This window comes from Aquarana catesbeiana, linkage group LG06, assembly GCF_042186555.1.
Source record: "Aquarana catesbeiana isolate 2022-GZ linkage group LG06, ASM4218655v1, whole genome shotgun sequence".
Classification (NCBI taxonomy): domain Eukaryota; kingdom Metazoa; phylum Chordata; class Amphibia; order Anura; family Ranidae; genus Aquarana; species Aquarana catesbeiana.
The window spans coordinates 280,394,647-280,466,735 of record NC_133329.1 but is presented as its reverse complement, the minus strand read 5'-3'; the positions used below and the strand labels follow the sequence as shown (position 1 = coordinate 280,466,735).

General features: G+C 44.1%; 1 protein-coding gene across 1 annotated transcript; it reads left to right on the top strand.

Moving 5' to 3' along the window:
* The first annotated feature begins 39,563 nt into the window (after window positions 1-39,563).
* On the top strand, window positions 39,564-43,893 carry LOC141146797 (gamma-crystallin 1). The gene is made up of 3 exons (XM_073633405.1): window positions 39,564-39,654; window positions 42,376-42,618; window positions 43,564-43,893. Exons 1-3 carry the CDS (start codon window positions 39,571-39,573, stop codon window positions 43,837-43,839), a joined length of 603 nt encoding a protein of 200 aa, XP_073489506.1. The 5' UTR covers window positions 39,564-39,570; the 3' UTR covers window positions 43,840-43,893.
* Window positions 43,894-72,089: the final 28,196 nt, after the last annotated feature.

The window sequence follows — 72,089 nt, the reverse complement described above, 5'->3', positions numbered from 1 at the left end:
AACTATATGTTTGATCCTGACCGCAAATGTGCCAATTTGGAAAAAGAACTAGCAGAAAAGACCAAGAACTTCACGGTAGCGGAGTCTAGAGCATTAAGGGATCTTATGCTACTTCTTGACGAGGGAGAGGTTGAGTCGGATGCCCTAGATAGCAATTCCGGCTCCCCCTCCACCTGCCACATGATCAGTACCCCCCAATCTCAACATCTTACTTCTAAAACGTCTTTAAAAAGGAAGTCCAAGGTCTTTCCTGATTTATTAACTTGCCCCCCCATTTGGGCTTTCCTACATGAATGCATCCTCTCCCTTAAAAGAGAACGATGGCAAACATTACCCTCCAATCTGACTCAACAACAATTTCGAGCAGTTACCAAACTGCAAAAAAACACTGATCTAGTCATAAAGCAATCTGACAAAGGTGGAAACCTGGTGCTGATGACTCATCATCAATATCAGTCTATGTGTCTCAAAATTCTTTCCAATACCAATTGGTATTTACCGATTGAAAATTACTTTATTCAACAAACCATTGATGAATTTAGGGGACTCATCGGTAGGGCCTTCCTTGAGGGCCTCATCGATGATGACACCTATAAATTCATCAATGTACAATACCCACGTACTCCTACGTTTTATGCCCTGCCGAAAACTCATAAAAATCTCTCTGTACCTCCAGGCCGACCTATTGTCTCTGGCAAAGGTTCACTAACGGAAAACGCCAGTAAGCTGGTGGATACCTTTCTTTTACCACACGTCATGAGACTACCCTCTTACATTAAGGATACAACTGACCTGTTGAAACACATTGAGGGGGTCCAGGTCCCTCCGGACGCCCTCCTCGTGGCTATTGATGTCGAGGCTCTCTACTCGAGCATCCCCCACGAGCAGGGCGTCCGGATGGCTGGCTCTTTCTTAATGGAACAGGATCATCATACCTGGCCCACCAATACTTTCATCCTAAAACTTTTAGAATTTATTTTGACTAAAAATTATTTTCTATTTATGGATCAGTTGTACCTTCAAACACAAGGTGTTGCAATGGGCACATCTTGTGCCCCTTCGTACGCGAATTTATACCTTGGTGGTTGGGAACGGGCTATTTTTAGTGATGACCTCATGGAACCATTCCTGGACCATGTTCTAGGGTGGTTCAGATTCATTGATGACCTTTTAGTCATCTGGACAGGTACAGAGCAACTCTTACAGACCTTTATTGCAGAGCTTAATAATAATCCTTTTAATCTCCATTTCACTTTCTCCTACGATAGATCAAGTATTCCGTTTTTGGATGTACAGATTATTAAAAACTCCACTGGTTATTTAACCACTGACCTATACCGCAAACCCACCGCGGGAAATACGTTGTTGCACGCCTCGAGCCTTCACCCCCGTCCTCTGGTTCGCAGTATTCCCTTTGCTCAGTATCTCAGACTGAGAAGAAACTGCACAGAGGACGGGGATTTCCATAGACAGGCCAATGCTCTCCGTACACGATTATTGGCGAGAGGCTATAAACGTACGGTTCTTAGAAAAGCATTTAATAAAGCCCGAGCTCTAGACCGACAAACATTACTATATGGTCCTCCACGTTCTCAACAACCCTATATGACCAAGATCATTACTAAATTTTCTGCCCATCACCAGCAATTAAGAAAAATATTGTCCAACCATTGGCATATCCTGACCGACCATCACACCCTTAAAAAATATATTAAACCAACCCCAGATTTGGTCTTTAGAAGGGCCACCTCTTTAAGGGATAGATTAACACATAGTCATTATAAGATTCCCTTCCCTGGTCCGTCGGAACCCAGGGGCACTTTTAAATGTGGCAATTGCCCACATTGCCCCTGGATTCAAGAAGGACAACACTTTTCATTACCCAATGGGGAAATGTTTTTCCCCAAACATTCTGCCAACTGTGGCACGCGTGGGGTAATTTACCTCATGACTTGCGCATGTGGCGCTTTTTATGTGGGTAAAACTATCAGAGAGTTACGGCAGAGACTGGGGGATCATTTATATGCCTCCACAAATGGCAAGCTCACCACTGTGGGCCGCCATATAGGCATTCACCATCGCTTCAATCTGGATTACATCCGGTTTACTGTGTTAGACGTTGTCCCTGAAGACCCCCGTGGGGGCAATTGGGACCGGGAAATTTTAAAACGTGAATCCCTTTGGATTGAGCGATTGAATGCATGTGTTCCTCCCGGTATCAACGAGGCACATTCATATAAATATTTTCTCGAATAAATTAGGAACAATACTATTTTTTTCCCCCTTTTTTCTCCCTTTCCTCTCTTCTTCCCTTCCCCCCCTCTTCTTCCCCCCTTTCTTTCCCCCCCCCCCTCCCCTAGCTTCTGCCGTGATTCCACCATATATTAAAATATTAAAACTTTTGGGCTTCTTTTGCAGAATTTCAGGTCTCCCCTCCCCCTTGACTATACATGATCGGACTCTATACATATAGTGGTTTGCACTATATTAAAATTTGTGAATTCTGATAAATTTGATGTTTTTTTTCTGTGGCTGACTCCAAATTTTCAGTAGATCGCTTGCTTTATTCATTAAAGTTATGTATACCTAAATTGAATTGTTATTTTATATGTTCTGGGATGGGTTATGATGCTTATTTCTTTAACTGTGGGTTCCTTTATGTCCCCACCGTTTGAGATCATGCATCGTCCTTTCCCCCCCCCCCTTTCCCAGTCTATTCCTTGTTTTACATAATGTGTATTGAAATTCTTATTAATTATTTGCACTGACCACTCTGCTTTGGAGGAATGTGAGGAGTTAATTCTCCCCCCATGGCGGGCTTGCGCTCCTCCGGCGGCAGGCTGGGCTCTAATGAGCCCAGCTGCTGCTTCGTATGATCAATGCTTAGGCACTGATCACTTTTGAGCTGTGCGCTTGCGCTGGGCATTCTCCCGTGCATGCGCAACAGTGGAGGACCGGACCCGGAAGTAATCACGGCGACTGTTGTCGCCGCTGAACTTCCGGGTTGGAGGCATTTAAGATGCCCAGACGCAGCTGCTTATTGCACCAGACGGACACCCAGCACTCCACTGACGCCATCCGGAGCCCCTGTGAGTACCTAGCTAATGTCCCCCATGCAGGATGGGGACATCCATCCTTTTTGTTTGGTATCCCCCCTTCCTTATTGGTACAGAATATTTAGGGATTACTGTTTAATCTTCTGATTATCTTTAACATCTCTCCATCGTTCTACCTTTCTTGCAGTGACTCCCCCTGACAGTGTGGTATGGCGCACTGGTTACTAATTGTATCAGTCACGCCATTCTGGGTGCCACTGGCTAGCAGCGTCTGGGTTTAACTTACTTTACTTTATATTACAGCAGTGATAGGTAAAGAATTTTTCTGATATTATTAACTTTTTTCTTCAAAACGCTTTGTGTGCTTCTGATTTCCTTTACCAGGCATATTGGGACTTCTCTCCACCTCTTTGGCACTTCCCTTTTTTTCCCCCTCCCCTCCTCCCCCTTTCCCCCCCCCCCCCGTTTTTCTTCTCTTCCCCCCCCCTCCTTCCTTCCCCCCTTTCCTCCCCCTTTCTCCCCCCCCCCCTCCTTTTCCCCCCCTTGATCCCCTCCTCATCCACCATCCTCGTCCTCCTCCCCTCTCCTTTTTCCCCCCATATTTTTCCCTCCCCCCTTTTCCTCCCATCCTTCCTTCCCCGTCTCTTCTGTCTTTTTCTCCCCCTCTTTCCCCCCCCTTTTTTCTCCCCCCTTTCCCCCCCCCCCCCCTTCCTCCTCTCCCTTTCCTTCCCCTTCTCTCCCTTGCCCTCTCCCTTCTTCCCCTTCTTTCTTTCCCTTCCCTTCTTACCCCACCCCTGTTTTTCCCCTCTTTCCCCCCCCCCCCTTCCTTCTTCTTCTTTCCCCCCTCCCCCTTTACCTGCTTTCCCCTTTCTCTCCCTTTGGTTCTAATTCTTTCTTTTAATTATGGCACTTCCTGGGTGGTCCCCTTTCATAAGAAAAAATATATTATATCAATTTGCTAAAAATATTTTATCCTATTAAATTTTCCACAATAGTATTTTCCTAATCTGCCTCCCTGGCCCGCCCCCGGGGGAACGCCTCTTGAGGGCGTCTCACAGTATTGCTCCAGAGAACCTTTGTGGTCACAGCTTGGTGAGTGCAATCTTTAAATCTAAGTATGCTCTCCAATATTAAATCTGTATACTCTCTTTGACAATTATTTATATATTGTTACCTGTCATGTTGATACTGTACTGTTTTCTCCCTTTCATAGACTATATACTATCAGACGCCTCCTGAAGAAGCGGCTGTGACCGCGAAACTGTAGAGGTCACGTCTGCAAGTATTACATTAGTCAACTCTCGCTTATGCATCTGTGTGGGCATTAGCTATACCAATAGAGTGTCAACAATGCTGTAAATAACCATTATTGTTTATGTATGTAAAAAATGTTGATTTTGTACAATATATGTCCCTTGTAGGACTTTTTATTATTATGGAATAAATTTATATTTTTTAATAAAAACAAGTCTTTTCCTTATGGTACCGCAACAGTCCTTTTTTTCCTGAAAGAGGCAGGACTCTGTTGGAGAAGTCCCTGCTTTTTGCTTCTCTTTCAACTTCATTTTTGGCTCTATTCATACTCAGGATGATGGTACCTATTCACGAGATTATACCTCCTCTTGTAAACTTTGTGGCATATTTGTCAATTTCACATGCTTGTGGATATGAACACTATCTTAGCTCCTACATGTCCCAGTTACCACAGAACTATCCTGGGATTTGAACTAATCACATGATCTCATAGACCAATCCAATGTCCTAGCCCTTTTGAGGGAGAGGAGAAAACCACTGGCCACCAATACTATTGGTTGGGTGGGGACATTTCCTGATCACAAATGCCTGGGAGGAAGGGAGTGAGACTAATCCACTGTCCACCAATACCCAGGAAGGGGGACCTTCAGGGCCCATTCATGCCAGGGCAGTCTGCTGTGGTGCATTTATTGCATGTTAATGTGTGTTGCCTTAAGGCTGCCAACATACCACTGTGGACCAAATATCAGACATGAACCAGTTCTGTGACTGAAGGGCACTGCAACACACAGTAGTGCGTTACTGCCTGTTTCTGTGTACTGTAATGCAGGTGCATTGGGTGCCCTTCACAATGAATTGCACCACAGTGCACCAACATACATAGTGTACGTTACCATAAAACCCTAGTTTGGACCACCAATATCTTTGAAGGGAGGAGTGGGGTTAATTTATATATATACCGTAGTAGTGTAGTGCATATATATATATATATATATATATATATATATATATATGTATATATATATATACTGTTAAACAGTAGACATGTGCAATTTGTTTTGTTCCGAATTAGTTTTTCGATGATATTCGACAAATCTGTTAATTCAGAAATATTCAAATTAATAACGAAAACCCGTTTAACTAATTTTTCCAAAAATTTGTAAATTCTAAAATTCTAAAATCCGAAAAAAAGAATGAAAATCTGAGAATTCAAAAGAACGAAAATCCGAAAATAAGAACGAAAATTAAAAAAAAAAACTAACTAATAATAATAACTATTACTAACTATTAAATTATAGGTATTGGAATTTCCTTTCAAATTTGGCTGTTTATGAACTTAATGAATAAGAATTTATCCGAAGTTACGAATTACCTAAAATAACAAATGCCATAGCTAGAATCGCATCTAGAATCCAGCTAGAATCGCATTACTGAAAACTGTCTCTTATGTCTCTTAACTCTGGTATGCTCTTACTGCTGCAACTCCAGCTAGAATCGCATTACTGAAAACTGTCTCCTATGTCTCTTAACTCTGGTATGCTCATACTGCTGCAACTCCAGCTAGAATTGCATTACTGAAAACTGTCTCCTATGTCTTTTAACTCTGGTATGCTCTTACTGCTGCAACTCCACCCAAAAACTGAAACACTGCTGCCTGCTTTTCTTATGTGTCTCTAATAATGCTGGTATGTTTTTTTTTTTTACTTAACTGTCTGTAGACCTATCCAGATTACAATGCTTTATTATCTCCCTTGTCTTACCCAAAATTATGGCCCATTTAACTTTAGTGCCCTCTTGCAAGTCTGTTTCTGAATTAGGAATTTTGCCCTGTTAACCAGCCAAGCTTTATTACCTCCTGGGTGATAATTGAAATCCACCCACACCCCACCCCTATCAGTATAAATATATGATTCTCTTGGGGGAAGCATTTGCAGGGGGTACACATTTGCAACTTGGCTCTTTCTCAAAGTGGCGATTTCTATAAGTGGAAGCACTTCTGACTCTGCACTTCAGTGCACAAAGCGAAGGGACACAAGATAAACACTTTGAAAAACACCACACAGACATCAGGTGACCTTGTTTACTCCTTTAGCTCTTTCTCCATGTAACATGCATTCTCTACCACTCCTTTTGACAACTCTGTCCTCTATCCTAAAACTATCTCTCCTTCACCCCTCTTCTCCCCCCCACAGCATATATATATCACCCTCACTTCTGTCCTCTCCTTATTACTGCACCCACCAACTCCTGCTAATTCTAAATCCACACACACTAAAAATCTCCAAGACTCTGGGGCATGTCCCTTTATATAAATCCCACTCCTATATTACCTACCTCACCCTCTTGCTTCTCCTAACCTCTGGAGATATATCCACAAACCCTGGGCCTCCATCATTTAACTGTACCCCATGCACCCATCACCCTGCACCCTCTGGCAGCAGTCGCAATCAACACAATTTAGTTCCCACTTCTATTCTTCCCAAGACCAGACTCCCTTTCTCTTGTGCCCTTTGGAACTCCCGCTCTGTCTGCAACAAACTCACCTCTCTCCATGACCTCCTTATAGCTAAATCATTTAACCTACTCGCCATTACCGAAACCTGGCTCCACGAATCCAACACTGTGTCTTCTGCTGCCCTATCCCATGGTGGTCTTCTCTGGACTCACTCCCCCAGATCCCAGGTAACGGAGGAGGTGTCGGAATCCTTCTAGCCCCACATAGCACCTTTCAGGTACATCAGCCACCTCCCTCTCTGTCACTCCTCTTTCGAAACACACTGTATTCGTCTTTTCACTCCAATCTCTCTAAGGATAGCCCTGATCTACAGGCCCCCTGGACCAGTATCAACCTTTCTTGATGACTTCTCTGCCTGCGTACCCTACTTTCTTTCTTCTGAAATCCCCACAATCATTCTCGGGGACTTCAACATCCCTATTAACACTAACACTCCTGCCACTTCCAAACTTCTCAGCCTAACATCCTCCTTTGACCTGAAGCAGTGGATACATGCTCCTACTCACTCAGAAGGCAATATCCTTGACCTCGTTTTCTCTCACCTTTGCACTCCATGCAACCTCTCTAACTATCCATTGCCTCTCTCTGATCACCACCTTATTTGTTTCACTCTCTCCCTTTCCTTCACCTCCTCTCTCTCCAACCACCTTAAAGTTACCCGCAGAAACCTACGTCATCTCAACCCTTCTCTTCTCTAATCTGCTATCAACAACCTCTACGACAAAATCTCACCCCTATCCTGCACCAACCTAGCCACTTCTGTCTACAACGCTTCACTTCTTGCCTCACTGGACTCACTGGCCCCCCTCACTACACACAGAATCAAGCCCTGACCCCTTCAACCTTGGCAAACAGATGATACTAGAAGTCTGAAAAAACATAGTTCGTGCTCTTGAGCGCCTGTGGCGTAAGACTAAGTCTCAGAGAGATTTCAACCAATATAAATCTGCCCTCCAAAAATATAATTCCAGCAAAAATATAATTCCAGCCTCCTCTCTGCCAAGCAGACCTATTTTACCACTCTCATTAGCAACTTATCATCCCGTCCCTGTCAACTCTTCTCCACCTTCAACTCTCTACTTCGTCCTCCACCGCCTCCACCTGCCAACTCACTCACTGCCCAGGAGATTGCCAATCACTTCAAACAGAAGATTGATACAATTTGCACGAAGATCTCTACTGTTCCAATACCCTCCACGCTTTACACTTAATGCCCACAGGCACAATCATTACTTCCCTCTTTCAACCCCACCACTACAGGCGAAGTTGCCAAACTACTTGCTAATGTCCACCTTACCACCTGCCCTCTGGATCCTGTTCCCTCACAAATGCTACGTTCACCCTCTGGCCCTATGCTACACTCTCTAACCCACATCTTCAATCTCTCCCTCTCTTCTGGCATCTTCCCCAACTCTCTAAAACATGCACTTGTCAGACCCATACTTAAAAAGCCCTCACTGGACCCATCCAATCTTAACAACCTACGCCCCATCTCCTTGCTCCCCTTCTTATCCAAACTCCTTGAACGTCTGGTCTACAACTGACTGAGCGTCCACCTCACTGATAATAACCTTCTTGATCCCCTTCAGTCTGGATTTCGTCCTCAAAACTCCACAGAAATTGCTCTCCTAAGACTAACAAACGATCTACTAACGGCCAAAACTAATCAACACTATTCTGTACTCCTACTCCTGGACCTCTCTGCTGCCTTTGATACGGTTGACCACCCCCTCCTCCTCAAAAAACTACATGCCTTTGGTCTCCGTGACTGTAACTTCGCTGGTTCTCTTCCTACTTATCCAACCGCACCTTAAGTGTTTCTTACAACTCTACTTCCTCCTCTCCTCTCCTCTTCCTTTCTCTGTTGGGGTCCCCCAGGGTTCTGTTCTTGGACCTCTCCTATTTTCAATCTATACCGCCTCCCTGGGTCAACTGATAGCCTCCCATAGCTTCCAATACCACCTCTACGCTGATGACATCTAAATCTATTTCTCTACCCCTCAGCTCACTCTCTCTGTCTCCTCACGTATCACTAATTTACTATCAGATATATCAGTCTGGGTGCCACACCACTTCCTCAAACTCAATCTATCCAAAACCGAACTTATAATTTTCCTCCCCCATATGCCCCTTCCCCTGATCTCTCTGTCAAAATCGATGGCACAAATATAAGCCCATCCCCACGTGCCAAAGTCCTAGGTGTAGTCCTAGACTCTGAACTCTCCTTCAAGCAACACATCCAATCACTGTCCAAATCCTGCCGCCTCAACCTCCGCAACATCTCCAAAATACGTCCCTTTCTAACCAATGACACAACAAAGCTCTTAATTCACTCGCTGGTCATCTCTCGCCTGGACTACTGCAACTCCCTTCTCATTGGCTTACCTCTACATAGTCTATCACCTCTTCAATCCATCATGAATGGCGCTGCCAGACTCATCCACCTTACCAATCGCTCTGTGTCTGCCACTCCTCTCTATCAATCCCTCCACTGGCTTCCGCTCGGCCAAAGAATTAAATTCAAAATTCTAGCAACTATGTACAAACTGTATACAAAAAAGGCTGCGCTGCCACTAGTAAGTGAGTGCAAAAGTAAATCACTTAGATAACTGCAGCTTGTGCACCCATATATAATGGATAAACAGTGAAGAAAAAGTTAAAATTTAAATTTAAATTAAAATAATAAAAAAATCAACATGAATCTCATAAAATAAAACTAAAAAACGGAACATGAGAGGTCAGATTCAAAGCTGGATGGAGCAAGCAAAGTCCATAGAATAAAAAAGTTCATTGATGGAAAAGTCTTTCAAAGGAGGAATACACCAGTCATCCAAGCGATGTGAGACATGCAATATTGTCACCCTGAGGAGCGTGATGACAGGAAAGTTCCTCCACCTCAAAACCAACTGCCTCTTACCAGATAGAATGATCTCTTGTTAGGGAGATCGTGTGAGCGTGTGGCTGTCTCCCCCAGCCACAGGGTCTCTGCTGGGAGCGGATCCCAAAAGTGTCACCTCTCAAGGGGTCCTCTAGATGGTACATAAACGCTCGTACCCCATGGACATATGTATGAAAGAAAACTCCATAGCGTAACACAGTTTAACAGTTTATTAAAGGATAAAAGAAACACACTTACAGATTAATCATGTCAAATTCACGTTAAAATCACAAGCCGGCCAGCTCCAGACTGCTGCCCGTTGCTTCCGGGATCAGCGATGGATGGTGGTGACTTCAGCACGCCGCTCCTCCCTACGCCGTTTCAACAAACCTGTCGTCTTCCAGGGGCGTAAGGAGGAGCGGCATGCTGACGTCACCACCATCCATCGCTGATCCCGGAAGCAACGGGCAGCAGTCTGGAGCCGGCCGGCTTGTGATTTTAACGCGAATTTGACACGATTAATCTGTAAGTGTGTTTCTTTTATCCTTTAATAAACTGTTAAACTTTGTTACGCTATGGAGTTTTCTTCATACATATGTCCATGGGGAACAAGCGTTTATGTACCATCTAGAGGACCCCTTGAGAGGTGACACTTTTGGGATCCGCTCCCAGCAGAGACCCTGTGGCTGGGGGAGACAGCCACACGCTCACACGATCTCCCTAACAAGAGATCATTCGATCTGGTAAGGGGCAGTTAGTTTTGAGGTAGAGGAACTTTCCTGTCATCACGCTCCTCAGGGTGACAATATTGCATGTCTCACATCGCTTGGATTACTGGTGTATTCCTCCTTTGAAAGACTTTTCCATCAATGAACTTTTTTATTCTATGGACTTTACTTGCTCCATCCAGCTTTGAATCTGACCTCTCATGTTCAGTTTTTTAGTTTTATTTTACGAGATTCATGTTGATTTTTTTATTATTTTAATTTAAATTTAAATTTTAACTTTTTCTTCACTGTTTATTCATTATATATGGGTGCACAAGCTGCAGTTATCTAAGTGATTTACTTTTGCACTCACTTACTAGTGGCAGCGCAGCCTTTTTTTGTATACAGTGTTTAATAAGTGGATGTTTCTCACATTTATGGTTGCAGCAGCGCAAATCAACTTTTTTCACAATATAAACATTTATCTTCATTGATCAGATTTTGGGATAGCGCAGTATTTTTTCCTTTTTGAAACTACGTACAAAGCCATCCACAATTTCGCCCCCAGCTACATCACTAGCTTAGTCTCTAAATACCAGCCTACTCATTCTCTTCGTTCCTCTCAAGACCTCCTGCTCTCTAGCTCCCTCGTCACCTCCTCCCACACTCGCCTCCAGGACTTTTCCAAAGCCTCTCCAATCCTATGCCCTACCCCAATCTGTCCGCTTATCTCCTACTTTATTAGCTTTTAGACGATCCCTGAAAACCCTTCTCTTCAGAGAAGCCTACCCTACCCACACTTAACAACTGTATTTTAATTTTTTCCATCAGCCCATCCCCCACAGTTATTACCTTTTGTTTCCACTTGACCCTCCCTTCTAGATTGTAAGCTCTAACGAGCAGGGCCCTCTGATCCCTCCTGTATTGATTTGTATTGTAAGTGTACTGTCTGCCCTCATGTTGTAAAGCGCTGCGCAAACTGTTAGCGCTATATAAATCCTGTATAATAATAATAATAATAGCTAAATGAAAGAAACGTAACAAATTATTAATATTAATAATAAAAATGTTTTATTATTATTATTTAATATTATTAATTTGTTACGTTCTATTCATTTAGATGTGGCATTCGTTATTTCGGATGATTCATAACTTTGTATAAATTCCTATTTGTTACATTCATAAACAGCCAAATTTAAAAAGAAATTCCAATACCTATAATTTAATAGTTCGTTATTATTAGTTAGTTATTATTTCAGCTTTTCTAATTTACAAATTTTTCGAATTTACGAATACCGCATCATAACTAATTCTAATTTTTCTGAAGTTAAAAATGTATTCTAAATAACGAATTTTGATCATAACGAATGACCCGAAAAATGGAAAAAAAAATGAATGAAACAAAAACTAACACATTTTTCGGCAGTGCACATGTCTATTTAAAGTGCCTCTGTTCTATTTAAAGTGCCTCTGTTCTTTCCTGACATTTTCTTAGTCCTATCCTACAGCAAAAGCCATGGTCCGCAGAGAGCTTCCAACACATCAGAGGGATCTCAGTGTTAAAAGGTATAAGTCAGGAGAAGGGTACAAAAAAAATTCCCAGGCATTGGATGAACCATGGAAAACAGTGAAGACAGTCATCATCTAGTGGAGAAAATTGGGAACAACAGTGACATTACCAAGAACTGGATGTCCCTCCAAAATGTATGAAAAGACAAGAAAACTGGACAGGGAGGCTGCCAAGAGGCCTACAGCAACACTAACCACTTCAATACAGGGCACTTATACACCTTCCTGCCCAGACCAATTTTCAGCTTTCAGCGCTGTCGCACTTTGAATGACAATTGCGCGGTCATTCTACACTGTACCCAAACAAAATTTTTATCATTTTGCTCCCACAAATATAGCTGTCTTTTGGTGGTATTTGATCACTACTGGGGTTTTTTTTTCTGCTAAACAAATAAAAAAGACCGAAAATTTTGAAAAAAAATTTTTTTTTTGTTTCAGTTACAAAACTTTGTAAATAAGTAAGTTATCTCCTTCACTGATGGGCACTGATGGGGCTGCACTGAAGGGCACTGATAAGGTGGCACTGATGGGCACTGATGAGGTGGCACCAATGAGGTGGCACTTATGAGGTGGCATTGATGGGCACTGATGATGGGCACTAATATGCGGCACTGATGGGGCACTGATAGGTGGCACTGATATGCAGCACTGATGGGTACACATAGGTGGCACTGATGGGCACAGATAGGTGGCATGGATGGGCACTGATAGGCGGCATGGATGTGCACTGATAGGTGGCACGGATGGGTATGGATGGGCATTGATAGGTGGCACTGATGTACTGTAATGTATGGTTCTGATGGATGCCAATCAGTGCCAAACAATAATGCCTGCCAATCAGTGATGCCCATTGTGGGCACTGATTGGCATCCATTGTGGGCACTGATTGGCATCCCTGGTGGTCTAGGGTGGCAGCGGCTTAATATCCTGAAAACATCATATGACGTTCGGTCAGGTTATTGAAAACAATTTGCCGCCGTCATCTTGCTATATGGTGGGCGGCAAGTGGTTAAAGGAGCTGCAGGAATATCTGCCAAGTACTGGCTGTGTGGTACATGTGACAACAAATCTCCTGTGTTCTTCATATGTCTGGGCTATGGGGGAGAATGGCAAGATGGAAGCCTTTTCTTACGAAGAAAAACATCCAAGCCTGGCTAAATTTTGCAAAAACACATCTGAAGTCTCCCAAAAGCATGTGGGAAAATGTGTTATGGTCTGATGAAACCAAGGTTGAACTTTTTGGCCATAATTCCAAAAGATATGTTTGGCGCAAGACAACACTGCACATCACTAAAATAGAACCATACCCACAGTGAAGCATGGTAATGGCAGCATCATGCTTTGGGGTTGTTTTTCTTTAGCTTAGACAAAGTAGAGAGAATTATGAACATATAACAAATAACAGTCAATAGTGGCACCAAACCTTCAGGCTTCTGCTAGAAAGCTGAACATGAAGAGGAACTTCATCTTTCGGCATGACAAGGACCCAAATTATCCAAATCAACAAAGGAATGGCTTCACCAGAAGAAGAATAAAGTTTTGGAATGGCCCAGCCAGAGCCCAGACCTAAATCTGATTGAGAATCTGTGGGGTGATCTGAAGAGGACTGAAGAGATCTGAAGAGGGCTGTCAGGAAAGGCTTGCTGGGAGTAGCAGTTTTACATAATTAGGTGCGCGCTTGCAGGTGCCTGTGCGTATGCGCATGTGCATGCGTGGGCACGCGAGTGCGCAAACGCGCGATTACCGATGCCAGGCGCTATTTGAGCTCTGGTGTGACAAGGAAACCCTGCTGTCTGATCTACAGTGTTCCCTGAGAGTTATCTGTGTATCCTGATCTGTTCCTGTGATATCCAGCTTGCCTTGTGACTACCCTTTGCCATTTGCCTGCACCTGACCCCGGCCTGTCCACGACCTTGCACCTGTCTGATACTCTGGCTCACCCGTACCTGCCTGTTGCCGACCCGGCTTGTTCTGTGACTCTCCTTCAGCCACCTGCATCTGCTCCAGTACTGCTCGCTTGTGTGTGACCCGGCCTGTCTGACCTTCCTGTGTCCCAATCCCTGGGACCATCTCCCTGCATCCTGCAAGTGTCTTCCGGCTCTGCCTGCTCCAGCTTCCAGTCTGTTGCATCCCACCTGCTGTTCCAGTTGTCTCAGCATTATCCGGAGCTCCAGACCAGCCATCCAGCTGTTGATCCTGCCAGGCACTTGTGCTGTCTGTACTCCTGTGCCTCCTGTCCACTCTACCAGGGGCCAAAAGTCAGGGACATAAGAGAGGCCTACCTCTGCACATCGGGCTCAACTACCAGGTACATGACAAGGGCTGTGCACAGGAGATGTCCTCACAATCTGACAGATTTGGAGTGTTTTTGCAAAGACGAGTGGGCAAATATTGCCAAGTGAAGATGTGCCATGCTGATAGACTCATACCCAAAAAGTGCTGTAAAAAAATCAAAAGGTGCTTCAACAAAGTATTCGTTTAAGGGTGTGCACAATGCAACCATATTCTTTTAGTTTTTTATTTCTACTTCCCTTTACCCAGGGCCGGACTGGCCTAATGGGATAACAGGACGTTTCCCAGTAGGCCGCTTGCCCTGGGGCTGATTTGAGCCGTGGCTGCAGGCAGCGCTCCCCCTCTCTCCCTCCCTTACACAGCGGGAGCCCGTTGTGTCTTGGAGCTGACTCTGATGTTCGGCCGTGCTGTGACAAAAGTCCCGCCCTCCTCCTAGACCAGCTTGTGTGATAGACAGAACACTGTGTCTATCACACGATTTGGTCTAGGAGGAGAAGGGGACAGAGTCAGCTCCAAGATACAGTGGGAGATGCACAATGAGGCTGCAATGATGGCGCAATGGGGCACATTGAGGCTGTGACCTGCACCTTGAGGCTGCAATGACAGGTACATGAGGCTGCAATGACAGGTACATTGAGGCTGTGACGAGCACATTGAGGCCACAATGACAGGTACATTGAGGCTGTGATGGGCACATTGAGGCTGTAACAGGCACCTTGAGGCTGTAACAGGCACCTTGAGGCTGCAATGACGGGTACATTGAGGCTGTTACAGGCACATTAAGGCTGCAATGATGGGCACATTGAGGCTGCAATGACGGGCACATTGAGGCTGCAATGATGGGCAGATTGAGGCTGTGACGGGCACATTGAGGCTGTGATGAAGACATTGAGGCTGTGATGGGCACATTGAGGCTGCAATGATGGTCACATTGAAGCTACAATGACGAGCACATTGAGGCTGCAATGGTGGGTACATTGAGGCTGTGACGGGCACCTTGAGGATGCAATGATGGGCACATTGAAACTGCAATGATGGGCACCTTGAGGCTGCAATGATGGGCACCTTGAGGCTGCAATGACGGGCACCTTGAGGCTGCAATGATGGGCATAATGAGGCTGCAATAATAGGCACAATGAGGCGGCAATGATGGGCACAGTAAGACTGCAATGATGGGCATGGTAAGGCTGCAATTATGGGCACGGTGAGGATGCAATGATGGGCACGTTAAGGCTGCAATGATGGGCACAGTGAGGCTGTAATGATGGGCACAGTGAGCCTGCATTGATGGGCACACTGAGGCTACATTGAGGGGCGGTGAGGCTGCAATGATGGGCACAGTGAGGCTGCAAAGATGGGCATAGTGAGGCTGCATTGATGGGCACAGTGAGGCTGCAATGATGGGCACAGTGATGCTGCATTGATGGGTACAGTGAGGCTACATTGATGGGCAGTGAGGCTGCATTGATGGGCACAGCGAGGCTGCAACATCGGGCTCAACTACCAGGTACATGACAAGGGCTGTGCACATGAGATGCCCTCGCAATCTGACAGATTTGGAATGTTTTTGCAAAGAATAATGGGCAAATATTGCCAAGTGAAGATGTGCCTTGCTGATAGACTCATACCCAAAAAGTTCTGTAAAAAAATCAAAAGGTGCTTCAACAAAGTATTCGTTTAAGGATGTGCACAATGCAACCATATTCTTTTAGTTTTTTATATCTACTTCCCTTTACCCAGGGCCGAACTGGGCCTAATGGGATAACGGGACATTTCCCAGTAGGCCGCTTGCCCTGGGGCTGATTTGAGCCGTGGCTGCAGGCAGTGCTCCCCCTCCCTTACACAGCGGGAGGCTGCTGTGTCTCGGAGCTGACTCTGATGTTCGGCCATGCTGTGACAAAAGTCCCGCCCTCCTCCTAGACCAGCTTGTGTGATAGACAGAACATTGCGTCTATTACATGATCTGGTCTAGGAGGAGGAGGGGACAGAGTCAGCTCCGAGATACAGTGGGAGATGCACAATGAGGCTGCAATGACGGCGCAATGGGGCACATTGAGGCTGTGACCGGCACCTTGAGGCTGCAATGACAGGTACATTGGGGCTGCAATGACAGGTACATTGAGGCTGCAATGACAGGTACATTGAGGCTGCAATGACAGGTACATGAGGCTGCAATGACAGGTACATTGAGGCTGTGACGAGCACATTGAGGCTGCAATGACAGGTACATTGAGGCTGTGATGGGCACACTGAGGCTGTGACGGGCACCTTGAGGCTGCAATGACGGGTACATTGAGGCTTTGACAGGCACATTGAGGCTGCAATGATGGGCACATTGAGGCTGCAATGACGGGCACATTGAGGCTGTGACGGGCACATTGAGGCTGCAATGACGGTCACATTGAAGCTAAAATGATGAGCACATTGAGGCTGCAATGGTGGGTACATTGAGGCTGTGATGGGCACCTTGAGGCTGCAATGATGGGCACATTGAGGCTGCAATGATGGGCACCTTGAGGCTGCAATGATGGGCACCTTGAGGCTGCAATGACAGGCACCTTGAGGCTGAAATAATGGGCACAATGAGGCTGCAATGATAGGCACAATGAGGCGGCAATGATGGGCACAGTAAAACTGCAATGACGGGCACGGTAAGGCTACAATGATGGGTACGGTGAGGATGCAATGATGGGCACATTAATGCTGCAATGATGGGTACTGTGAGGCTGTAATGATGGGTACAGTGAGGCTGTAATGATGGGCACAGTGAGGCTGCATTGATGGGTACACTGAGGCTACATTGATGGGTGGTAAGGCTGCAACGATGAGCACAGTGAGGCTGCAATGATGGGCATAGTGAGGCTGCATTCATGGGCACAGTGAGGTTGCAATGATGGGCACAGTGATGCTGCATTGATGGGTACAGTGAGGCTGCAATAATGGGCACAGTGAGGCTGCAATGATGGGCATAGTGAGGCTGCATTGATGGGCACAGTGAGGCTGCAATGGTGGGTACATTGAGGCTGTGATGGGCACCTTGAGGCTGCAATGATGGGCACATTGAGGCTGCAATGATGGGCACCTTGAGGCTGCAATGATGGGCACCTTGAGGCTGCAATGACAGGCACCTTGAGGCTGAAATGATGGGCACAATGAGGCTGCAATGATAGGCACAATGAGGCAGCAATGATGGGCATGGTAAGACTGCAATGATGGGCACGGTAAGGCTACAATGATGGGCACGGTGAGGATGCAATGATGGGCACATTAAGACTGCAATGATGGGTATTGTGAGGCTGTAATTATGGGTACAGTGAGGCTGTAATGATGGGCACAGTGAGGCTGCATTGATGGGTACACTGAGGCTACATTGATGGGCGGTGAGGCTGCAACAATGGGCACAGTGAGGCTGCAATGATGGGCATAGTGAGGCTGCATTCATGGGCACAGTGAGGTTGCAATGATGGGCACAGTGATGCTGCATTGATGGGCACAGTGAGGCTGCAATAATGGGCACAGTGAGGCTGCAACGATGGGCATAGTGAGGCTGCATTGATGGGCAAAGTGAGGCTGCAATGATGGGCACAGTGAGGCTGCATTGATGGGTACAGTGAGGCTACATTGATGGGCGGTGAGGCTGCATTGATGGGCACAGTGAGGCTGCAATGATGGGCACAGTGAAGCTGCATTGATGGGCATAGTGAGGCTGCATTGATCGGCACAGTGAGGCTGCAATGATGGGCACAGTGAGGCTGTATTGATGGGCACAGTGAGGCTGCAATGATGGGCACAGTGAGGCTGCAATGATGGACATAGTGAGGCTGCATTGATGGGCACAGTGAGGCTGCAATGATGGGCACAGTGAGGCTGCATTGATGGGTACAGTGAGGCTACATTGATGGGCGGTGAGGCTGCATTGATGGGCACAGTGAGGCTTCAATGATGGGCACAGTGAGGCTGCATTGATAGACACAGTGAGGCTGCAATGATGGGCACAGTGAGGCTGCAATGATGGGCACAGTGAGGCTGCATTGATGGGTACAGTGAGGCTACATTGATGGACGGTGAGGCTGCATTGATGGGCACAGCAAGGCTGCAATGATGGGCACAGTGAAGCTGCATTGATGGGCATAGTGAGGCTGCATTGATCGACACAGTGAAGCTGCAATGATGGGCACAGTGAAGCTGCAATGATGGGCACAATGAGGCTGCAATGATGGACATAGTGAGGCTGCACTAATGGTCACAGTGAGGCTGCATTGATGGGTCCAGTGAGGCTACATTGATGGGCACGGTGAGGCTGCATTGATGGGCACAATGAGGTTCCAATGATGGGCACAGTGAGGCTGCATTGATGGGTACAGTGGGGCTACATTGATGGGCACAGTGAGGCTGCAATGATGGGCATAGTGAGGCTGCATTGATCGACACAGTGAAGCTGCAATGATGGGCACAGTGAAGCTGCAATGATGGGCACAATGAGGCTGCAATGATGGACATAGTGAGGCTGCACTAATGGTCACAGTGAGGCTGCATTGATGGGTACAGTGAGGCTACATTGATGGGCACGGTGAGGCTGCATTGATGGGCACAATAAGGGTGCAATGATGGGCACAGTGAGGCTGCATTGATGGGTACAGTGGGGCTACATTGATGGGCACAGTGAGGCTGCAATGATGGGCATAGTGAGGCTGCATTGATCGGCACAGTGAGGCTGCAATGATGGGCACAGTGAGACTGCATTGATGGGTACAGTGGGCCTACATTTATGGGCGGTGAGGCTGCATTGATGGGCATAGCGAAGCTGCAATTATTGGCACAGTGAGGCTGCATTGATGGGCACAGTGGGGCTGCAATGATGTTCACAGTGAGGCTGCATTGATGGGTACAGTGAGGTTGCAATGATGGGCACAGTGAGGCTGCATTGATGGGTACATTGGGGCTACATTGATGGGCACAGTGAGGCTGCAATGATGGGCACAGTGAGGCTGCAATGATGGGCACAGTGAGGCTGCATTGATGGGTACAGTGGGCCTATATTGACGGGCGGTGAGGCTGCATTGATGGGCACAGCGAGGCTGCAATGATGGGCACAGTGAGGCTGCAGTGATGGGCACAGTAAGGCTGCATTGATGGGCACAGTGAGGCTGCAATGATGGGCACAGGGAGGCTGCATTGATGGGCACAATGAGGTTGCAATGATGGGCACAGTGAGGCTGCATTGATGGGTACAGTGGAGCTACATTGATGGGCACAGTGAGGCTGCAATGATGGGCACAGTGAGGCTGCATTGATGGGTACAGTGGGGCTACATTGATGGGCACAGTGAGGCTGCAATGATTGGCACAGTGAGGCTGCATTGATGGGTACAGTGGGCCTACATTGATGGGCGATGAGGCTGCATTGATGGGCACAGCGAGGCTGCAATGTTGGGCACAGCGAGGCTGCAATGATGAGCACAGTGAGGCTGCAATGATGGGCACAGTGAGGCTGCATTTATGGGTACAGTGAGGCTGCATTGATGGGTACATTGGGACTACATTGATGGGCACAGTGAGGCTGCAATGATGGGCACAGTGGGGCTGCATTGATGGGTACAGTGGGGCTACATTGATGGGTACAATGAGGCTGAAATGATATCTGATATCTCCTGTACCATGCCTGCATTCTCTGACATATCCTGTACCATACCCACAGCCTCTGACATCTCCTGTACCATGCCCGCATTCTCTGACTATCTCCTGTATTATGCCCGCCTCCTCTAACCATCTCTTGCATCATGTCCGCAACCTCTGACCATCTCTTGTCTTATATCATGTCTACAGTCATGGTCTCTGGTCACCCCTACATTCCCAGAGTCCCAGATGTCCCCCTTGATGATTGCTCCACTTTTAACTGAAATTATATATATATATCCCTAGCCCTATGTGCTTTCATAACTGTCTATTTATATATAATACGCTCTTCAAATGTGTTTTAAAATGCATGGTTTTCCCTTTTATGAACAAGAAAATAATGATGTTATGCTGTTGGGCTGGTATAATAATGCTAAGGGGCTGGTATGAAATTATTTCCAGGGCTGGTTTTTAGTCCCAGCCCAGCTACCTAAACGATGTCAGTTTGTTGTTCAACTACAGTTTATAGGTCACATTAAAAGGTGGATAAAGATCATAAAAGATTTATCATTGTCTGCTTTTTTTTAAATCACAGAAAGATGACATTTTAACAGGGGTGTGTAGACTTTCTATATCCACTGTAAATAAATATATATATATATATATATATATATATATATATATATATAAAATTTATTTTTTCTTTTAGACTTTTTTAAAAGCTTTTTTGAAGACCAATTTCAGTCTTGCCCCCCCCCCCCCCCAATGCTTCTATCATCTAATAATGATATATTTTCTGTCTGCAACAGCTGAAACAACACTGTCCTAGTCTCCATACTCAGAGGATCCTTCTTTATGGTCAAGAATTGTGTTCACAACAGTCCACTACAAGCACTCCTGTAGACAGGGCCAGCACAAGTGGTGTGGGGGAAGGGGTGGCTGCCCTGTGCCCAATGGTTTACTGTTGGGGTGGGGTGCTTTCCTTCTGTTACAAGGCTGACAGGAGTAGTGCTAGCGGCAGTGATTTTGACAAGTGAGTGACTGCTGGGCGTAGGATCCCCTAAGCTTACACATCATGAATGGGGTGGGGGGCAAAGTTTGCCATCTTTGCCTTGGGCGCTTGACGGCCTTGCCTGTGGCATACTGTAATGCTTGATTGGAAGCCCATCGGCTCCCGGGCTTAGCGCTAGGTCTCAGTTGTCACAGATATTCAGCAGATCCAACACAACAGCTGGGACTAGCAGAAACCACTGAAACCAGACACTGTCTTAAAATTTCACTGGAGATTTAATCGCTCAAGGAGTGTTTAGTGAATACTAGAAATGTGGCATACATATGTAGCATGCAAGCAGGTTCAGACTCTATTAAGCCACACCCAATATTTAGAGTAGTGTATTCTCTGTCTTTAGGATTGCAATGTGCAGCAGCCCATCCCTCCCCGCCACCCTTAGGTGAGGGCGGGGTTTGGCCTCCTGCTCATCGGCGTCATGCTTCGACACCGCAACCAGCGGTGTCATTGACGTTGATTTAACGTCTTTTTTATTCCATCCTTAGCTACGCACGAGAGGGGTGGAGACCCACTGCTGATGGCTTCTCCACATGCAGCTGGGAATCTCCTCCCCACCTCTCTTGTGTGGATTGGCCAATTAGGCATGATGTTAATGGGGCCCCACCCTGGGAATTGGAGTATATAGTAGCCTTGAAGCAGCTGGTGGTTCATTTGCTTGATTCAATCACAAGGAAGCACATCCTGATCCCACACACAGGCTATCCTCTTTGCTGGGAGATCAGCCATCCTCTTTTGGTATGTTTTTTGCTTTGTTTTTTCTCCCCTTACTTGGTTTTATTTCACATACACCCCCTCATGTAGTCCCCTTGTGGGAACACATAGATATTTTTGCCCCATTACCTTTACACTGTTACACATTTAACTAATCCCTTTTTTGACACTTGTTTTCTAGGAACACTATACACTTTTAGTGTACACATAGTCTGTTGGATCATGCTGATGCAACGCAGGATTACCATTGCATCAGAGGGGGGCGGGGTCACCCGTACACGTCACTGGGAAACCCCGGCGTTTCCCTTTGTCAGAGGGGGACTGGGTCACGTGACGGGTGGCCCCGTCCTCAGCTACATAAGAGCTGTCAAGCTAGCGCCGTCATTGGCTGGGTGCCTCCGGTGGAGGCAGGATCGTGTGCGTGTTCCTCGTTGGAGTCGCTGGAGATCATCCATCGCTGGAGATCATCCATCGCTGGAGATCGAGAATTGGATTACATCGCTGGAGTAGGAGCATGGATTTATTGGATTACATTGCTGGAATCTTTTTTATTATTTTATTTTTAATAAATTACTTGTCCCAAGCCATCTCCTGTGTTTTTTTTTTAAACATTTTGACACTTTCTTTTTGTGAAATGGTAGGGGTACAATGTACCCCTTACCAATTCACATGGGGGGCCGGGATCTGGGTGTCCCCTTTGTTAAAGGGGGCTTCCAGATTCCAATAAGCCCCCCGCCCGCAGACCCCCACAACCACCGGGCAAGGGTTGTGGGGATGAGGCCCTTGTCCCCATCAACATGGGGACATCCTCCTCATGTTGAGGGCATGTGGCCTGGTACGGTTCAGGAGTGGGGGGCCGCTCTCTTCTCCCCCCTATTTTCCTGCTGCCTGCCAGATTGCATGCTCGGATAAGGGACTGGTATGGATTTTTGGGGGGAACCCCATGCCATTTTTTTTTAAATTTTGGCGCGAAGTTCCCCTTAATATCCATACCAGACCTAAAGGGCCTGGTAATGGAATTTTGGGGGACCCTCACGCTTTTTTTTTTTTCAATGACTTTTATGTGTATTGTCGGGACCTACAATTCATTAATAGCCGGCACTAGCGCTAGTACTTTTAAATTATTTTTTTTCCTTTAGAAATGTCATTTTGCTCTCGGACTGTTATAAACACGCGAAACATGCGCTACTTTACAGGCATACTAGAGACACCCCCCAGGTAGGAAACTAAAGTAATATTTCACTTTTATTGTTTCACTTTAAGCATTATTAAAATCACTGCTCCAGAAAAAACAGAAGTTTTTAAAACTTTTTTTTGCATTGATACATGTCCCCTGGGGCAGGACCCGGGTCCCCAAACACTTTTTATGACAATAACTTGCATATTAACCTTTAAAATTAGCACTTTTGATTTTTCATGTTTGTGTCCCATAGACTTTAACGGTGTTCGTGTGTTCGAACAAATTTTTTGCATGTTCTGGATGCGAACCGAACAGGGGGGTGTTCGACCCATCCCTATTGATAACCATGGATTAGGAAAGATTTAAATTTCCATCGCTCTTTCCTCATTATACCCTGTTGCTAGCCTTTGATCAGAAACATCATTTTCTCTCATACCTAGAATTTGCTATCTTACCAGTGGAAGTTTTAAATAAGTCACTTCCCCAGCATAACCACTAGCCGACCTGGCCATAGCCGAATGACGGCTACAGCGCTGTCAGATAACTCTGGGAGGACATACTATGGCGTCCTCTCAGAATCGCGCACCCGGGAATGTCCGTGATCATCGGGTCTCCCAGACCCAGTGTGTCACAGATCGGGGTAAAGGGCCAATGACAGCGGCTCTTTACCACGTGATCACTCTGTCCAATGATGGAGTGATCCCTTGTAAACAAACCGGCTCCTACCCTCTCCTCACGCCGATCGGTACAGCATGTGAGGAGAGGGGGAGAGCCAGGTGCAGCAGCACTGTGCGCTGGATCTGAAGTTCCCACAGCGCTGATCTGTGCCCAGCCATGGCTCATTCATCCATCCATGCTCATCTATGGCTCATATATGTCTTACCCATGCTCCATTCATAACTCATGCATGTCTCATCCATCCATGCTTCATCCATGGCTCATACATGTCTCATCCATCCATGGCTCATACATATCTTATCCATCCATCCATGCTCCATCCATGGCTCATACATGGCTCCTCCATGTTCATCGATGCTCCATCCATGGATCATACATGTCTCATCCATGTTCCATCCATGGCTCATACATGTCTCATCCATTCATCCATGGCTCATACATGTCTCATCCATGCTCAATCCATGGCTCATACATGTCTCATCCATCCATCCATCCATGCTCCATCCCTGGCTCCTTCATGCTCCATCCATGGCTCATTCATCCAATTATGCTTCATCCCTGGCTCATCCATTCATCCATGCTCCATCCATGGCTCATCCATTCATCCATGCTCCATCCATGGCTCATCCATTCATCCATGTTTCATCCATGGCTCATCCATTCATCCATGTTCTATCCATGGCTCATCCATTCATCCATGCTCCATCCATGGCTCATCCATGGCTCATCAATCCACATCCATAGCTCATAAAAAAGACCCAAAGAAACCCTCTAGTGGGACTTTTTAGGACAATGACTCCAAAAATAGTGTGTGCAGACAATAGAATATAGAAAAATATAGTTTAATACAAATTCTAAAAACATCAACATTAAAACAAACATAAACATTATGTTTATTCTTTTGTCAAAACTGCATGATAAATTGATGTCATAGATAGAAAAGCATATTCAAACCACCATTTACAACACTCATGTGCAATTGTACAGAGTGAAGCTCTACGCACTTCAAGGTTTATTGCCGTAATTCCTCTTCATCAGGAGAAAGTGGTGTAGAAATCTATGCAATCTACAATTCATAAAGATCTAAGTAAATACAAAATATATGCATACACAAATTAGGACACATAAATTTGTCCATAGACAAGCACTATATAATTTTGGAAGACATTATTTACTGACCATATATATGTGTGTACATACATGCAGATGTCCTGATGCTATTGTATCAGAGGTAGGACGTAGGGGGAAAGACGGGCGATAAGGAGAGAGGAAACAGCTGCGTCGGCCACACAATGACCCAGGTGTGAGGGGAAGGATGCACCCACGGCCACCAGAGTGGAGGCCAAAAAGAGGGAGGATGAACCCAACCCAAAGTTGAAGAATCCGGCGATACATGAGGTCCAAATCTGTAGGAATCATAAGAATACACATAAATATAAGCTATTGGCCATATTTATAGTATGTAATGAGTTGCATGTGCACACAAAAATGAGCACATGCCAATTCAATAGTGGAGCATAATGAATAAACAATGAACTCAAAAGGCGTACCTCACTAGAAAGTGGTGGGTGAGCCAAAGGTTAGGCCTCAAACAAAAGTCCCTAAATGTAGGGACCCAGAAACCAGAGGGGAAATGGTGTTCGACCAGGACTATAATCTTTAATTAAGATAAATGAAATATTTTAGTAGACTATCAACTACAGAAAATACAAAGGAAAAGTAGAGGGTAACAACTATCAATACATGTTCCAGGGAGGGTCATATTCTGGTATATAAGACATACCTTTGACCCATTCCTGGAACAATAGCCAAGAAACCTGCTTGTGTAAAAGACAGGCAGGTATGTTCCTCTAGATCAGAGCATAAACAAGAAAAAATAGGACCAGAAGGTCAAGGGACAGGATCAATAAGGGAGGAACTAACTGGCTGTAAATGTACATAGGAAATCTTTATTACATAAATATAAATAATAAAGTAAAATTCCACCCACACTGATAGCAATGGAACTAACCTCCACCACTAAAAAAGGGACATAGTGCAAAGTGACAGTTTCACCACCTGGTACCCTCAACAGACATACCAATAGCCTCATAAGTACATAGTAAAATACCACCCTATTAACCCACTACTGAGAATGGATGAACTAACATGAGAGTTAATTTAACCAGAAGGGCAGACTGTACAATCAACTCTAAGAAATTTGAGGACACATATGGAAGAAAACTAAAATGGGTCCTGCCTGAGCAGGTTGCTGAAATAGAAGGACACTGAAACCCCAAAAAGGAAAAGTCCTGTGAAAAACGGATCCTAAGGACAGTGTAGATGAAAACAATCCTGTATATGTATACATGAGATATGATGAAAAATTGAATCCAATCCGATGACAGGCAATCTACACAGTTCTAAAATGATGTTACAAGGCACATACCTTCCATCCTCTTCCCCCTGTATACTCCTGTGTGTAGGAGGGGGGAGGGGGAGCAGCGGGTCTCAGAGAACGCAGACACAGGCGATCAGATGGTAACTGCAGGGACACATCGGGCCATGTGTGGCAAAGGTATCTTCCCCACTTGTACAGAGGCTGCCACGTATGGATCCGGGATTCCCTCACTGTGGAGCGTGAGATAGCCGAGGCCCCGCCTAACTTTCCACTGTGTGGACTCGAAGAGCTTCCTCGTGGACGCCAGGCACAACAGCCGTACGGCATGGATGAGAGGACTCAGCGCTTAGCGGTTCACAGCTGGGACGGAGCACTCCACAGCCTAGCTCAACTAGACCAGCTAGTAGGAAGAAAGATCAAGGTCTGATGTGGTCTCAACTGTTGAAGGCATGTGGGATCTGACGTGCAGTAAAAGATCTCAAGTGTGTAACATCCAAACAGTATCCTTACAGAGGCATAGAGTTGAGAGGATAATGGGAGAATTCCATGAGTTAATGAGGGAGTAAAGAAGTCATTCCAGGTGGTGACTGCAAACAATAGGGGCGTCCAGCTGACTCGTTTCAATCGGTGACCCGATTTTCTTCAGAGCTAGAGCCAAATTGAAGCACAGGCAGCTAAATAGTAAGATGATCTATCTAATTGGCTACCATGTGTTTCCCACGGGCTGCCCACTTCTAACAATTAAACCTAAAAACTCAATAACAAAAGTGCAACTAAACATACCTATGAAAAAAAAAAAAAGGGGGGGATGGAAAGGGTAAGAAATGTGCATAAGTAAATATCCAAACGAAGGACAAATCAAAAAATCCAAGGCTCTGATAACACCAAAATTAGGTGGTCAAATAGGTGGTCAAATAGACATTGCTACACAAAGAAAGGGGAATACTAGTGGCCGATATATAACAAATTAAATAAATGTAATGAAGTGCAGTGGGCACTGTGGAAATGCTAATTATTCCTGTATACCTGAAAACTGTATATATGAGAAGACAGAGAGGGGTCCAACTAAGATTCTAAGAAGCATGCTAAATTACACTCGTTGTTCAGGCCCAATGGCTGAAGGCTGTTTAAACGATAGATCCACATTTTCTCTTTTTGATATAGGATCCGGTCAAAATCTCCCCTCCTCAGGGGGAGATTTAGCCTATAGATACCCTTCACTCGGAGACCCTTAGGGTCTCCATGTTCTGTCAGAAAATGTAATGGTAGAGGTCGTTCATCGTCCTTTCTCAGGATGCTCTGGATGTGTTCACTGACCCTAATTTTGAGTTGTCTCTTGGTCTTGCCTATATATATCTTCTCACATGGACAGGTGATCATATATATCACCCGGGTGGTGGAACAATTAATAAAGTCATGGACTTTAAATTCTTTTTGGCTCAAGGAGTCAGTGAACACATCCGTCCTATCCATATATCCACACATGGAGCATTTACCGCAAGGGAAGTTACCATGTAGGGGAGGCAAATCGGTAAGCCAGTTCTTGCTGGGTGATCTGATATATTCTGAGTGGGATAAAATATCCCAAATATTTTGGGATCTCCGAGCTGTCATCATCGGATGGTCACCAATGAACCTCCCCAAAATGGGTGCCTCAGATAAAATGCTCCAATGTTTCGTAAGAACTTCTTTAACCTGGTCCCATTGGGCACCAAACCTGGTAATAATTCTTATTGGATCCTGGGAGCTCTGCTCTTTTATGTCCATGGGTGTGTCTGTCAAGAGGTCCTCTCTATTTGTTTGGATAGCTCTTTTTTTTGGCCCTTCTAATGGACCTATGTGAGTAACCTCTCTCCCTGAACCGTGTATAAAGTTCAGAGGCTTCCTCCTGGAAATGGGCATCCAACGAACAATTCCGTCTGATTCGAAGGAACTGTCCCATTGGGATTCCCTGGATCAGAGAATATGGATTATGGCTGGATGCCTCCAGTAGCGTATTTGCAGCAGTCTTTTTCCGAAATGTTTTGGTAACAAGTCTCTTGTCCTGTATACTGATCTGTAAATCCAAGAAGGAAATCGTGATTGGATGGTATGTGTACAGTAAGTGAATCACAAATTTTGATCATTAGTGTTCAGTTGGCACATGAATTCATCCAACTGGGATACCATACCCTCCCAGACCAAAAGGACATCATCAATGTACCTCAAGAATGAAAATCAATTATTCCGCGCTTAGGACAGAAAAAAAAGGAACTGCAGCCCCCCCAAAAAAGAAAATCACCAAAGTGAAATCCAAAAAACAAAAAACTCCGATGGGGGAATTGGTGCTGTTCAGGATATATATATATATATATATATATATATATATATATATATATATATATATACAAGTGTATGTAAAATGGGGAGTGTGTGTGCGTGAAAGTGCACCAAAAATTAAATAAAATCCTATAAAGTGCTAAAACCTAAAAATGTGTATATCAAATAAGCTGTAATACACGAGTAACCAAAAATAAAAATAAATTCATTGACATATATTCAGATCTCAATAACTGTAGAAGTCCCAAAAAAGTGATAATTAATATAAACAGTGTGACACGGTGCGTCAGTGGCATCTATTAGTTCTCTCAACCAATTATAAAAATGACAAAAAATCCCAAATAGTGATAATAGGTGTATAAGTAAAAAGCACAAAAATGTGAATAATGAAACTGATACAGTGTCCTATAAATGTGACAAAGGTCTGCAATGAAGTAGTGATGTGTTCATCCAAATAAAAATCTTTTAATAACGCTGTCACTGGTGTTCCCCATCTTCTGTTGTACCCCCACTAGTGCCCTCACTCACCGGAGCGCCCAACCCCTGCAGGTGTAATAGGCATGTAGATATGGATCCAGAAGTGATGTTCCTTAGCGATCAATGTTCCTCTCAGCCATATCCTTCTCTCCTTTCCCAGTATGCCACTGCTGTCCTCTTAGTAATCCCCACCGAAATATATCCATAAATAGTGAGAAACGAGGAGCCTCATAGCATGAGTCCAAAAAGCAATATTTATTTAAAACAGTTGAAAAGTGGAGCTGACACAGCTCCGCCAGCTGGCTCAAAGCCAATTACCGCAGCAACAGCGTGGTAGCGGCGTGCGTTCCACAGCCTGCCTACCAAAAACCGGAAGTCTCTAGCAAAGCCAAAAACAGAAGCGACGTATGCGTACCACGTGACCACGCCTTACACATTTCGTCATCAAGACGTCCTCTGAGGCGCGGCCATCTTGGTACACCATACGTCCATATATAGTACATGGAGGCGCCATGATGTCCAATCAAAAACATGTTGTGCAATTACACCCACCCAGCAGGGCTGGAATAAAACTGCTGTACTAGGATGCAAAGGTTGAAAGGTTAACATCCCACGCCACCTAGTGGAATATTAAATTGCATGTCACAATTGGCGCCTCCGTATAGTGAACAGACGAGGAAGAATAATACTATATCTACACATTAAAAATAGCATACATACGAGCAATGAAAATCACATATATAAATGTGCAAACATTTAAAATGATTATTTGAAAAAGACCATTTTAATTGTTTGCACATTTATATATGTGATTTTCATTGCTCGTATATATGCTATTTTTAATGTGTAGATGTAGTATTATTTTCCCTTCTTGTTAGATTATCCAGACCTCTCCTCTCCCAATTGATTTTTCCCAAGATCTTTTTGAAATAGGTCCAAGAAAAGTTTAATCCCATTTATTTTTGAAAATAGGTGGCATCTTAAGTGATTTAATCATCAGATTAGAAGGTCTGTTGGTCACCTCAGACAATTCCTGCTCACTATCAGAATCTGAATTTTCATTAAGTAAAGCCACTAAGTTATTGAGTGCTTCCTGTTCTTCTGAATTGGTTAGATTTACCTTTTCTATATTTTCACGAGTGGAATGCCAGGACCTTAATATCACTTTACGTAAGAAAAGACTAATGTCCTTAAAGACTTCAAATTCCGGCATGGTGGATTTTGGCGAGAAAGACAAGCCCTTCTTGAGCAAGGAAATATGGTGTTTGTTGAGAGGGAAGTCAGTGAGGTTAATGACAGTCATGTCCCCGTGATTCCAGAAGTGAAGACTCCGATGTCTGGTCTAAACCAGTCATCTCTAGCGTCTTCGTGGATGGGATCTCAATTCCCTTAGATTCCCTTTTGGTTCTTTTTCCTTTTCTTTTTGGGTTTTGTGTCTTGTCTGATGTGTTTTGGAATTTTGATTCTGCGTCGTTTCTGCAGTTTCTGTGTCTCCACTTACTGTCCCTAAAAAAACCAACCGATTTAATTGGCCGGTCTTCTTCACTATCTGTGGACGATATATTTTTGGGGACTGGGGACTTTCTTCTGCTTCTACCCCTCTGTAACGTGGGGTCAAAGACAGTGTCTTTTTCCCAGTCCGCTAAGTTCTGTTTAAATTTTTCTTGTTTATTATTTAGAAATAATTATTTATTTAGAAATCTTGGTGTGTGGAGATGAGCAGCCGGGACCACCCTCTCACGTAGACCCCTTGGGATGATTCTATGTTCAAGGTGAGACTTTAGGGAAGAAACATCCCATTTTCTATTCAAATATTTCATTGTTAGTTTTTTATGGTTTTTGAACAGTTTTTTTAAGGGTTTCATCACCCGTGGATTGATTTGTTTAGTCTACTGAGAACGCTGTTTGTATCTCAAAGTCAAATTTGTCGTCTAGAACAAAGGCCATCTCCAAGGGGTGTGAGTATGAGTTGTACTGTTTGGAAAAATTACAAAAAAAGGGGAGGGAAAAGGGGAAGGGGGAGGACAAATGAGAAGAGGAGGGTTGGGGAAGGGAGGGAGGGGAAAGAGGGAGGGAGGGAAAAGATCACCTGTCCATGTGAGAAGATATATATAGGCAAGACCAAGAGACAACTCAAAATTAAGGTCAGTGAAGACATCCAGAGCATTCTGAGAAAGGACGATGAACAACCTCTACCATTACATTTTCTGACAGAACATGGAGACCCTAAGGGTCTCCAAGTGAAGGGTATCTATAGGCTAAATCTCCCCCTGAGGAGGGGAGATTTTGACCGGATTCTATATCAAAAGGAGAAAATGTGGATCTATCGTTTAAACAGCCTTCAGCCATTGGGCCTGAACAACGAGTGTAATTTAGCATGCTTCTTAGAATCTTAGTTGGACCCCTCTCTGTCTTCTCATATATACAGTTTTCAGGTATACAGGAATAATTAGCATCTCCACAGTGCCCACTGCACTTCATTAAATGTATTTAATTTGTTATATATTGGCCACTAGTATTCCCCTTTCTTTGTGTAGCAATGTCTATGCCCGGCGTATTTGACCACCTAATTTTGGTGTTATCAGGGCCTTGGATTTTTTTGATTTGTACTTCGTTTGGATACTTACTTATGCACATTCCTTACCCTTTCCATCCCCCCCCTTTTTTTTTTTTTTTTTACATAGGTATGTTTAGTTGCACTTTTGTTATTGAGTTTTTAGGGTTAATTGTTAGAAGGAGGCAGCCCGTGGGAAACACATGGTTGCCTTTTAGATACATCATCTTACTATTTAGCTGCCTGTGCTTCAATTTGGCTCTAGCTCTGAAGAAAATCGGGTCACCGATTGAAACACGTCAGCTGGACGTCCCTATTGTTTGTAGTCACCACCTGGAATGACTTCTTTACTCCCTCATTAACTCATGGAATTATCCCATTATCCTCTCAACACTATGCCTCTGTAAGGATACTGTTTGGATGTTACACACTTGAGATCTTTTACTGCACGTCAGATCCCACATGCCTTCAACAGTTGAGACCACATCAGACCTTGATCTTTCTTCCTACTAGCTGGTCTAGTCGAGCTAGGCTGCGGAGTGCTCCGTCCCAGCTGTGAACCGCTAAGTGCTGAGTCCTCTCATCCATGCCGTACGGCTGTTGTGCCTGGCTTCCACGAGGAAGCTCTTCGAGTCTACACAGTGGAAAGTTTGGCGGGGCCTCAGCTATCTCACGCTCCACAGTGAGGGAATCCCGGATCCATACGTGGCAGCCTCTGTACAAGTGGGGAAGATACCTTTGCCACACATGGCCCGATGTGTCCCTGCAGTTACCATCTGAGCGCCTGTGTCTGCGTTCTCTGAGACCCGCTGCTTCCCCTCCCCCCTCCTACACACAGGAGTATACAGTGGGAAGAGGATGGAAGGTATGTGCCTTGTAACATCATTTTAGAACTGTGTAGATTGCCTGTCATCGGATTGGATTCAATTTTTCATCATATCTCATGTATACGTATACAGGATTGTTTTCATCTACACTGTCCTTAGGATCCGTTTTTCACAGGACTTTTCCTTTTTGGGGTTTCAGTGTCCTTCTATTTCAGCAACCTGCTCAGGCAGGACCTATTTTAGTTTTCTTCCATATGTGTCCTCAGATTTCTTAGAGTTGATTGTACAGTCTGCCCTTCTGGTTAAATTAACTCTCATGTTAGTTCGTCCATTCCCAGTAGTGGGTTAATAGGGTGGTATTTTACTATGTACTTATGAGGCTATTGGTATGTCTGTTGAGGGTACCAGGTGGTGAAACTGTCACTTTGCACTATGTCCCTTTTTTAGTGGTGGAGGTTAATTCCATTGCTATCAGTGTGGGTGGAATTTTACTTTATTATTTATATTTATTTAATAAAGATTTCCTATGTACATTTACAGCCAGTGAGTTCCTCCCTTATTGATCCTGTCCCTTGACCTTCTGGTCCTATTTTTTCCAGACTATCAACTACGACCCTACAGGCAATACTAGACTAGATATAGGTTAATAGAAATACAAGAAAATTCACATATAGTGCTTACTTTTGGCTTGATTCTGAAGTAAGACAATAATCACTGAGATTGATATGAAGGCAGAGCCTTTTTGTGTAGATGTCTGGGGTGGAATAAATACCAGAGAACCTGTAAGGTAGAGGGAAAGGATAAAGCACATAGTCTACAGTACACTGACTGTATTAGTCAGGGTGAAAAGAGTGTCGATACAGGCTAAGAAGGAACTGAGCCAGTGTGCAAATAAAGCCTTTTAGAGATACAGTGGGGCAAAAAATATTTAGTCAGCCACCAATTGTGCAAGTTCTCCCACTTAAAAAGATGAGAGAGGCCTGTAATTGTCATCATAGGTATACCTCAACTATGAGGCTCTATTCACACTAATGCGTTTTTTTTATGCATTTTGCATTTTGCAGAAATGCATGGGAATTTTTAACATGGGTTCCTATGGAACATGTTCACATCAATGCATTTTTGTGCCTCTGCATTTTTGTAAAGGGTCGGGGACTTTTTTTCATGCAAAATGCAGCGTTTTGCATGTAATAGAATTCAATGGACCCGTATCCAAAAACGCAAGTACCGCGTTTTTGCAGCGTTTTGCGTTTTTTTTCTTTCTTTTTTTTAACACTGTATACAGTATAAAAAAACACTGTAAAAAAAAAAAAAAACGCAAAAAGAAAAACGTGGCAAAAACGCATATTCAGAAACGCGGCAAGCACTGCAGAAATGCTCAAAAGCAACATGCATAGATGTGAATCGAGCCTGAGAGACAAAATGTGGAAACAAATCCAGACAATCACATTGTCTGTCTGATTTTTAAAAGAATTTATTTGCAAATTATGGTGGAAAATAAGTATTTGCTTAATATCAAAATCTCACATCTCAATACTTTGTTATATATCCTTTGTTGGCAATGACAGAGGTCAAACGTTTTCTGTAAGTCTTCACAAGGTTGTCACACACTGTTGCTGGTATGTTGGCCCATTCCTCCATGCAGATCTCCTCTAGAGCAGTGTTTTGGGGCTGTCGCTGGGCAACACGGACTTTCAACTCCCTCCAAAGGTTTTCTCTGGAGACTGAATAGGCCACTCCAGGACCTTTAAATGCTTCTTACGAAGCCACTCCTTCGTTGCCCAGCGGTGTGTTTGGGATCATTGTCATGCTGAAAGACCCAGCCACATTTCAACTTCAATGCCCTTGCTGATGGGAGGAGGTTTGCACTCAAAATCTCACGATACATGGCCCCATTCATTCTTTCATGTACACAGATCAGTCGTCCGGTTCTCCAAAGCATGATGTTGCCACCCCCATGCTTCACAGTAGGTATGGTGTTCTTTGGTTGCAACTCAGCATTCTCTCTCCTCCAAACACGACGAGTTGTGTTTCTACCATACAGTTCTACTTTGGTTTCATATGACCATATGACATTCTCCCAGTCCTCTTCTGGATCATTCAAATGCTCTCTAGCAAACCTCAGATGGGCCCGGACATGTACTGGCTTAAGCAGGGGGACACATCTGGCATTGCAGGATCTGAGTCCCTGGCGGCATAGTGTGTTACTGATGGTAGCCTTTGTTACGTTGGTCCCAGTTCTCTGCAGGTCATTCACTAGGCCCCCCCGTGTGGTTCTGGGATATTTGCTCACCGTTCTTGTGATCATTTTGACCCCACGGGGTGAGATCTTGCGTGGAGCCCCAGATCGAGGGAGATTATCAGTGGTCTTGTATGTCTTCCATTTTCTAATTATTGCTCCCACAGTTGATTTCTTCACACCAAGTTGCTTGCCTATTGCAGATTCAGTTTTCCCAGCCTGGTGCAGGTCTACAATTTTGTTTCTGGTGTCCTTCAACAGCTCTTTGGTCTTCACCATAGTGGAGTTTGGAGTGTGACTGTGAGGTTGTGGACAGGTTTATTTTATACTGATAATAAGTTCAAACAGGTGCCATAATACAGGTAATAAGTGGAGGACAGAGGAGCCTTTTAAAGAAGAAGATACAGGTCTGTGAGAGCCAGAAATCTTGCTTGTTTGTAGGTGACCAAATACTTATTTTCCACCATAATTTGCAAATAAATTCTTTCAAATATCAGACAATGTGATTGTCTGGATTTGTTTCCGCATTTTGTCTCTCATAGTTGAGGTATACCTATGATGACAATTACAGGCCTCTCTCATCTTTTTAAGTGGGAGAACTTGCACAATTGGTGGCTGACTAAATACTTTTTTGCCCCACTCTATATTTAAAAATTAGGGCATCCAAATATAAGCTTACCAAGCCACAAATATACAGATAATTGGTCAGGAAATTCCAAGAGTATCCCCGGATTTCAGGGAGCAGCCTACAAACAGCTCTCTCCCTGCTGACCTTTTATACCTATAGTTGTAGGATGGCAGGTCAGAGAAAAAAGGGGAGGAGGAGAGATGGAGGTGTGTATAGAATGGGATTGGGCCAACCAAACAGATCCCTCTAGGTAAAGGGGCGGGACTGCTGTGTATAGACACACAGGAGAAGATCAGAGAGGGGTGGCAATCCTCCAGAACATCCCTCCCTCCCGAGTGGCGCGCGACCCCGCCGCCGCTGATCATAGCCCGCAGTGATCCCGGAAGAGGCCGAGTCCATGAGGGAGACTTTCACCGCCCATCCATATCTCATACATCCCCTTCCATGGCTCATTCATGCTCACCCATCCTCGTTCATGGCTCATCCGTGCCACATCAGTGATCATCCATGCCACATCAGTGATCACCCGCGCCACACCAGTTCTCATCCTTGCCACATCAGTTCTCATCCATGCCACTACAGTGCCACTACAGTGCCCATCAGTGCCTCACAAAAGTGTAATAGTAGTCAAATTAGATTTGAAATGTATGTCCCTAGATTACCCGATGGTGCTCCCTGCATGTTGGACTTCTGTATGTGGCCTGGCTGTGTAAAAGTCTCACACATGTGGTATCGCCATACTCAGGATGAGTAGCAGAATATATATTGGGGTGTAATTTTTTCTATGTACATGCTGTGTGTTAAAAATATCTTAAATGGACAACTTTGTGTAAAAAAAAAAAAAAAAAAGTTTTTATTTTCTGTCCACGTTTTCCAAAAACTTGTGGAAAAAAATGACATGTTTAAAAGACTCATTATGCCTCACAGAATATATACGTTGGGGTGTTTACTTTCCAAAATGGGGTCATTTTTTGGGTGTTTCCACTGTCTTGGGGCTCCAGGACCTTTAAAAGTGCAAGAGGTAGTCAAATTATGTGTGTAATTTATGTCCCTAGAATGCCTGACAATGCTCCTTGCATGTTGGGCCTCTGTATGTGGCCAGGCTGTGTAAAAGTCTCAAACATGTAGTATTGACATACTCAGGAAGAGTAGCAGAATGTATTCTGGGGTGTATATGCTGTGTGAGAGAAATAACTTGCTAATATGACAATTTTGTGGGGGGATAAAAAGTAAAAAAATCTTCATTTTGCAAAGAACTGTGGGAAAAAAATCACACCTTCAAAAAACTCACCATGCTGCTTACTAAATAAACTGGAATGTCTACTTTCTAAAATGGGGTCATTTGGGGGGTATGTGTACTGTCTCAAGAAATGAGATAGGCTGTCAGTACATGTTGTATGTTTATTCACTTTGTAATTTTTTTTGTGAATGAATGATAAGGATTACTAGGTGCCTCTTACCCATTCTTGTAGAGTGCTTATTTTATAGGGGGCTTCCAAATTCTAATAAATCCCCTCCACCAGGCCCGGACTGGGACAAAAAATGGGCCTGGGCATCTTGGATTGAGCAGCCCATGACATGTTAACTGGCCCCTTCCCCACTCTCCACCCTGACAGATTCCCTGAGAGAGGGGGGGGACCCAGCAGAGGGGTGGGGGGGTGAGGTGGGACCAGGAAAGAGCATGGGGGGATGGAAAGCACAGGGAAGAACCTTAAGAACATGGGGTGAGGCGAGAGCACAGGGAGGAAGAGAAGAGCACAAGGGGCAGCGGAGAGCATGGGGGGAGGTGGAGAGCATGGGGGAGGTGGAGAGCACAGGAAGGGTGGCAGAGAGCATGGGGGGAAGATGGAGAACACAGGGAGAGGTGGAGAGCACATGAAGGGTGGCAGAGAGCATGGGGGGAAGGTGGAGAGCACAGGGGGGCTGGTGAAGAGCATGGGGGGGATGTGAAGAGCACATGGGGGAGGTGGAGAGCACAGGGGGGCTGGTGGAGAGCAGGGGGAGATGGAGAGCACAGGGAGGGCAGCGGAGAGCATGGGGGAGGTGGAGAGCACAGGGAGGGTGGCGTAGAGCATGTGGGGGGATGTGAAGAGCGCATGGGGGGTGGCGAGCACAGGGAGGGCGGCGGAGAGCATGGGGGGAAGGTGGAGAGCATGGGGGGATGTGAAGAGCACATGGGGGCTGGTGGAGAGCATGGGGGAATGTGAAGAGCACATGGGGGAGGTGGAGAGTATGGGGGGAGGTGGAGAACACGGGGAGGCGGAGAGCATGGGGGGGAGGTGGAGAGCACAGGGAGGGCGGCGAAGAGCATGGGGGGAGATGGAGAGCACAGGGAGGGTGGCAGAGAGCATGAGGGGAGATGGAGAGTACAGGGAGGCTGGTGGAGAGCACGGGGGGCTGGTGGAGAGCACAGGGGGGCTGGTGGAGAGCATGAGGGGGCCGCAGAGAGCATGGGGGGATGTGGAGAGCACAGCGGGGAAGCGGAGTGCGTGGGGGGATATGAACAGCACAGGGGGTGAGCGCAGAGCATGGGGGGTGGCGGAGAGCACAGGGAGGGTGGCAGAGAGCATGGGGGGTGGTGGAGAGCACAGGGAGGGTGGCAGAGAGCATGGGGGAGGTGGAGAGCACTGAGGGCGGCAGAGAGCATGGGGGAGATGGAAAGCACTGGGGGGGGGCAGAGAGCATGGGGGAGGTGGAGAGCACTGGGGGGCAGCAGAGAGCATGGGGGAGGTGGAGAGCACTGGGGGGCGGCAGAGAGCATGGTGGAGATCACTGGGGGGTGGCAAATAGCATGGGGGAGGTGGAGAGCACTGGGGGGTGGCAGAGAGCATGAGGAGGCAAAGAGTATGGGTGGTGTGGAGAGCCCAGGGGGCAGCAGAAATAAGCAGGATAGGAGAAGCAGTGGGGGGAGGCTGCATATAGAACAATCATTCTCTCCATCTTCCTCCTGCAGTCTCCTGCTTCTCCTCTACCTCTTGCAGGCATTCCGATACTGCAGGAGGAAGATGGAGAGAATTATTCTTCTATATGCAGCCGCCCCCACCGCTCCCCACGGCGCCGATGGACTGAGTTTAACTGGTAGCCGGGCGGCCGTGGAGAGGCTGCATGAGCCTGCATGAGGACTTGCAGCCTGGCGGCCCTCCACAGACCCCCACATCCAGGCATGATGTCATTCTGGATCCCCCGACTACTGTTTTCAAACAAAACATAAATCCCCCAAGCATGTTATTTAAAGAGTTTGTGTATTTTTGTTGTTGCCATTTAAGCCACATTAAAAAAACCTGCATATTTCCCACTGAGTTCAGAGAATATCCAGCAAACTAAAATTTGCTCAGCTCGCTCATCCCTAATAGATAGATAGATATTGCCTAATGGCATAAAAAAAAAGTTTTTAGCATGGAGTTATTTATTCAGACACCTGGTATCCAGAATTTTTAATAAAAATAATAATAATAAAATAAAAATTACAAGTCGCAATAACTTTTTTTTTTTGTATAACCTGTAAGGTTAGAAAATCCTAAAGTTTACAATAATAGTTGATGTATACGAACTTGTTTGAAGAAAACATATCTGTACTATGCGAGATAAAAAATGAATCAGCGCAAAGTGGGTATACAACAAGAGCAGCAGCTGAACACTAGGGTCAAAATTCAAATCCTTCAACAAACATCAAAAAACAGACAGTGCAGCGCTAGTAAATAAAAATAAAAAATAATATATGAGGAATAAAAAACAGGATAGAGCACAATACAATCCACCACAGTGTGTAGACAATCAGTCCATAAAGTCAGGTCCTAATAAATCTTCAAGATTGAAAAAACGGCATGCTTGCAAAAAGGTGATTCCAGGAGCCCACCACCACGATAACAGATGGCCTCTCACCTGATGTTGTGGACCCTTTAATTATAGAGGGTCAGAAAATGCCTTTTTCATTTAACCAAATGATATGCAGCATAGATAAATCTCCGTCAAGGACCCGGTACAGGACACTCCAATATGGCCGGTAACTCCTTTTCTGAGAGTCTTCCAGGACAGCCCATGAGACCTAGGACAGGACAGGAAACACCTTAACCCCCACCAGATAAAAGGGCGGTCCTCCAGGCCCCATGTCAGTATTCTCGAGAACCGTAGGACGTCCCTTTCCTTCTGTGTTCACAGGTGTCTACACACTGTGGTGGATTGTATTGTGCTCTATCCTGTTTTTTATTCCTCATATATTATTTTTTATTTTTATTTACTAGCGCTGCACTGTCTGTTTTTTGATATCTGTACTATGCATTTGCTGTTCTTTTACAATCTATAAAAACAGGAATCCAATCTAAAACATAGGCATCCAAAAAGGTTTTCAATAGGATTTTAAAAAGTAATATATATTTTTAAGTTACCCCAGTCTTATTTCCTAATTTGAAAATAACAAATATATTGATGTGTTCACTTAGCTGTGCTAATTATTTACTGACACTAGCAAATAAATGTGAACTCATGATGATCAAAAGCTGATGAGGGAGGTGTAAAAAGACTGAACATTCTCGGCTTCAATATACTGTACAATGAAAAGAGAAATACTATACATTCTTTGTCCTGAGCGAGATCTCTATTGTGTTAGTAATGCAGATCCAGCAATGGATATCGTATATAAGAACAGCTGTGTTTGTCATTCCACTGTACAAACGCCTCACCAAAGACACCCAGGCAAAATGGGAAAGGTAAAAGATTTAGTTATTTTAAATGATCAAATAACTATGTTAGGTATGTTAATGTTTTGTAGTTTTACAGCTAAATACAACCAAATCTGGTCAGCCCAATTAATGTTTGATGTATGATAGTCTAATATACTTGCTATAAGTAATGAAGTATTAGGCTAAATGTTTTGGGTTAGCAATTCAAGCTATAGATAAATTGTTTTCAGCAATTATTTGACCACTCTATAAAATATTTTAGGATGATTAGCAACAGCATATCTATCAGTCTGACAGTTAAAAAAAAGAATGCACTAAAGAAATAAGAACAAAACACATTTTTGTACAGTATGAAAGGATTAGAACTTCTGACAATATTTTTATTGTCTGTGTGGTTGATTTACTAAAACTAGAGTGCAAAATCTGGTGCAGCTGTGCATGGTAGACAATCAGCTTTTAAGTACAGCTTGTTCAATTGACAACAAACAAACTGGAAGCTGATTGGTTTTCATGCAGAGCTGCACAGATTTTTCACTCTCCAGCTTTAGTAAATCAACCCCTGTGTCTTCTCTTCCGAGTGACACATGCTCCTTTTAAATTTTTATATTGTTTTCATGGGCAAAGGATGTGATGGAAAATCCCAAGTAGGGGCCACATACAGAAATAAAAACATATCACAAATATTATCTCTTACCTATTTATTTAATTCATAGGCTGGAGTTGGACTTTGACAATAATTAATTGTCCCCAATGATAGGTTGGTCTAATTTTTAGAAGCAGTTCTCTGTATGCAACATGATTTGTAAATTACCATGTAACTATTATGAGTGACAAGTGCAATACTGGCTGGGTTGTCATTACACAATAGACAGCTGTATAAAATACATAGCAATCCACACTAGCAGATTTTTTTTGGATTAAATATGATGCCAGTATATCTTTAGATTGATTGAAAGAGTACAGAACATCAGTAGAGTATAATAACAAAAGACATTTTGAGGTTACATTTTTAATACATAAAGGTAGCAGAGATCATTGCAAGCATTGACATGTAAAGGAAAAAAACAAAAATTAGGGAAAGGGATAATGCCTATAAGTAAGATTTCCAGATTGGGTAATGTGTGTAGAAGCATATAATACGTCAAATCACATACCCATGGCTGGAAACTGAGCCAAATACCTGCGTATATTATATATGTGAGCAGGGGCGTTCCTCTAGACCATAGCATACATGAAAAAAACGGGGGAGAACCAGGGAGTCACAGGACAGGGTCAATCAATGAGGAACACACTGGCTATAATTATAAATAGAAACAATTTATTGCAAAATGTATCAAAAAGAAGTTTCCACCCACATAATAAAAAATAAAAACCAACCTCCACCACTGAGAAAGTGACAGTGCAAAAGGACAGATTCACCACCTGGAAAACCCTGCATACATGTACAATATCCCCATAAAGCACACTGATTAAACTAAATACAGCTGAACCCACTCCTGGGAATAATGGAATAACCTTGGGAGATGAAGGTATATATCATAAATGGACAAATTAGCAAAGCTGAAAGATAGAATTGAAGTCAGGGTTTTCCAGGTGGTGAATCTGTCCTTTTGCACTGTCACTTTCTCAGTGGTGGAGGTTGGTTTTTATTTTTTATTATGTGGGTGGAAACTTCTTTTTGATACATTTTGCAATAAATTGTTTCTATTTATAATTATAGCCAGTGTGTTCCTCATTGATTGACCCTGTCCTGTGACCCCCTGGTCCTCCCCCATTTTTTTCAAGCTTAAACATGTGTTGCTGTGTATAAAAAAGGAAACCACTGAAAAATACGGCATGTACATTTACATATATGAGTAAACTTATGAAGGATCCTCAGGCTCCTAAATGAATGCATACAAATTTATTCAATAAAATAAAAAACATCATGGGCCATGCCATAACAAAAAACTCACCAATAAACAATGATCTTCTAGGGTTCTTTATTAACTGATGCTTGATTTATTGTAATAGGTATTTATACTTTACAACTCATTATTTATGTTTACTTTTCTTTATTTAATAATATATAATCACTTTTTTTAGGCTTGACAATGTAGCCAATAGGGAGGCATTTGTGGAAGTTATAAAAGAAATAGAAGCAGCATGTTGCTAATCTTAGCATGTAATTGTTTCGTGCTATGAGTAGCAATTGTAATTGTGTTAGTGGTGGGGACATAACGTACTTCCAACTGACCCCTAATATACTTCTCATTCACACATTCTAAATATCCATGGTTTGGCAAGAGAGAGACCCCAGGAGCTCTGATCAGTGATTATTACTCGGCCTCTACAACTGAGTTACAGACTGAAATAGCCGGGGCTGTTCACAGCTGTGAGCATAAATAAGCACATCCATTGGTTACCTGCAGTTAGGGATAGATAATCCTAGGTTCCAGATACCTGACCGAAGGTATCCACAGGTATACTTACGGCACCATGGTCATTTGGATGTGTGAATGAGGTCTAAGAGTTCTAGCTGTGGTTTAGGAGATCAGCTATTTTTCATATTAACATCCCTCTTTCAAAAACCGTGAAAATGCTATATTTATAGATCTACAAAGAGTAGAAACAACAGAATGTTTTGTTTACTGCTATCTATTGATTATTGCAGAATGGTTTAACATTATAACATTTTATTGCAAAAGGCAATATTTAATGTTATCTAACAGTAATCCACAATAAATATTTGCTTTATTGAAATTTCAGATCATCTTCTATGAGGACAAGAACTTCCAGGGCCGCTCTTATGAGTGCAGCTCTGATTGTTCTGACCTCCACTCTTACTTCAATCGTTGCAACTCCATCCGTGTAGAAAATGGAAACTGGATGTTGTATGAGCACCCAAACTACACTGGACACCAATATTTCCTGAGGAGGGGAGAGTATCCTGATTTTCAACAGTGGATGGGACTGAATGACTCCATTAGGTCTTGTCGAGTCATCCCTCAGGTATAAATTTATATTATATACTAAAGTTTACCTGTTCTAAGGGAAAACTAATTTGGTTCTGCAAAAGGCTTGTTAATCACCAGTCTTTAGCTTCAGTACTTCAGGAACATTGATGTGGATCAAGCATTAAGATTAGGAAAGTCAGAGTGAAGTCAAAACTCCTAAGATGCATATTAGTTAGGAGCTAATGCTAATGCTAATAAAGCCACTGGATCAACATGACAGCCAGGGAACTAGTATTTACAGAAACAAAGGCCGGCAATGGCAGTCAAAGAGTAAAGAGATTTTCTCCCTAATTTTTAACCATTGACAGGTTTCTCAGTGAAGGGGAGCCAGGTATAGTATAAGGTAAAAAACATTTGGATATATTTTTAACCATTTTTAATAAAACTGACAAATACCTTTTTTCTGATATCACTACTTACCCGGCGGTTTCTGGTTTCATTATTCACCTGGAACAAGCATGCAACTGATGGAATCAGTGCAAAGTCATAAAAGATTTGCATACTTGTTCTGGGTCAGTGTTTCAAAATGTATTGAATCCATTGGATGAGCATGATAGCCAGTCAACTAGCATTTTTAGAAGGGAAAGTCAGCAATAGCAACCTCCATGTTCTCTAAGTATAGATTTCCTTTAGATGTTTTTAGGTTTAATAAGCTAAGTTTCAGGAACTTTTATATATTTTTATCAATATATATATATATATATATATATAGGCAGTCATTTATTAGATAAAGTGTACTTATTTCTCCCAGGCTCCTGCTTTGTTTTCTCTCTAGTTTTCTTTGTGCCACTCTTTGTAAGTCTGCCCTACCATGCCAAATCTATAGAAACAGACACACATAAACAATGTAGTGTGTGTGTGCACAGGCCTTCAGCCAATATAAAATACATTTTTGAAATACTCAAATATTTTTGACTTACAATGCATGTTCCTCCATCAGCACCGTGGATCATTTAGGCTCAGGATTTATGAAAGGGAAGAATTCAGAGGTCAGATGATGGAGTTCACTGAAGATTGTCCTCAAGTCCATGAAGAATTCAACTACCATGATATCCACTCCTGTAATGTCCTTGAAGGACACTGGATCCTCTATGAGCAACCCAACTACAGGGGACGTCAGTACTACCTGAGACCTGGAGAATACAGGAGATACACTGAGTGGGGAGCAGTTACTCCTAGAGTTGGTTCTTTCAGGAGAGTCCAGGAAATGTTTTGAAGACAGCATCACTGTTGTGATAATCAATACATCCAATAAAAATAAAGTATACTAAAAAAAAGTACAAGTTGGTTTTATTAAAGAATTTGAAATCAATAATATAGTAAATAGAAGTGAACGAGCAACCAACATTTAGTTGAAATTACTGTAGTTAAAATAGGCCACTTTATTCATTAATTGGAAAATAGATACTTAACTAGTTACAAAAACATTTTTGCATTCCTAATAGCAAACAACTTAGGCATGAAATCAGTGCACCTAAGTCAATTTTAGGCTTTTCCTAGTACTTTATAGCTATAGTAAAGCTATATGGTATAAGCATGGGGGTAAAGAGCACCCGAATCTCCAAGCCTATACGCTATAGCCAATACATCCATATGTCAAGACACCCAAACATCATACATAATACAAGAAAATGCAATCCCTCAAAAACTATGAGACTAAAAATGTTCAGAATTGCATTCATGTACAACACAAGTAAACAATGGTCCAGGAAGTATTTGATTATGTGCATTGCATCCATTCTTAACATTACATTGCACTTTAAACTGCACCAGCAATGATGTGCAGCATACATAAAACTTGTGTTAAGTTAAGACATTGTGTAGCACTCATGATTATTTAATGTATATACGTATAGTGTATAAAATCTAATAAAACAAAAAAGTATATGCAATAAAATGCATATTATTAACTCTGGAAATGCACATAAGCACTATAAATTAACATAAACATAATTAACCACTTGCCGACCAGCCGCTGTCATTATACTGCGGCAAGGTTGCACAATCCCGCAAATCGCCATAGGTGTGTGTCCGCTCGGGAACTCGCTTTTGTGGGCACGCATTGGCCGGCCACCCGCGATCATTCCCCGCAGTGACAGAATGGGGATCTGCCTGTGTAAATAAGGCAAATCTCCATTCTGACAGGGGAGATCACACAGATCCTGTCTTTCTGCTAAGAAGGAAGATGGATCTGTGTGTTTACCCAATCACGCAGTCCCCCATACAGTTAAAAAAAAGCTGCAGGGAACACATTTAACCCCTTGATCGCCTTTGATGTTAACCCCTCCCCTGCCAGTGTCATTAGTACAATAACAGCGCATATTTTTAGCACTGATTACTGTAATAATGTCACTGGTTCCCAAAAAAGTGTAAAAAATGTCAGTTAGGTGTCTGATCTGTCCGCCGCAATGCCGCTAAAAATTGCAGATTGCCGCCATTAGTAAAAAAAAAAATAATAATAATAATAAAAATGCCATATATCTATCCCTTATTTGGTTTGCGCAAAAGCGTCTACAAATCAATATACGCTTATTGGGGATTTTTTTTACCAAAAATATGAAGCAGAATACACATTGGCCTAAACTGATGAATAAATTTGTTTTTTCTAAATTTTTTTTGGAAATGTTTTATAGCAGAAAGTAAAAAATTATTATTATATTTTTTTTTTCAAAATTGAGGCTATTTTTCTTCTTTATAGCGCAAAAAATAAAAACAGAGGTGAACAAATCCCACCAAAAGAAATCTATACTTGTGGGGAAAAAAAAGGACATCAATTTTGTTTGGGTACAGTGTTGCATGACTGTGCAATTGTTAGTTAAAGCGACGCAGTGCCGTATCGCAAAAAATGGCCTGGTCAGAAAGTGGGTAAATCCTTCTGTGGCTAAAGTGGTTAAAGCAGAACTTGGGGAATGATCTTTATCGCCAACTTACATTGGTCCAGCTTGGCATGATGTAATTATCTATATCTTATTTAGAGCACCGCTGGGTATGCTGAAAGCTAGTACAGTCATAGGCACGATCTTCATGGTCCTGCTCGAGCATATTCACCTCTGCATACAGAACACAAGGGGTCACTTGCTCAGCTCCACTGCCATTCAGAGAACACCTTGTCATTTTGTCAACGAAGACAAGATGTTCTTTAATTAGACTAAGTGGAAAGAAGGTACGAATGGAGTAAATCGGCAATAAGGATAATTCCTGGAGTTCAGCATTTACAACATGCGTACAATGTGCTTTTAGTAGCTGAGGAAAGGCATGTGAATTATATACATGTATAGTAAATTCTTAAAGCACATCTAAACTCGTGATGGCTGCATTAGCTCTTCAGACTTTTTCCCCTTTCATCTGGTAATCCTGTGACTAAAACACTTTCTGTCCCTTCATGGCTACACTAATTTCTCCACTGTTATCTATGGGGGAGCCATAGTTTTCACACAGGCTGGAATTCAAACATAAAAATAAAAATAACAAATGGTGCACTGTTCCTTTAAATACTGAACTAATGTGATGATAAACCAAATAAGTTGAATAAATCAAAATTTCACCTAAGTGCTCAAACTTAAATAAATAATAATGACAAATTAGTGATGAAAAAATAGCAAATTACCACAACAAGTGCATAATTCAAATTATCAATATGCAAAAAATTATTAATACAATAGAAAAACTCAAGTCCATAAGTGAATCCAAACACTTAAAGTGGATGTAAACCCGAAAAATTGTATTTATTTTTTTTTTATATCGTACTGTAGAGTATAAGATTTCCTATCATTTGAGCCCAGTCTTGCCACACAGAGTTAATCCATCTCTGAGCAATCCTCTTTTATTGTTCAGTGAGAAAAATCTTGACAAACTGAGAAAAACTTTGTCAAATACTCCCCCTTGCTGTTAGTGACAGCCTAAGACACAGGCATTATTTTTTAATTCCCCCCCCCCCCCACTCCTTTCTTCAGCAGCTCTGCAAGGATTGGCTGTTCCACACCTCAGCATGATTTGGCATGCTGAAGTCATGTGGTTACTTTCCTGTCTTTTCACTGGATGTTATAGATCATAGCAGAAGTTCAGTGTTAGAAATAAACAGGAGAAAATGCATATTGACAAGGAGTGTAGAGGTGGGCGGGGAGTCTACTGACATCACAGCTCCACCCACCGAGCTCCACCCACAGAATATGCAGTTTTTCGGGTCTCATAACAGACAGAGGGGAGACATTTGACAGGTAAAGATACATGCAGGAGGCATGTATATCCTTATAGATAATCCCTATGGCAGTAGTTTAGAAAGGATGACATTGGGTTTACATCTACTTTAATAGAAAGTGTGACGAGTGAAAAATGTGTTAAAATCCATGACTACCAGTATTCAAGGAAAATGACAAAGTATTCCATCCACAATAAAAGAGAGTGTGGTAGAGTCTGACTTTGTAGAAGGAGACCCCTCTTACAGCCCTGGCTCAGGAGCCACTGGAGTGGGAACAGTAGACTCGAGAGCGCAGTGAGGTATGAGTGCCTGTTTGTGGTGTAGGCACGGGTGGATGGATTATGAGCCACCACACAGGTCCGGATGCTGATGTCAGTGGAGGCAGGTGCAGGTCACCGACCTGGAAGCTGGCAGGTACTGACTGGAGCAGAGTGAGACAAGCTGGGTCAAATACAGATAATCAAATAGAACTGATCAGTAGGCTGGAGCAGAGTGAGACAAGCCAGGTCAAAACACAGGAAATCAGCCAGGTAGGGCTGAGGCTGAAGCAGAGTCAGATGAACAGGCAGAGGTCGGCAACAGGGTGTCATCAGGAAGTCCTTATAGCAGGGTCAAGGCAAGCCAAAGTCAGCATTGGAGAAATCAGGTAAGTCAAACAGAGCTGGGTCAGTACAGGTGATCAGAAGGCAGGTACAGGTTTACAGGAATCACTAGCTGCAGATCAAACAGCACTGCACTTGTGCAGCTGCTGTCCTTTTAAAGGCCCATTGGTGCCAAACAGCGCCTAATGCGTGCGCACATGCATCTGGCATGTGCCCCCACGCATACGCCGTTGTCCGGCTTGTGCTGGTACCCGTGTGCGCATGTGCGCATGCACATGCGCACACGGGTACCAGCACATGTGCGCATGCACGCACCTCCATCTTTTTCTCTGGATGGGCAAGACAAAAAGGCATGGATCAGCCTTCTTGCATAAATGTTACCTTCAGGCTCCCAGGAATTGTCCTCCGGACCATACCCTTTCCATTTAATTAGGAATTGTACTCGGTTTTGCCGTTTCCTACAATCTAGAATGGCCTCTACCTCGTACTCCTCAGTTCCATCAACCAGAACAGGTTCTGGTGGTCTGGATCCCCTGTCAGGAAAGGGGTCAGGTACTTCAGGCTTTAACAAGGACACATGAAAGACAGAATGAGCTTTTAATGAATCAGGTAAGGATAGTTCATACAATACCTTGTTAATCTTTTCCTTCACTGGAAATGGTCCTATGAACTTGGGTGCCAATTTTCTGGAAGGACATGCCAGCCTAAGATTAGCCGTGGTGAGCCATACCTTTTCACCCACCTGCAGATTTAACTCACCTCTTCTCTTCCTATCGAAAGCCTTCTTGCTGTCCGCTTGGGCCTTGGTTACTGCTTCCTGTAATATCCGGTTATTGCGGCTGAGGAAGTCCACCATGTCCTGGGCTGCTGGGACTGAAGTTTCTGGAAGAAAATCAGGTAAAAATGATAGGTCATAGCCATAGTTAGCAAAGAAAGGGGACTGCCCCGTAGCAGAATGACTGGCGTTGTTGTACGCAAATTCTGCTAGGGGCAGCAAGGACACCCAGTTGTCCTGGACAAAGGTTGTGAAACATCTGATGTATTGCTCAAGGGTCTGATTAGTCCTCTTGGTCTGTCCATTGGTTTGGGGATGATAGGCCAAGGATGGAGCTAGTTCAATTTTCAGGGTTTCATACAAAGCCCTCCAGAAGCGTGAAGTGAATTGTACCCCTCTATCTGACACAATATTTGCAGGAACTTCATGTAGTCTAACAATTTCCTTAACAAATACTTGGGCAGTCTCTATGGCAGACGGGGTACCTTTCAGTGGCAGGAAGTGGGCCATTTTTGGACAATCGGTCCACAACCACGAAAATTGCATCCCTCAGAATATGGAAGTTCTACAATAAAATCCATGGAGATCATCCTCCATGGTCTGTCAGGAACGAGCAACGGTTTTAACAGTCCCCAGGCCCAACTTCTTGCCATTTTGTTCTGAGTGCAGACAGGGCATGCATTTACATATCTCTTGCAAAATTCTTCCAGGCCAGGCCACCAGAATGTGTGTCGCACCAGCTCAAGGGTTTTATGAAAACCAAAGTGAGCTGCCACTGGATGATCATGAAGAAGTCTTAGTACCCCAACTCGCACATCCTCAGGAACGAAGATTTGACTTCCTTTCCAGAGTAGACCATCTTTAGATATCAGAGTGACCCCGGGAGGGTTAAGAATGTTCATGAAAGCTTCCTTGAGTTGGGAGAGAAGGTCTGTTTGGAGAAGCAGAAAGTTGCCTGCAGGCAAGATAGTATCTGGGATAGATAAATTCTTGGGGTTATCATACATCCGAGACAAAGCATCTGGTTTGACATTCTTTGATCCAGATCGATAAGCGATATGGAATGAAAAGCGTGAAAAGAACAGAGCCCATCAAACTTGGCACGATTTTAGGCATCTGGCAGATCTTCAATATTTGAGATTCTTGTGGTCAGTGTACAGTGGAGAGGGAAAGTATTCAGACCCCCTTAAATTTTTCACTCTTTGTTATATTGCAGCCAAGTTCATTTTTTTTCCTCATTAATGTACACACAGCACCCCATATTGACAGAAAAACACAGAATTGTTGACATTTTTGCAGATTTATTAAAAAAGAAAAACTGAAATATCACATGGTCCTAAGTATTCAGACTCTTTTCTGTGACACTCATATATTTAACTCAGGTACTGTCCATTTCTTCTGATCATCCTAGAGATGGTTCTACACCTTCATTTGAGTCCAGCTGTGTTTGATTATACTGATTGGACTTGATTAGGAAAGCCACACACCTGTCTATATAAGACTTTACAGCTCACAGTGCATGTCAGGGCAAATGAGAATCATGAGCTCAAAGGAACTGCCTGAAGAGCTCAGAGACAGAATTGTGGCAAGGCACAAATCTGGCCAAGGTTACAAAAAAATTCTGCTGCACTTAAGGTTCCTCAGAGCACAGTGGCCTCCATAATCCTTAAATGGAAGACGTTTGGGATGACCAGAACCCTTCCTAGAGCTGGTCGTCCGGCCAAACTGAGCTATCGGGGGAGAAGCATCTTGGTGAGAGAGGTAAAGAAGAACCCAAAGATCACTGTGGCTGAGCTCCAGAGATGCAGTCAGGAGATGGGAGAAAGTTGTAGAAAGTCAACCATCACTGCAGCCCTCCACCAGTTGGGGCATTATGGCAGAGTGGCCCGACGGAAGCCTCTCCTCAGTGCAAGACACATGAAAGCCCTCATGGAGTTTAATAATAAAACACCTGAAGGACTGTAAGATGGTGAGAAATAAGATTCTCTGGTCTGATGAGACTGAGATAGAACTTTTTGGCCTTAATTCCAAGTGGTATGTGTGGAGAAAACCCAGGCACTGCTCATCACCTGTCCAATACAGTCCCAACAGTGAAGCATGGTGGTGGCAGCATCATACTGTGGGGGTGTTTTTCAGCTGCAGGGACAGGACGACTGGTTGCAATCGAGGGAAAGATAAATGCGGCCAAGTACAGGGATATTCTGGATGAAAACCTTCTCCAGAGTACTCAGGACCTCAAACTGGGCCGAAGGTTTATAATGACCCTAAGCACAGAGCTAAAATAACAAAGGAGTGGCTTCACAACAACTCCGTGACTGTTCTTGAATGACCCAGCCAGAGCCCTGACTTAAACCCAATTGAACATCTCTGGAGAGACCTAAAAATGGCTGTCCACCAACGTTTACCATCCAACCTGAGAGAACTGGAGAGGATCTGCAAGGAGGAATGGCAGAGGATCCCCAAATTCAGGTGTGAAAAACTTGTTGCATCTTTCCCAAAAAGACTCATGGCTGTATTAGATCAAAAGGGTGCTTCTACTAAATACTGAGCAAAGGGTCTGAATACTTAGGACCATGTGATATTTCAGTTTTTCTTTTTTAATAAATCTGCAAAAATGTCAACAATTCTGTGTTTTTCTGTCAATATGGGGTGCTGTGTGTACATTAATGAGGAAAAAATGAACTTAAATGATTTTAGCAAATGGCTGCACTATAACAAAGAGTGAAAAATTTAAGGGGGTCTGAATACTTTCCATCCCCACTGTATATTAATACTGGGTGGATGGCACCTTCCAACAAGTATCTCAAATCCTCTAATGCGACTTTGATGGCAAGCAATTCCCGGTCTCCAACATCGTAGTTTTTCTCCACAGGAGAAGGTTTTCGTGAGAAGAAGTCCACAGGATGCATTAAATCTTTGATACCTTGCCTTTGAGAAATAACCGCCCCTACTGCTATTTCGAATGCATCCAGTTCGAGGATGTAGGGCAGTGATGGGTCCGGGTGACTGAGAATCGAAGCTGAGGTAAAAAGTCTCTTAAGTGTCTCGAAGGCTTCTTAGGCTTCTGGATTCCAGTGGAATGGCAAGCTCTGCTTGGTCAGCTGAGTAATTGGAGAGATTATAGTAGAAAATCCTTTATTAAACTTTCTGTAGAAATTTGCAAAGCCTATAAAATGTTGCTTTCCCTTCTTGTCCATAGGCACAGGCCAGTCTAATATGGCGGACACCTTGTGGGGGTCCATCTTGATTCCAGTTGTGAAAATTACTAGTCATAGAAACTGGATACTCTGCTGCTCGAACTCGCACTTTTCTGCCTCTGCATATAGTCTGTTTTGGCGAAGTCGACATAACACCATGCAGACATGTTCCCGATGTTGGTCAAGTGTTCAAGAGAAAATTTGCATATCGTCCAAGTAGACGATTAGGAAGATATCCAGGAAGTCTTTGAACACGTCATTAATGAAATGCTGGAAGTTGGCAGAGGCATTGCAGAGCCCAAATGGCATGACCAAGTATTCATAGTGGCCGAACCGAGTACGGAAGGCTGTCTTCCACTCATCCCCAGTAGGGATGAGCCGAACACCCCCCCCGGTTCGGTTCACATCAGAACATTCGAATGGACCGAAAGTTTAGCGAACTTTCAAACCCCGTTAAAGTCTATGGGACTTGAACGTGAGAAATCAAAAGTGTGAATTTTAAAGGCTAATATGCAAGTTATTGTCCTTAATAGGGTTTGGGGACCCGGGTCCTGCCCCAAGTATATGTATCAATGCAAAAAAGTTTTAAAAACGGCCATTTTTTCGGGAGCAGTGATTTTAATGATGCTTAAAGTGAAAAAATAAAAGTGAAATATTCCTTTAAATATCATGCCTGGGGGGTGTCTATAGTATGCCTGTAAAGTGGTGCGTGTTTCCCGTGTTTAGAACAGTCCCTGCTCAAAATGACATTTCTAAAGGAAAAAAAGTCATTTAAAACTGCTTGCGGCTTTAATGTCATGTCTGGTCCCGGCAATATGGATGAAAATCATTGAGAAACCCCCCCAGCCCATTACCAGCCCCTTTGGGTCTTGTATGGATATTAAGGGGAACCCCGCACCAAAATAAAAAAAGGAAAGGCGTGGGGCCCCCAGGCCCTATATACTCTGAACAGCAGTATACAGGCGGTGCAAACAAGACAGGGACTGTAGGTTTGTTCTAAAGTAGAATCTGTTTGTAATTTTGAACTGGTACATTTTTTACGTGTAGCTCCAGCCAAAAAATCTATTTTTAAGCTTTTTGGAAAACATAGGGGAGGATTATCACCCCTGTAACATTTGTTTTGCTGTCTGTTCACCTGTTCAGAAGATTTCACCTCACTTTCTGTCCCAATGACAATTGGATTTTGAAAATTTGGGGTTTTTAGTAAAACAAGGAACTCTTACAGGAGAGAATTTCCCTCCCCAGGGGTAGATTTCCTCTCACTTCCTGTTGTCTCCTTCCGTTTGCAAGTAGGAGTCGTTTGTAAGTTGGATGTTTGAAAGTAGGGGCCTGCCCTATATACTCTGCAGAAATGTGGGCCTTAGTTGTTGCTGTTGCCACAACACTGTAAGCCCTCACAGTTTCTCTTGGTGGGCGCAGGAACAGGCCATGCTGTGAAATATTAGATCAAGAATAGTAATTACATGCCCCTGTTGAACAGGGTCAGAAAAATTGGGCCTTTGGTGGTGGACAGTGTGGTGGTGTTGCCACAACACTGTAAGGCCTCACTTAGGCTGAAAAATTGGGCCTAAGGCACTGGTGCTGGTGCCACAACACTGCAACCCCTCACAGATACTCTAGTTGGAGCGCAGGAATGAGCCCTGCTGCAAAGTTTTGTATCAAAGATTGTAATTACACACACTCTGCAGAAATGTGGGCCTTAGGTGTTGCTGTTGCCACAACACTGTAAGCCCTCACAGTTTCTCTTGGTGGGCGCAGGAACAGGCCATGCTGTGAAATATTAGATCAAGAATAGTAATTACATGCCCCTGATGAACAGGGTCAGAAAAATTGGGCCTTTGGTGGTGGACAGTGTGGTGGTGTTGCCACAACACTGTAAGGCCTCACAGTTACTCTTGGTGGGCGCAGGAATGGGCCCTGCTGTGAAATATTAGATCAAAATTGTAATTACACACACCTGTTAAACAAGGGCTGAAAAATTGGGCCTTAGGCGCTGGTGCCACAACACTGCAAGCCGTCGCGGTTACTATAGTTGGAGCGCAGGAATGAGCCCTGCTGCAAAGTATTGCATCAAAAATTGTAATTACACACCCCTGTTAAACAGGGGCAGAAAAATTGGGCCTTAGCCACTGGTGGTGGTGCCCAGATCCAAAAATGTTCTTACAAGCTATCAGCATGAACATTGAGGAGGAAGAGGATAGTCACTCAGCATCAGCATTGGCAGTCTTGAAGGGATCTCACATTAAAAAAAAAATATTCGGTTACATCAGCATCAGGTGCTTGGTAGCTGGTGATCCAAGATTGATTCATTTTTATGAAGGTCAGCCGATCGACCGATTCGGTGGACAGGCGCACCCTGTGATCGGTTACAAAGCCTCCAACAGCACTAAATGCTTTCCGAAAGAACGCTGGATGCAGGACAGGCCAGTAGCTCAATTGCATACTGTGCAAGCTCTGGCCAGTGATCCATCCTCAAGACCCAGTAACCCAGAGGATTTTCGATGGGAAAGGAGTCCAAGTCTGATCTTGCCCCTAGGTATTCTTACACTATGTGAATCAGATGCTGGCAATGGTTGCTAGAACTGATCATACCTTGGGGCTGCGGACTAAAAAATTGTCTGAACGCATCGGTCAGACGGCCACCTTCTCCACCGCTCCTTCTTTGACTGACCAAAGCCTCAGCAACATGTTGTCCAGGAGGACCAGGTAATTGTAACCTCCCAGGCTCTGGAAACGCGTTGCACAAACCTTTCTGCAAGGCCTCCCAAAGATGTTTCATCCTCTGCTCCCTCTGCGATGGCAAGATAAGGTCCGCAACCTTATCCTTGTAACGTGGATCAAGGAGGGTTGCCAGCCAGTAATGATCCCTCTCCTTTATACCACGAATACGAGGCTTTGCAGGATCAGGGAGGCCATGCAGCGTAGGTTTGCTGAGGCATTTGGTCCGGAGTCCTCTGGGTCACTAAGGACAACATGATCTGCAGCCACCTCCTCCCAGCCACTTACAAGTCCATGGGTTTCTTGGTACTGTAAATGATCCCTTGAAGACTGCTGCTGATGCTGAGTGCTAGGCTCCACCTCCATGCTGACAAAATCCTCCTCCCCTTTTTCTGTGTGATCGTCAGGCACGCAGGAACACTGTCTGGATAAAGGGGGCCTTGAGAGGTAAGGAAGTCCTCCTCTTCTTGCCTCTGTTCTGTCTCAAGTGCCCTGTCCATTATTCCAGGCAGCGTGTGCTCCAACAGGTGGACAAGAGGGACAGTGTCACTGATGAATGCACTGTCACTGCTTACCATCCTCGTGGCCTCCTCAAATGGTGACAGGACAGTGCATGCATCCCTGATCATGGCCCACTGGCGTGGGGAAAAAAAACCAAGCTCCCCTGACCCTGTCCTGTTGCCATAGTCACATAGGTACTCATTGATGCAAATATAAATCTATAATGGGGTGTGGTGCTACCTATATAGGTTTGTATGGGATGGACAACTATACCATATGGGAGGGCTAACTACTGCCTTAATAGTGAGCGTGACCCTCCTGTACCCAATTCTGTGATAGTTACAAATTAAATATTACCCAGTGAAAATGAAGATTATAACCTATCATTCAAGTGTTCAGAAGCGTAGGCCTCTCTGTGTGATAAGGTAAATCGTGATGGATACCATGCAGGTTAGCATATGGTTCCTTCCAAATAATGGATAGGAGTGGAACTAAAAAACTATAATAGTCCCCTATAAATAATGGTGATGTGCCATCAAAAAATTCATAAATTAAACATCATAACTATACATAGTAGGGTTACACTGTACGATGCCATAGACTGTAACCGCTTCAAATCAGTTCAAAAAAACTAGTAAACATAACACCAAACAGGATTGTGTAGTGTTCATATACCAGTCCATAAATTATATAAGATTTCTGCAAAAATTGTGTTCAAGTTCTTCAAAAAAACGTGACTGAAGTGCTCTCAATGTTCTTGGTGACTTTTGTGCTCCCCCTCAAGGGTCCCCACTTACCAGATCCAATCACCCCAAAGGGGCAATGTGCATATGGGTATATCCTCAACGATCTTCTCGCCACTGTAGTTGGTAGGACACCCAGGGTAATCTCTGACTTCCGTATGGATAATTAAACTGTATTCATGGTGATTCCCTCATAAAAAAGGAATATAGGCTCCTATAGTGTAGTATGTAAAATTTATTTAAAAGTAAATTGATAAAGATTTCAAAATAAACAAATAAATAAAAACAAGTCCAGCAACAATGTACCAGATAAATATACAGGTCCAGGTACAGCTAGTGTGGAATAGGTTGCACCCACGAACTAGGCAAACAAAATACCGGCATACGTGACGCTAGATGGAGACAGTTCCGAGTGTTTGCACTCCACCTGCGTTCCAACAGCCCGTACCCGGAAATGACGTAGCATGCGTGGCGCCATCGTATGCGTTTCGTCATGGACGTCCTCAGCGACGGTGCCAGCACGCCACGCACTACGTCCATTTGTAGGGGAACGGCCATACTCATCATACCCCTCTATAGAGAGGGCACCAATCAGACTTAGGTAAAGGTGGAGTAGCCCCTCCCGCCCCCACAGTGTCCGCAAAGGTGAATCAATGTAAGATCCTCCAGTGGGATACCATATACTATTGTTCCGGACGTGTGGCTGATTTCCTTTTGGTACGCAAAAAGATAATGTACAATGCCTGTAATAACATAAATAAAATACAACATAGTTGCTTCACCTATGTTCCCCTATTGTAATATCAATTGTGTGCATCTTGTATATAAGCTCCCCCTCGGGCCCCTTATATGCTATAACCATCTAAGTGCCCAACCTACATTGTATGGGGATCACGGGGCTCAATATTAGGTGTGCTTATTATAAACCAGTTGTAATACCAGGGGTAGTTGATATTAGCCACATATACAGTAAAGGGAATATATATGTGGATACATAAAATATAGGAAGCTGCGTTAGGTATGTTGGCCATATAATTAGTATCAATATGGTGAATAATAACCACCTGTACAGTAAGGGAAAATTTATATGTGAGTCCATGAAATATGGGAAACTACAGTAAGAGAAAATATGTGAGTACATAGAGTATGGAGAGCTACAATAGATATGGTAGGCTCATATTTCCAATATTTTACCCTTATAATGCATAATTCCATAGCTGGAGGAAGGTGTATAGGGATAGGGATAACAAAGACCGACAAGGTGATAAATATCTGGTGGAACTTAAATTTCGGGTTATACCTTGATTGCATAATGAACCCCATCTAATATTTATGAGCTAGGTGAAGGTTATATGAATGAGCCTATGCACGCACCAGCGTGTATAAGATCACCTGCATACAGTGCAGGCCTACTCTGCCCGCGTATGTACAACCCTTAAGAAACTGCATTAATACTAGACCCCCATAAGACTACCCCAAACGGGGGGCCCCTTAAGTCTTGCCTGGTTCCACATATTTCCCCTCAGGGATTGGCTATAAAGCAATTTAGATCAATGTCTAGGTTGAGGCCCCTGGGGGCAAGGGACCCCAACCTATATATCCAGACAGTTTCATTCTGTGAGACAAGTGTAGTTTTATTACCTTCTCGCCAGTGGTCCTTGATACAGTCAATCCCATAAAAGATCAACCCAGAGGGGTCATGGTTATGTACTGCATCAAAGTGGCGGGAGAGATGACGTTTTGGAAACCCTTTTCTTATGTTCTTAATGTGTTCACATATTCTCACATATAGAGGTCGAGTGGTTCTGCCCACGTATTGTAATTGACATGGGCACTCGATGACATAGGTCACATGAGTACTCTGGCAAGTTATAAGTTTCCTGATACGATATTGTTTGTGATCTGTTCTCGACTTGAAAGTTTCCCTTTTTTGGGGCTGTTTTTTACTAACCCTACATGGTAGGCATTTTTGGCATTTGTAGAAGCCTTTCATATCTGGAAAAATTTGGGTCAACTTAGGAGGGTTAATGGCATTATGCACTAAGTAATGTCTTGGGGTGGGTGCTCTTCGGTATACAATCCTAGGTTTATTAGGTAGTAGGTTTGCTAAGGCTCTATCCTCTTTTAGGATGGGCCAGTATTTTTTCAGAATATGTTCGAATTCTTTGTATTGGGAATTGAACCCTGTGATAAACACCAACTCTGTATTCTTTTTCTTTCTTTTGGATTTTGTTAACAGGCTGTTCCGGTCTAGGTGTGCTATATCCCTCTTCATCTTATACAGCGTGTATAGATTATATCCTTTTTTGTGGAACCGCTCTATCAGGATATCAGCTTGTTCTAAATAACCTTCAGTAGTTGCACAGTTTCTCCGCAGTCTTGTAAACTGGCCCTTAGGGATATTCCCTTTCCACTGAGGGTGATGGCAGCTGTTAATCGGGATATACCCGTTTCTATCTGTTGCTTTAAAAAAGGTTTTTGTATGTAAGCCATCACCCCTCTTGAAAATTTCAAGGTCAAGGTATTCAATCTTGTGGAAATCCCATTTTCCAGTAAAGGTAAGGCCGTATCTGTTGGTGTTTAAGGCTTGCAGAAAACTTTCAAAGGTCTCAGATGTTCCTTCCCAGAATATGATCAGATCATCTATGTACCTGCGGTACAGTTTCACTTGTGGAATTTTCTTGGCGTAAATATACTCTTCTTCCCACATATTCATGAGGAGGTTGGCCACACTTGGGGCGTAACGTGCGCCCATAGCAACCCCTTTAGTTTGGACGTAATAGTTTTGATTATACCAAAAGTAGTTGCATGACATAGCTAACTGTAAACCTTCAAGTATAAAGTCGATCTGTTCTTGTCTCATACAAGTTAGTTCATGAAGAGCCTTTTCTACACCCAACAGCCCCTCTTGCTGCACAATACTAGTGTACAACGAGTTCACATCAATGGTGGCTAGTAGATAATCCTGTCCTCCATCTATTTGTTGTAATTCTTCTAAGAGTTGGGCACTGTCTCGTAAGTAAGATTTTCCCATCTTGACCAGTGGTTTAAGAAATGTATCAAGATATTCGCCCAGCCTGGAGAACACTGAGTTGATGCCACTAATAATAGGTCTCCCAGGTGGCTTGTGTAATCTCTTGTGGATTTTAGTTGTATAATAGATAACCGGGGTTTTAGTAGAGCTGGAGACCAAATATTCCGCTTCTTTGTTATTAAGAATCCCCATATCTTTCCCTTTCTTCACGTAAGCTTTTAATTTCTTTTCATATACACACTTAGGGTTCTTATTGAGCTTATTATAAGTGTTCTCTACCTGGAGCAAATTCTCCATTTCCTCCTCATAATCTTTCTTGTTCAATATTACTAATCCTCCACCTTTATCTGCGGGTCGTATAACCACCTCCTTTCTTTCACCCAGAGATTTTATAGTTTTCCAGACATTTTTTGTTTTATGATTCCTACGTTTTTCTAATTTCCTTAAATCATCTTCCACCATTTTTTTGGAAAGCTCCCATACATGGATTCCCAGATGTTGTGGGGTTGAAGGTAGAATTGTTTTTCAGCCTCGTTTGTACATAAAGTGATTCCTTCCTTATTCTTGTATCTGTATTCATAAGGAAATGTTTTTTGAGGTTAAGTTTCCTCATAAACTTTTTTAAATCAATATATGTTTTGAACTTGTCCAGAGATTTTTCAGGGGCAAACTTGAGTCCTAAGTCCAGAATTTTCATTTCATCCTCAGAGAATTGGACATCACTAAGATTGAATATACCCTTCCCTAATGTTCTCGCCTTTGTTTTCTTCTTCCCTCTTCTGTTTCCTCTAGTTGTCTTCTTCTTTCTTCGGGTCCTTGTGCGTGCCTCATTTCTCCTCCGTAGCTTCTGGGATATTCCTGTTCCATGTACAGCTGGTGATTCTCTTCCATCATCCTGTATTGTTCTCCTCGGGGTTCCCCTCTGTCTGTGTTCGTTCCTCTCCACTCGGAGTTCCTGTAGGCAGGCCGGGCCTTCCATCTCCCTGGCGGTCTGTCTCTGGCCCAACGCCTGGGAAAATCCCTAGGAGGTCTGGGATCCCTTCTGTATTGTGAGTTAGAAGTGTCTTCATAATTACTTCTATAATGGACCCACCTATTTTCCCTTAGTGGTGAAAACCTGTTCCTTGTAGAGACATTATATCTAGGTGTTTGAGGGGCTCTGTGGTCGGGTCGTTCCTGATAGTTGGCACTCCTAATTCTGGATCTTGCCATGTGTCCGTATGGTGTATCTTGTTGCTGCCTATATGGGAGCCTCATATTAGTTCTTGTTGTCTGTTGGGGTGTGTTATTGATCAGTCCCTCCATCTCCATGGAGGTGTCAGGACTATCATCCAACCCCAAATCATTCTCTAGTGTGCAAGGGTCTGCAATGGTGGTTTGCCATTTGTAAACATTCTTGCCCTGATAGTCAATTAAATCCCTTTTATATTTTTTCTGCTTTTTTGCTTGTATTTGAATATCATATTTTTTAATGATCTTTTGGAGCTCCTTTTCTTTGTTTTTATATTCGGTCTGGTTAGCAAAGGGTAACAGCTGGTTTTTAATTTCAGCGATGTTGGCTTCAATCCCCTTTAATTTGAATCGTCTCCTTTTTATGATTTTATGTAACAGGTCGTTTTCACACCCATTAAAAAAGGAGTACCATTCATCCATCAGCTCTGGATCAGTAATACCATCATTAGGGTCCAGTTCCCACCTTAATCTCCTAGGTGTTATTTTTGCTGTGATGTAGGTTTCGATGGTGGCTATGTCCCACCAGACTCTAAGTTGCTTTTCCATGATGTGTCTAAGTTTCTTCATCAAGCTGTTCATATCTTGTGCATTGGTCACTATATCCTGGCTAAAAATGCCACCTAAATCGACATTCCTGTTTCCCATATACCCAAAAATGTCCATAGCTGCAGCCAAAAGTCTCACCCTAGGGTGAGAACTAAATAGATTAAATATATATAATGGCTGCGCTTAGGACAATAGTTAGGTGTGCAGCCCCCCTGAAAGGAGCTTCCCTAGGGATTCTCCAACTAGTTGCAAATATAAATCTATAATGGGGTGTGGCGCTACCTATATAGGTTTGTATGGGATGGACAACTATACCATATGGGAGGGCTAACTACTGCCTTAATAGTGAGCGTGACCCTCCTGTACCCAATTCTGTGATAGTTACAAATTAAATATTACCCAGTGAAAATGAAGATTAAACCCTTTCATGACTAAGCCTATTTTTGAAATTTGGTGTTTACAAGTTAAAATCCGTATTTTTTGCTAGAAAATTACTTAGAGTTCCCAAACATTATATATATTTTTTTTAGCAGAGAATCTAGAGAATAAAATGGCGATTGTTGCAATATTTTTTATCACACGGTATTTGTGCAGCGGTGTTTTAAACGCAAATTTTTGGAAAAGGGACACTTTCATGAATTTTAAAAAATCCAAACAGTAAAGTTACCCCAATTTTTTTGTATAATGTGAAAGATGATGTTACGCCGAGTAAATAGATACCAAACATGTCACCCTTTATAATTGCACGCACTCGTGGAATGGCGACAAACTACGGTACCTATGAATTTCCATAGGCGACGCTTAAAATTTTTTTTTTTTACGGTTACCAGGTTTGAGTTACAGAGGAGGTCTGGGGCAAGAATTATTGCTCTCGCTCTGACGATCACGGCGATACCTCACATGTGTGATTTGAACACCGTTTACATATGCGGGCGCGACTTCCGTATGCGTTTTCTTCGCTGCGCGAGCTCGCGGGGACAGGGGCACTTTAAATTTTTTTTTTTTTTTTTTTACTTTATAAATTGTGTTTTTTAAAAAAAATTTTTTTTTTACTTTTATTGCTGTCACAAGGAATGTAGACATCCCTTGTGACAGTAATAGGTGGTGACAGGTACTCTTTATGGAGGGATCGGGGGTCTAAAAGACCCCCGATCCCTCCTCTGCACTTCAAAGTATTCAGATCGCCAAAAATGGCGTATCTGAATACTGTGTACTTTTCTTAATTCGGCGCCATTGGCAGCCGAGTAAACGGGAAGTGACGTCATGACGTCGCTTCCACATTTACAATGAGAAGGCTGGAACGAAGCTGCCCACAGCTTCGTTCCAGCCCGCCCCCAGCCGCCGAAGGTACATGATTAGACACCGGGCCTCCCGATCGCACGGAAGGCCCGGTAACAGCGGCAGGGGGCGGCGGGAGGGGGGGATGTCCCCTCCCGCTCCTCCGGTATAACAACCGAGCGGCTTTTAGCCGCATCGGTTGTTATACTCGGGTAGCCGATCGCCCGCTGTAAACATCATCCCGGGCATCATCCCGGTATAACCCTGGAAAGCCGAGTACGCATATCTGTGTACGGCAGGCGGGAAGGGGATTTTATAACCTATCATTCAAGTGTTCAGAAGCGTAGGCCTCTCTGTGTGATAAGGTAAATCGTGATGGATACCATGCAGGTTAGCATATGGTTCCTTCCAAATAATGGATAGGAGTGGAACTAAAAAAACTATAATAGTCCCCTATAAATAATGGTGATGTGCCATCAAAAAATTCATAAATTAAACATCATAACTATACATATTAGGGTTACACTGTACGATGCCATAGACTGTAACCGCTTCAAATCAGTTCAAAAAAACTAGTAAACATAACACCAAACAGGATCGTGTAGTGTTCATATACCAGTCCATAAATTATATAAGATTTCTGCAAAAATCGTGTTCAAGTTCTTCAAAAAAACGTGACTGAAGTGCTCTCAATGTTCTTGGTGACTTTTGTGCTCCCCCCTCAAGGGTCCCCACTCACCAGATCCAATCACCCCAAAGGGGCAATATGCGTATGGGTATATCCTCAACGATCTTCTCGCCACCATAGTTGGTAGGACACCCAGGGTAATCTCCGACTTTCGTATGGATAATTAAACCGTATTCATAGTGATTCCCTCATAAAAAATTTAGGAATATAGGCTCCCATAGTGTAGTATGTAAAATTTATTTAAAAGTAAATTGATAAAGATTCCAAAATAAACAAATAAATAAAAACAAGTCCAGCAACAATGTGCCAGATAAATATACTGGTCCAGGTACATCTAGTGTGGATTAGGTTGCACCCACGAACTAGGCAAATAAAATACCGTTATGCGTGACGCTAGATGGAGACAGTTCCGAGTGTTTGCACTCCACCTGCGTTCCAACAGCCCGTACCCGGAAATGACGTAGCATGCGTGGCGCCGTCATACGCGTTTCGTCATAGACGTCCTCAGCGATGGTGCCAGCACGCCACGCACTACGTCCATTTGTAGGGGAACGGCCATACTCTTCATATCCCTCTATATAGAGGGCACCAAACAGACTTAGGTAAAGGTGGAGTAGCCCCTCCCGTGTGTTTATCACAGGTTTCATTTCCCAATACAAAGAATTTGAACATATTCTGAAAAAATACTGGCCCATCCTAAAAGATGATAGAGCCTTAGCAAACCTACTACCTAATAAACCTAGGATTGTATACCGAAGAGCCCCCACCCTAAGACATTACTTAGTGCATAATGCCATTAACCCTCCTAAGTTGACCCAAATTTTTCCAAATATGAAAGGCTTCTATAAATGCCAAAAATGCTTACCATGTAGGGTTAGTAAAAAACAGCCCCGAAAAAGGGAAACTCTCAAGTCGAGAACAGATCACAAACAATATTGTATCAGGAAACTTATAACTTGCCAGAGTACTCATGTGACCTATGTCATCGAGTGCCCATGTCAATTACAATACGTGGGCAGAACCACTCGACCTCTATATGTGAGAATACTTGAACACATTAAGAACATAAGAAAGGGGTTTCCAAAACATCATCTCTCCCGCCACTTTGATGCAGTACATAACCATGACCCCTCTGGGTTGATCTTTTATGGGATTGACTGCATCAAGGACCACTGGCGAGGAGATAATAAAACTACACTTGTCTCAAAGAATGAAACTGCCTGGATATATCGGTTGGGGTCCCTTACCCCCAGGGGCCTCAACCTAGACATTGATCTAAATTGCTTTATAGCCAATCCCTGAGGGGAAATATGTGGAACCAGGCAAGACTTAAGGGGTCCTCCGTTTGGGGTTGTCTTATGGGGGTCTAGTATCCATGCAGTTTCTTAAGGGGTGTACATAGGCATGCAGAGTAGGCCTGCACTGTATGCATGTGATCTTACACATGCTGGTGCGTGCATAGGCTCATTCATATACCCTTCACCTAGCTCATAAATATTAGATGGGGTTTATTATGCAATCAAGGTATAACCGAAATTTAAGTTCCACCAGATATTTATCACCTTGTCGGTCTTTGTTATCCCTATCCCTATACACCTTCCTCCAGCTATGGAATTATGCATTATAAGGGTAAAATATTGGAAATATGAGCCTACCATATCCATTGTAGCTCTCCATACTCTATGTACTCACATATTTTCCCTTACTGTAGTTTCCTATATTTCATGGACTCACATATAAATTTTCCCTTACTGTACAAGTGGTTATTATTCACCATATTGATACTAATTATGTGGCCAACATACCTAACGCAGCTTCCTACATTTTATGTATCCACATATATATTCCCTTTACTGTATATGTGGCTAATATCAACTACCCCTGGTATTACAACTGGTTTATAATAAGCACACCTAATATTGGGCCCCGTGATCCCCATACAATGTAGGTTGGGCACTTAGATGGTTATAGCATATAAGGGGCCCGAGGGGGAGCTTATATCCAAGATGCACACAATTGATATTACAATAGGGGAACATAGGTGAAGCAACTATGTTGTATTTTATTTATGTTATTACAGGTATTGTACATTATCTTTTTGCGTACCAAAAGGAAATCAGCCACACGTCCAGAACAATAGTATATGGTATCCCACTGGAGGATCTTACATTGATTCACCTTTGCGGACACTGTGGGAGGGGCTACTCCACCTTTACCTAAATCTGATTGGTGCCCTCTCTATAGAGGGATATGACAACTATGGCCGTTCCCCTACAAATGGACGTAGTGCGTGGCATGCTGACACCGTTGCTGAGGACGTCTATGATGAAACGCGTACGACGGCGCCACGCACGCTACGTCATTTCCGGGTACGGGCTGTTGGATAGCAGGTGGAGTGCAAACACTCGGAACGGTCTCCATCTAGCGTCACGCATGCCGGTATTTTATTTGCCTAGTTCGTGGGTGCAACCTATTTCACACTAGCTGTACCTGGACCTGTATATTTATCTGGTACATTGTTGCTGGACTTGTTTTTATTTATTTGTTTATTTTGGAATCTTTATCAATTTACTTTTAAATAAATTTTACATACTACACTATGGGAGCCTATATTATTTTTTTATGAGGGAATCACCATGAATACGGTTTAATTATCCATATGGAAGTCGGAGATTACCCTGGGTGTCCTACCAACTACGGTAGCAAGAAGATCGTTGAGGATATACCCATATGCACATTGCCCCTTTGGGGTGATTGGATCTGGTGAGTGGGGACCCTTGACGGGGAGCACAAAAGTCACCAAGAACATTGAGAGCACTTCAGTCACGTTTTTTTGAAGAACTTGAACACGATTTTTGCAGAAATCTTATATAATTTATGGACTGGTATATGAACACTACACTATCCTGTTTGGCGTTATGTTTACTAGTTTTTTTTTAACTGATTTGAAGCGGTTACAGTCTATGGCATCATACAGTGTAACCCTACTATGTATAGTTATGATGTTTAATTTATGAATTTTTTGATGGCACATCACCATTATTTATAGGGGACTGTTATAGTTTTTTAGTTCCACTCCTATCCATTATTTGGAAGGAACCATATGCTAACCTGCATGGTATCCATCACGATTTACCTTATCACACAGAGAGGCCTACGCTTCTGAACACTTGAATGATAGGTTATAATCTTCATTTTCACTGAGTAATATTTAATTTGTAACTATCACAGAATTGGGTACAGGAGGGTCACGCTCACTATTAAGGCAGTAGTTAGCCCTCCCATATGGTATAGTTGTCCATCCCATAAAAACCTATATAGGTAGCGCCACACCCCATTATAGATTTATATTTGCAACTAGTTGGAGAATCCCTAGGTAAGCTCCTTTCAGGGGGGCTGCACACCTAACTATTGTCCTAAGCGCAGCCATTATATATATTTAAGGTACTCATTGATGGCCCTCTGCCACCTGGTGGGCATGTCACAGAGTAGGTGGTTCTTGGGCAGGTTAAATTCCTTTTGGAGGTCAGCCAGCCGAGCACTGGCATTATATGACTGGCGGAAATGCACACAGACTTTCCTGGCCTGCCTCAAGACATCCTGTAAGCCCGGGTACCTGCCCAAGAACCGCTGCACCACCAAGTTAAGGATTTGAGCCAAACAGGGCACATGGGTCAGTTGTCCCTGTTGGAGGGCGGAGAGGAGGTTGATGCCATTGTCGCAAACCACCTTACCTGCCTTAAGCTGGCATGGCTTCAACCACCTCTGAACCTGCCCCTGCAGAGCTGACAGAATCTCTGCCCCAGTGTGGCTTCTGTCCCCCAAGCACACCAGCTCAAGCACCGCATGGCATCTTTTGGCCTGCATGCTTGCGTTGCCCCTTGAACGCCTACGGAGCACCGCTGGTTCCGAGGCCAAATCAGCACAGAAAGAGGCCATGGAGGAAGAAAAAGAAGAGGGGGTGGAGGAGAGAGGTGTGGCAGAATCACCACTAGTAGAATTTTGGAGGCGTAGTGATGGAACAACCTCCAACACTACTGCACCCTGTCCTGTATCCTTCCCAACTGCCAGCAGAGTCAACCAGTGTGTGGTGAAAGATAGGTAACGTCCCTCTCCATTCCTGCTGGACCATGTGTCAGCGGTAATATGCACCTTACCGCTGACCGCCCTGTCCAGCAGGCATGGACATTGCCTTCCACATGCCGGTAGAGAGACGGAATCGCCTTCTGTGAAAAAAAGTGGCATTTGGGAACCTGTCACTGAGGTACATTCCACAAACTCATGGAAGGGGGCAGAGTCTTCCAAATGAAAAGGCAGCAGTTGAAGTGATAACAATTTAGCCAAGCTAGCATTCAACCGCTGGGCATGTGGATGGCTGTGAGTGAACTTCTTTCGCCGGTGGAGCAACTGGGGTAGGGAAATTTGCCTGCTAGAATTGGACATTGGTGTACCGATAGCAGATTGTCCGCAAGTACTTGGCAGTGGCACACCTAATTCTACACCTTCATTCCTCTCAGTGCCGGTTTCTGAGAGGACTGAAGGTATAGTGGGTTGGAGATCCCAGCTGATGAGGAGGAGCAAGGAGAGGTCCACCTTGTTCTTTCATGTGGGTCTTTTAGGTAGTGTTGCCAACGGGCTGCATGGGAGCTTGACATATGTCTGATTAAGCATGTGGTGCCCAAGCTCTTGCTGTCTAGTCCACGCTTGATACGCTTCAGACATATGTTGCAAATAGCAACGGTGCGAACTGCTGCACACGTCTCAAAAAAGGCCCACACCAAAGAACTTTTGGAATAACGCATGGAGTCATCAGTACCCTGCACTTGCGGAGCTCTGTGGTGTGATGCAGTCGGTTGGCTACCCTTAAGCTGGCCCCTGGAGGGTATCCTGCCTCATTGGAGATGTGCCTCCACCTCCTCCTCCTCTCGCCTATCAGGCACCCACGTAAAGTCAGTGAGCTCATCATCCCCTCCCTCCTCATCACTGGAGCAAACCTGGCAGTATGCTGCAGCTGGGGGAACATGAGTGCCAGTTTGTTGTCTTTCTTGGGCAACCCCTCTCTCTGGGCTCACGTTCCTGCCTTGCTCAAGCTGGGTACCATCATCGGAGCCTTCAAAACTCTGCGCATCCTCCTGCAGCATGTACCCGACACTGTGGTCAAACAGTTCGGGGGACTTCTCCGGTGGGGATAGGGAAGGAGTAACTAATGATGACCTCAAGTCTAAGGAATAGGGCGCTTTGGCACCTGCATTGGCAGCCAAGGTAGCCTGGGTGACAGAGGATGAGTAGGATGAGGACAGCTTGGTCATCCACTCTACCAACTCTTCGGCATGTTGTGGCACAACACGGCCAGCTGCCGAGAAAAAGGACAAGCCTGTCCCAGGGCCACGTACTGATGAGGATGCACCGTGTCCACGACCAGCACTGTTGCCTCTAGACACAGAGCCTTCTTGCCCTCTTTTATTGGCCTGTGACTGTCTGCCTCTCCTTGTTGGCCTTCCAGACATACTGTCTTTGATGTACTGGAATAGGTACACAATGCATGGCCTGCAGTGAGATGTAGCTGCACAAAGCTGGGATGTATATATATACAGATTATACTGCAGCTAGCTGAATCGCCTGCCTGCCTGTAGTATTATTAGGAAGAAAACAACAGGAATTGTCTGCAGTGAGCTTTAGCTGCACACTGTGCCCAGCATATATAATATACTGCAGCTAGCTGACACTGACTGAAAATACTGCAGCTGCCTGCCTGAGGTATTACCAGGAAGAGAACACCAGCAATTGTCTGCAGTTAGCTTTAGTTGCACACTGTGCACAGAATACAGTACACTAACTGAAAATACTGCAGCTGCCTGCCTGAGGTATTATTAAGAAGAGAACACCAGCAATTGTCTGCAGTTAGCTTTAGTTGCACACTGTGCACAGGATACAGTACACTGACTGAAAATACTGCAGCTGCCTGCCTGTGGTATTATTAGGAAGAGAACACCAGCAATTGTCTGCAGTTAGCTTTAGTTGCACACCGTGCACAGGATACAGTACACTGACTGAAAATACTGCACTGCCTGCCTGTGGTATTATTAGGAAGAGAACACCAGCAATTGTCTGCAGTTAGCTTTAGTTGCACACTGTGCACAGGATACAGTACACTGACTGAAAATACTGCAGCTGCCTGCCTGAGGTATTATTAAGAAGAGAACACCAGCAATTGTCTGCAGTTAGCTTTAGTTGTACACTGTGCACAGGATACAGTACACTGACTGAAAATACTGCAGCTGCCTGCCTGTGGTATTATTAGGAAGAGAACACCAGCAATTGTCTGCAGTTAGCTTTAGTTGCACACTGTGCACAGGATACAGTACACTGACTGAAAATACTGCAGCTGCCTGCCTGTAAGTATATTAAGAAGAGAATAACAGCAACGGATCTAGCTAAACTGAATACAATGTGTGTGTGTATATATATATATATATATATATATATATATATATATGTAGCACTAACTCACGGTGGAGCTGCTGGTTTAAGCGGGTCTGTTACCTTCACTTTGCTTCCCTCTGTTTCACCAGCACCAGGTCTAGGGGTTCCGTTGAGTTTACTGCTGGACGACACACGCACCAACACTGAAGTACGTTTTCAATGCTTTATTGAACAGTCAAACTTTAGGAAGTAGCAGGAAAGAGACAGAAAAGTAAACCTTCAGGAGAGACTCAAATATCTTCTTACAAAATCTTAGCGACAAATGTCCCGGTAGAATTCAGATAATTATGTGGAATGTGTTCCCCTCATGGGACACACTTCTTTGCTCGTCTGGATAGGCCTCTCTCACCGGTCTAGCAGCCAGTACGCAGCACGAATCTAAAGTCTCTGCCACAGACTTATTTGAGGCGGTAAATCTGCACGATCCTCTGCCACAGGATGTATCAGATCTTCTGCAGTGAACAGTCAGTCACAGTGCCTGAACCTTTAAGCCGAACCGGTGACACTATGCTGTATGGTTACTTCTTTTGGATACGTCCTCCAGCCGAGTCACCAGGCCCCTCTAAAAACCAGCACGCTGTGTGATCTCTCCAAGACGGGTCCTCCCCTGGGATCTCCTCGGCTGTCCAGCTTCGTCACACAGGACCAACAGCTCAGGACCATTCGGTCGCTGTGGTAGGCCCCAGACAAGCCTCTGGACCCACCCCTGCACCGTAGCATCATGGGCCTCCCGACCAGAGGACCACGAGGTAGCACCAGGAGGGCCAGCAGGTGGCTGCAAAACGACCCTAGAACATGGCGTCTGTCCCATAAATACCCCCTTCCCAGAATGCAACTCGGAGGACCACCTCCACCGAGCTTGTCTCCGAGAGAGAGGAGCATCTATACACTTCGACACGTTGCCCTTCCAACACTGACTAATGGTAACAGCGACACCCACCGGTCAGCATGGAAGCACACACAACGTCAGCCAAGCTGGAACAGAGGCGAACTTTTAACCTCACAATTTACTAAATTTATCTAATCTGCGGTAGATTGAAAATCTACCAGCGCTACATATGCACAACACCTGGGATGCATATGTATATATATATATACTAAAAACACTGACTGCAGCTAACTGACTCGCCTGCCTGCTCTATCTAACTCAAATGAAATGACACTGTCTCTCTCTCTCTCTCTCTCTCTCTCTCTCTCTCTCTCTCAGCACCCTGGAACACACTACACAAGGCCGACTTTCAGGCGGCCATATATAGTGTGGGGTGTGTACTAAATCCCCTGAGGCATAATTGGCCAAAGCCACCCTGCCTCTGGCCAATTATGGCTCTCCGTTCCTACTGCGCTGTGATTGGCCAAAGCATGCGGGTCATAGTGCATGCTTGGCCAATCATCAGCCAGCAATGCACTGTGATGCTGCAGTGAATTATGGGCCATGACGCGCCACTCGAATTTGGTGTGAACGGCCCATAATGTTCGTAATTTGACGAAAGGTCGAACGGCCGATTTTCTAGTCGAACTTACGTTCAACTCGAACTCAAAGCTCATCCCTAATCCCCAGCTCGCATGCGGACCAGATTATAGGCTCCTCTCAGATCTAATTTGGTGAAGATGGTGGCAGATAGTAATTTCTGAAACGACTCAGGCATTAATGGTAAAGGATAACGTTTTTTGACCATGATTTTATTCAGCTTATGATAGTCCACACATGGATGCAGAGTTTGATCTTCCTTTGCTACAAAAAATATTCCGGCACCTGCTGGAGAAGTAGAATGATGGATAAAACCTTTCTTCAGATTTTTGTCGATATATTCCTTAAGTGCCTCCTGCTCTCGTTCTGACAATGGGAAAATGCACCCAAAAGGAATCTCGGCTCCTAGGAGGAGCTGGATTGGGCAATTATAAGGGCAATGAGACAGAAGGGTATCTGCTCCTCGTTTACTGAAAACATCAATAAATTCGTTATAAGGTGCGGGTACTGTTGGGAGAGTGTCCTGATCAGAATCCAAACACAAGAGTGTGGTTGGTGGCTTGGGTAACCTGGGAGATCTTGGTATACAGTGTTCCTGGCAGTAGGAAGATAAGAACTTGATCTCTCCTGATATCCAATTGATTTGGGGGTTATGCGCCTGGAGCCAGGGTAGGCCCAGGATCACAGGGAAAAGTGGGGATGATATGACATCCAAGGTCAGCAGTTCCCTATGTTGAGCGAGGGAAATGACAGGCAATGGGGAAGTCTCCTGGGTTACTTGTTCTGATTTAATTCAGGAACCATCTGCCAGATAAACTGAAAGTCCGTGTGTCTTTTGTTGCAGAGGAATGCGTTGCTGGATGGCAAAGGTGGTATCAATAAAACAGCTGCATGCTCCACGATGGCGTTGACTGAAATTGTCCTTTCCAGAAGCTGGAAAGAGAGAGGGAGGGCAAGATGAGTTGCATTGGCAGATAAAGTTGATAAGTAGGCAGGAAGAGGAGGTAGGCACTTACGCTTCTTGGCAGGGCAGCTGTGCACGTAGTGACTGGTCTCACCACAGTAGAGGCAAAGGTTATGCTGTCGGCGATGTGCTCACTCTTCAGGAGACAAGGCAGGTCGCATTAATCCTAGCTGCATAGGTTCAGAGGAATATGAACTCTGGGCTCAGGGGGAAGCATCACCACCGAGGGAGTAGGAACAGTCTGTATAGGTGTAGCAGGGGGTAAAGGAACTGCACGGCCCCGACCTGATAAGTTCTCTACTTGCTGCTCCAACTTGACATAGCCCTCCTGCAGGGATTTGGCAGCTTGCGTGAGAGCTGCGAGATGCTGACAAATCTCCTCCACTGGTGTGGTTCCTCCTGCAGACTCAGTCATGGCTGTTTGATACTGTTACGTACCGTGTGGTACAGTCTGACTTTGTAGAAGGAGACCTCTCTTACAGCCCTGGCTCAGGAGCCACTGGAGTAGGAACAGTAGACTCAAGAGCGCAGTGAGGTATGAGTGCCTGTTTGTGGTGTAGGCACAGGTGGATGGATGATGAGCCACCAGACAGGTCCAGATGCAGATGTCAGCAGAGGCAGGTGCAGGTCAGCGACCTGGAAGCTGGCAGGTACAGACTGGAGCAGAGTGAGACAAGCTGGGTCAAATACAGATAATCAAATAGATCTGATCAGTAGGCTGGAGCAAAGTGAGACAAGCCGGGTCAAAACACAGGAAATCAGGCAGGTAGAGCTGAGTCAGATGAACAGGCAGAGGTCGGCAACAGGGTGTCATCAGGAAGTCCTTATAGCAGGGTCAAGGCAAGCCAAGGTCAGCGTTGGAAAAATTGTGTAAGTCAAACAGAGCCGGGTCAATACAGGTGATCAGAAGGCAGGTACAGGTTTACAGGAATCACCATCTGCAGATCAAACAGCACTGCACTTGTGCAGCTGCTGTCCTTTTAAAGGCCCATTGAGGCCAAACAGCGTCTAATGCGCGCGCACACACATCTGGCGCAT

Coding starts and splice junctions, on each gene's coding strand:
- LOC141146797 (XM_073633405.1), top strand. CDS start 39,571: ATGGATATCGTATATAAGAACAGCTGTGTTTGTCATTCCACTGTACAA. Junction 39,655..42,375: donor ACCCAGGCAAAATGGGAAAG/GTAAAAGATTTA, acceptor TTGAAATTTCAG/ATCATCTTCTATGAGGACAA. Junction 42,619..43,563: donor CTTGTCGAGTCATCCCTCAG/GTATAAATTTAT, acceptor TTCCTCCATCAG/CACCGTGGATCATTTAGGCT.